Raw genomic sequence first — 71,718 nt, forward strand, 5'->3', positions numbered from 1 at the left:
ATATGGAGTTTAAGGGCCCCCACCTCAGTCTATTTGTCTCTCTGACTCACCAACCTTCTATCCACCAGCTCCAATCCCAGCATCAGGAAGGTTCAAATGATATGGAGTTTAAGGGCCCCCACCTCAGTCTCTTTGTCTCTCTGAATCACCCACCTTCTATCCAGCAGCTCCAATCGCAGCTTCAGGAAGGTTCAAATGATATGGAGTTTAAGGGCCCCCACCTCAGTCTATTTGTCTCTCTGACTCACCAACCTTCTACCCAGCAGCTCCAATCGCAGCTTCAGGAAGGTTGAAACGATATGGAGTTTAAGGGCCACTACCTCAGTCTCTTTGGATCTTTGACTCACCCGCCCACCCACCCCTTCAATCCAGCAGCTCCAATCCCAGCATCAGGAAGGTTCAAATGATATGGAGTTTAAGGGCCCCCACCTCAGTCTATTTTTCTCTCTGAATCACGCACCTTCTATCCAGCAGCTCCAATCACAGCTTCAGGAAGGTTGAAATGATATGGAGTTTAAGGGCCCCTACCTCAGTCTCTTTGGATCTCTGACTCACCCGCCCACCCACCCCTTCAATCCAGCAGCTCCAATCCCAGCATCAGGAAGGTTCAAATGATATGGAGTTTAAGGGCCCCCACCTCAGTCTCTTTGTCTCTCTGAATCACCCCCCTTCTATCCAGCAACTCCAATCTCAGCTTCAGGAAGGTTCAAATGATGTGGAGTTTAAGGGCCCCCACCTCAGTCTATTTGTCTCTCTGACTCACCAACCTTCTATCCACCAGCTCCAATCCCAGCATCAGGAAGGTTCAAATGATATGGAGTTTAAGGGCCCCCACCTCAGTCTCTTTGTCTCTCTGAATCACCCACCTTCTATCCAGCAGCTCCAATCGCAGCTTCAGGAAGGTTCAAATGATATGGAGTTTAAGGGCCCCCACCTCAGTCTATTTGTCTCTCTGAATCACCCACCTTCTATCCAGCAGCTCCAATCGCAGCTTCAGGAAGGTTCAAATGATATGGAGTTTAAGGGCCCCTACCTCAGTCTCTTTGGATCTCTGACTCACCCGCCCACCCACCCCTTCAATCCAGCAGCTCCAATCCCAGCATCAGGAAGGTTCAAATGATATGGAGTTTAAGGGCCCCCACCTCAGTCTCTTTGTCTCTCTGAATCACCCACCTTCTATCCAGCAGCTCCAATCGCAGCTTCAGGAAGGTTCAAATGATATGGAGTTTAAGGGCCCCCACCTCAGTCTATTTGTCTCTCTGACTCACCAACCTTCTACCCAGCAGCTCCAATCGCAGCTTCAGGAAGGTTGAAACGATATGGAGTTTAAGGGCCACTACCTCAGTCTCTTTGGATCTTTGACTCACCCGCCCACCCACCCCTTCAATCCAGCAGCTCCAATCGCAGCTTCAGGAAGGTTCAAATGATATGGAGTTTAAGGGCCCCCACCTCAGTCTATTTGTCTCTCTGAATCACCCACCTTCTATCCAGCAGCTCCAATCGCAGCTTCAGGAAGGTTCAAATGATATGGAGTTTAAGGGCCCCTACCTCAGTCTCTTTGGATCTCTGACTCACCCGCCCACCCACCCCTTCAATCCAGCAGCTCCAATCCCAGCATCAGGAAGGTTCAAATGATATGGAGTTTAAGGGCCCCCACCTCAGTCTATTTGTCTCTCTGACTCACCAACCTTCTATCCACCAGCTCCAATCCCAGCATCAGGAAGGTTCAAATGATATGGAGTTTAAGGGCCCCCACCTCAGTCTCTTTGTCTCTCTGAATCACCCACCTTCTATCCAGCAGCTCCAATCGCAGCTTCAGGAAGGTTCAAATGATATGGAGTTTAAGGGCCCCCACCTCAGTCTATTTGTCTCTCTGACTCACCAACCTTCTACCCAGCAGCTCCAATCGCAGCTTCAGGAAGGTTGAAACGATATGGAGTTTAAGGGCCACTACCTCAGTCTCTTTGGATCTTTGACTCACCCGCCCACCCACCCCTTCAATCCAGCAGCTCCAATCCCAGCATCAGGAAGGTTCAAATGATATGGAGTTTAAGGGCCCCCACCTCAGTCTATTTTTCTCTCTGAATCACGCACCTTCTATCCAGCAGCTCCAATCGCAGCTTCAGGAAGGTTGAAATGATATGGAGTTTAAGGGCCCCTACCTCAGTCTCTTTGGATCTCTGACTCACCCGCCCACCCACCCCTTCAATCCAGCAGCTCCAATCCCAGCATCAGGAAGGTTCAAATGATATGGAGTTTAAGGGCCCCCACCTCAGTCTCTTTGTCTCTCTGAATCACCCCCCTTCTATCCAGCAACTCCAATCTCAGCTTCAGGAAGGTTCAAATGATATGGAGTTTAAGGGCCCCCACCTCAGTCTATTTGTCTCTCTGACTCACCAACCTTCTATCCACCAGCTCCAATCCCAGCATCAGGAAGGTTCAAATGATATGGAGTTTAAGGGCCCCCACCTCAGTCTCTTTGTCTCTCTGAATCACCCACCTTCTATCCAGCAGCTCCAATCGCAGCTTCAGGAAGGTTCAAATGATATGGAGTTTAAGGGCCCCCACCTCAGTCTCTTTGTCTCTCTGACTCACCGCCCCCCTCTAAACAGCAGCTGTAATCCCAGCTTCAGGAAGGTTCAAATGATATGGAGTTTAAGGGCCCCCACCTCAGTCTATTTGTCTCTCTGAATCACCCCCCTTCTATCCAGCAACTCCAATCTCAGCTTCAGGAAGGTTGAAATGATATGGAGTTTAAGGGCCCCTACCTCAGTCTCTTTGGATCTCTGACTCACCCGCCCACCCACCCCTTCAATCCAGCAGCTCCAATCCCAGCATCAGGAAGGTTCAAATGATATGGAGTTTAAGGCCCCCCACCTCAGTCTATTTGTCTCTCTGACTCACCAACCTTCTATCCACCAGCTCCAATCCCAGCATCAGGAAGGTTCAAATGATATGGAGTTTAAGGGCCCCCACCTCAGTCTATTTGTCTCTCTGACTCACCCGTCCACCCACCCCTTCAATCCAGCAGCTCCAATCCCAGCATCAGGAAGGTTCAAATGATATGGAGTTTAACGGCCCCCACCTCAGTCTCTTTGTCTCCCTGACTCACCCCCCTTCTATCCAGCAGCTCCAATCCCAGCTTCAGAAAGTTTGAAATGATATGGAGTTTAAGGGCCCCCACCTCAGTCTGTTTGTCTCTCTGACTCACCCCCCCCCTTCTATCCAGCAGCTCCAATCGCAGCGTCAGGAAGGTTGAAATGATATGGAGTTTAAGGGCCACTACCTCAGTCTCTTTGGATCTCTGACTCACCCGCCCACCCACCCCTTCAATCCAGCAGCTCCAATCCCAGCATCAGGAAGGTTCAAATGATATGGAGTTTAAGGGCCCCCACCTCAGTCTATTTGTCTCTCTGACTCACCAACCTTCTATCCACCAGCTCCAATTCCAGCATCAGGAAGGTTCAAATGATATGGAGTTTAAGGGCCCCCACCTCAGTCTCTTTGTCTCTCTGAATCACCCACCTTCTATCCAGCAGCTCCAATCGCAGCTTCAGGAAGGTTCAAATGATATGGAGTTTAAGGGCCCCCACCTCAGTCTCTTTGTCTCCCTGACTCACCCCCCCCCCCTTCTATCCAGCAGCTGTAATCCCAGCTTCAGGAAGGTTCAAATGATATGGTGTTTAAAGGCCCCCACCTCAGTCTATTTGTCTCTCTGACTCACCAACCTGCTATCCAGCAACTCCAATCTCAGCTTCAGGAAGGTTCAAATGATATGGTGTTTAAAGCCCCCCACCTCAGTCTCTTTGTCTCTCTGAATCACCCCCCTTCTATCCAGCAGCTTCAATACCAGCTTCAGGAAGGTTCAAATGATATGGAGTTTAAGGGCCCCGACCTCAGTCTCTTTGGATCTCTGACTCACCCGTCCACCAACCCCTTCAATCCAGCAGCTCCAATCCCAGCATCAGGAAGGTTCAAATGATATGGAATTTAAGGGCCCCCACCTCAGTCTATTTGTCTCTCTGACTCACCAACCTTCTATCCAGCAGCTCCAATCGCAGCTTCAGGAAGGTTCAAATGATATGGAGTTTAAGGGCCCCCACCTCAGTCTGTTTGTCTCTCTGACTCACCCCCCCCCTTCTATCCAGCAGCTGTAATCCCAGCTTCAGGAAGGTTCAAATGATATGGTGTTTAAGGGCCCCTACCTCAGTCTCTTTGTCTCTCTGAATCACCCCCCTTCTATCCAGCAACTCCAATCTCAGCTTCAGGAAGGTTGAAGTGATATGGAGTTTAACAGCCCCCACCTCAGTCTCTTTCTCTCCCTGACTCACCCCCCTTCTATCCAGCAGCTCCAATCCCAGCTTCAGGAAGGTTCAAATGATATGGAGTTTAAGGGCCCCCACCTCAGTCTATTTGTCTCTCTGAATCACCCCCCTTCTATCCAGCAACTCCAATCTCAGCTTCAGGAAGGTTGAAATGATATGGAGTTTAAGGGCCCCTACCTCAGTCTCTTTGGATCTCTGACTCACCCGCCCACCCACCCCTTCAATCCAGCAGCTCCAATCCCAGCATCAGGAAGGTTCAAATGATATGGAGTTTAAGGCCCCCCACCTCAGTCTATTTGTCTCTCTGACTCACCAACCTTCTATCCACCAGCTCCAATCCCAGCATCAGGAAGGTTCAAATGATATGGAGTTTAAGGGCCCCCACCTCAGTCTCTTTGTCTCTCTGAATCACCCAACTTCTATCCAGCAGCTCCAATCGCAGCTTCAGGAAGGTTCAAATGATATGGAGTTTAAGGGCCCCCACCTCAGTCTCTTTGTCTCCCTGATTCACCCCCCCCCCTTCTATCCAGCAACTCCAATCTCAGCTTCAGGAAGGTTCAAATGATATGGAGTTTAAGGGCCCCCACCTCAGTCTATTTGTCTCTCTGACTCACCAACCTTCTATCCACCAGCTCCAATCCCAGCATCAGGAAGGTTCAAATGATATGGAGTTTAAGGGGCCCCACCTCAGTCTCTTTGTCTCTCTGAATCACCCACATTCTATCCAGCAGCTCCAATCGCAGCTTCAGGAAGGTTCAAATGATATGGAGTTTAAGGGCCCCCACCTCAGTCTCTTTGTCTCTCTGACTCACCCCCCCCCCTTCTATCCAGCAACTCCAATCTCAGCTTCAGGAGGTTTCAAATGATATGGTGTTTAAAGGCCCCCACCTCAGTCTATTTGTCTCTCTGAATCACCCCCCTTCTATCCAGGAGCTTCAATCCCAGCTTCAGGAAGGTTGAAATGATATGGAGTTTAAGGGCCCCTACCTCAGTCTCTTTGGGTCTCTGACTCACCCGCCCACCCACCCCTTCAATCCAGCAGCTCCAATCCCAGCATTTGGAAGGTTCAAATGATATGGAATTTAAGGGCCCCCACCTCAGTCTATTTGTCTCTCTGACTCACCAACCTTCTATCCACCAGCTCTAATCCCAGCTTCAGGAAGGTTCAAATGATATGGTGTTTAAAGGCCCCCACCTCAGTCTATTTGTCTCTCTGACTCACCAACCTTCTATCCAGCAGCTCTAATCCCAGCTTCAGGAAGGTTTAAATGATATGGTGTTTAAGGGCCCCCACCTCAGTTTATTTGTCTCTCTGAATCACCCACCTTCTATCCAGTAGCTCCAATCGCAGCTTCAGGAAGGTTGAAATGATATGGAGTTTAAGGGCCCCCACCTCAGTCTCTTTGTCTCTCTGAATCACCCACCTTCTATCCAGCAGCTCCAATCGCAGCTTCAGGAAGGTTCAAATGATATGGAGTTTAAGGGCCCCCACCTCAGTCTCTTTGTCTCCCTGACTCACCCCCCCCTTCAATCCAGCAGCTCCAATCCCAGCATCAGGAAGGTTCAAATGATATGGAGTTTAAGGGCCCCTACCTCAGTCTCTTTGGATCTCTGACTCACCCGCCCACCCACCCCTTCAATCCAGCAGCTCCAATCCCAGCATCAGGAAGGTTCAAATGATATGGTGTTTAAGGGCCCCCACCTCAGTCTCTTTGTCTCTCTGAATCACCCCCCTTCTATCCAGCAGCTTCAATCCGAGCATCAGGAAAGTTCAAATGATATGGAGTTTAAGGGCCCCGACCTCAGTCTATTTGTCTCTCTGACTCACCAACCTTCTATCCAGCAGCTCCAATCGCAGCTTCAGGAAGGTTCAAATGATATGGAGTTTAAGGGCCCGCACCTCAGTCTCTTTGTCTCTCTGACTCACCCCCCCTTCTATCCAGCAGCTGTAATCCCAGCTTCAGGAAGGTTCAAATGATATGGTGTTTAAGGGCCCCTACCTCAGTCTCTTTGTCTCCCTGATTCACCCCCCCCTTCTATCCAGCAACTCCAATCTCAGCTTCAGGAAGGTTCAAATGATATGGAGTTTAAGGGCCCCCACCTCAGTCTATTTGTCTCTCTGACTCACCAACCTTCTATCCACCAGCTCCAATCCCAGCATCAGGAAGGTTCAAATGATATGGAGTTTAAGGGCCCCCACCTCAGTCTCTTTGTCTCTCTGAATCACCCACATTCTATCCAGCAGCTCCAATCGCAGCTTCAGGAAGGTTCAAATGATATGGAGTTTAAGGGCCCCCACCTCAGTCTATTTGTCTCTCTGACTCACCAACCTTCTATCCACCAGCTCCAATCCCAGCATCAGGAAGGTTCAAATGATATGGAGTTTAAGGGCCCCCACCTCAGTCTCTTTGTCTCTCTGAATCACCCACCTTCTATCCAGCAGCTCCAATCGCAGCTTCAGGAAGGTTCAAATGATATGGAGTTTAAGGGCCCCCACCTCAGTCTCTTTGTCTCTCTGACTCACCCCCCCCCTTCTAAACAGCAGCTGTAATCCCAGCTTCAGGAAGGTTCAAATGATATGGTGTTTAACGGCCCCCACCTCAGTCTTTTTGTCTCTCTGAATCACCCCCCTTCTATCCAGCAACTCCAATCTCAGCTTCAGGAGGGTTCAAATGATATGGTGTTTAAAGGCCCCCACCTCAGTCTATTTGTCTCTCTGAATCACCAACCTTCCATCCAGCAGCTCCAATCCCAGCTTCAGGAAGGTTGAAACGATATGGAGTTTAAGGGCCACTACCTCAGTCTCTTTGGATCTTTGACTCACCCGCCCACCCACCCCTTCAATCCAGCAGCTCCAATCCCAGCATTAGGAAGGTTCAAATGATATGGAGTTTAAGGGCCCCCACCTCAGTCTATTTGTCTCTCTGACTCACCAACCTTCTATCCACCAGCTCTAATCCCAGCTTCAGGAAGGTTCAAATGATATGGTGTTTAAAGGCCCCCACCTCAGTCTATTTGTCTCTCTGACTCACCAACCTTCTATCCAGCAGCTCTAATCCCAGCTTCAGGAAGGTTCAAATGATATGGTGTTTAAGGGTCCCCACCTCAGTCTCTTTGTCTCTCTGAATCACCCCCCTTCCATCCAGCAGCTCCAATCCCAGCTTCAGGAAGGTTGAAACGATATGGAGTTTAAGGGCCACTACCTCAGTCTCTTTGGATCTTTGACTCACCCGCCCACCCACCCCTTCAATCCAGCAGCTCCAATCCCAGCATCAGGAAGGTTCAAATGATATGGAGTTTAAGGGCCCCCACCTCAGTCTATTTGTCTCTCTGAATCACCCACCTTCTATCCAGTAGCTCCAATCGCAGCTTCAGGAAGGTTGAAATGATATGGAGTTTAAGGGCCCCTACCTCAGTCTCTTTGGATCTCTGACTCACCCGCCCACCCACCCCTTCAATAAAGCAGCTCCAATCCCAGCATCAGGAAGGTTCAAATGATATGGTGTTTAAGGGCCCCCACCTCAGTCTCTTTGTCTCTCTGAATCACCCCCCTTCTATCCAGCAACTCCAATCTCAGCTTCAGGAAGGTTCAAATGATATGGAGTTTAAGGGCCCCCACCTCAGTCTATTTGTCTCTCTGACTCACCAACCTTCTATCCACCAGCTCCAATCCCAGCATCAGGAAGGTTCAAATGATATGGAGTTTAAGGGCCCCCACCTCAGTCTCTTTGTCTCTCTGAATCACCCACCTTCTATCCAGCAGCTCCAATCGCAGCTTCAGGAAGGTTCAAATGATATGGAGTTTAAGGGCCCCCACCTCAGTCTCTTTGTCTCTCTGACTCACCCCCCCCTCTAAACAGCAGCTGTAATCCCAGCTTCAGGAAGGTTCAAATGATATGGTGTTTAACGGCCCCCACCTCAGTCTTTTTATCTCTCTGAATCACCCCCCTTCTATCCAGCAACTCCAATCTCAGCTTCAGGAGGGTTCAAATGATATGGTGTTTAAAGGCCCCCACCTCAGTCTGTTTGTCTCTCTGAATCACCCCCCTTCTATGCAGCAGCTTCAATCCCAGCTTCAGGAAGGTTCAAATGATATGGTGTTTAAAGCCCCCCACCTCAGTCTCTTTGTCTCTCTGAATCACCCCCCTTCTATCCAGCAGCTTCAATCCCAGCATCAGGAAAGTTCAAATTATATGGAGTTTAAGGGCCCCGACCTCAGTCTATTTGTCTCTCTGACTCACCCGTCCACCCACCCCTTCAATCCAGCAGCTCCAATCCCAGCATCAGGAAGGTTCAAATGATATGGAGTTTAACGGCCCCCACCTCAGTCTCTTTGTCTCCCTGACTCACCCCCCTTCTATCCAGCAGCTCCAATCCCAGCTTCAGAAAGTTTGAAATGATATGGAGTTTAAGGGCCCCCACCTCAGTCTGTTTGTCTCTCTGACTCACCCCCCCCCCCCTTCTATCCAGCAGCTCCAATCGCAGCGTCAGGAAGGTTGAAATGATATGGAGTTTAAGGGCCACTACCTCAGTCTCTTTGGATCTCTGACTCACCCGCCCACCCACCCCTTCAATCCAGCAGCTCCAATCCCAGCATCAGGAAGGTTCAAATGATATGGAGTTTAAGGGCCCCCACCTCAGTCTATTTGTCTCTCTGACTCACCAACCTTCTATCCACCAGCTCCAATTCCAGCATCAGGAAGGTTCAAATGATATGGAGTTTAAGGGCCCCCACCTCAGTCTCTTTGTCTCTCTGAATCACCCACCTTCTATCCAGCAGCTCCAATCGCAGCTTCAGGAAGGTTCAAATGATATGGAGTTTAAGGGCCCCCACCTCAGTCTCTTTGTCTCCCTGACTCACCCCCCCCCTTCTATCCAGCAGCTGTAATCCCAGCTTCAGGAAGGTTCAAATGATATGGTGTTTAAAGGCCCCCACCTCAGTCTATTTGTCTCTCTGACTCACCAACCTGCTATCCAGCAGCTCTAATCCCAGCTTCAGGAAGGTTCAAATGATATGGTGTTTAAAGCCCCCCACCTCAGTCTCTTTGTCTCTCTGAATCACCCCCCTTCTATCCAGCAGCTTCAATCCCAGCTTCAGGAAGGTTCAAATGATATGGAGTTTAAGGGCCCCGACCTCAGTCTCTTTGGATCTCTGACTCACCCGTCCACCAACCCCTTCAATCCAGCAGCTCCAATCCCAGCATCAGGAAGGTTCAAATGATATGGAATTTAAGGGCCCCCACCTCAGTCTATTTGTCTCTCTGACTCACCAACCTTCTATCCAGCAGCTCCAATCGCAGCTTCAGGAAGGTTCAAATGATATGGAGTTTAAGGGCCCCCACCTCAGTCTGTTTGTCTCTCTGACTCACCCCCCCCTTCTATCCAGCAGCTGTAATCCCAGCTTCAGGAAGGTTCAAATGATATGGTGTTTAAGGGCCCCTACCTCAGTCTCTTTGTCTCTCTGAATCACCCCCCTTCTATCCAGCAACTCCAATCTCAGCTTCAGGAAGGTTGAAGTGATATGGAGTTTAACAGCCCCCACCTCAGTCTCTTTCTCTCCCTGATTCACCCCCCTTCTATCCAGCAGCTCCAATCCCAGCTTCAGGAAGGTTCAAATGATATGGAGTTTAAGGGCCCCCACCTCAGTCTCTTTGTCTCTCTGAATCACCCAACTTCTATCCAGCAGCTCCAATCGCAGCTTCAGGAAGGTTCAAATGATATGGAGTTTAAGGGCCCCCACCTCAGTCTCTTTGTCTCCCTGATTCACCCCCCCCCCTTCTATCCAGAACTCCAATCTCAGCTTCAGGAAGGTTCAAATGATATGGAGTTTAAGGGCCCCCACCTCAGTCTATTTGTCTCTCTGACTCACCCCCCCCCCCTTCAATCCAGCAGCTCCAATCCCAGCATCAGGAAGGTTCAAATGATATGGAGTTTAAGGGCCCCCACCTCAGTCTATTTGTCTCTCTGACTCACCAACCTTCTATCCACCAGCTCTAATCCCAGCTTCAGGAAGGTTCAAATGATATGGTGTTTAAAGGCCCCCACCTCAGTCTATTTGTCTCTCTGACTCACCAACCTTCTATCCAGCAGCTCTAATCCCAGCTTCAGGAAGGTTCAAATGATATGGTGTTTAAGGGTCCCCACCTCAGTCTCTTTGTCTCTCTGAATCACCCCCCTTCCATCCAGCAGCTCCAATCCCAGCTTCAGGAAGGTTGAAACGATATGGAGTTTAAGGGCCACTACCTCAGTCTCTTTGGATCTTTGACTCACCCGCCCACCCACCCCTTCAATCCAGCAGCTCCAATCCCAGCATCAGGAAGGTTCAAATGATATGGAGTTTAAGGGGCCCCACCTCAGTCTATTTGTCTCTCTGAATCACCCACCTTCTATCCAGTAGCTCCAATCGCAGCTTCAGGAAGGTTGAAATGATATGGAGTTTAAGGGCCCCTACCTCAGTCTCTTTGGATCTCTGACTCACCCGCCCACCCACCCCTTCAATCCAGCAGCTCCAATCCCAGCATCAGGAAGGTTCAAATGATATGGTGTTTAAGGGCCCCCACCTCAGTCTCTTTGTCTCTCTGAATCACCCCCCTTCTATCCAGCAACTCCAATCTCAGCTTCAGGAAGGTTCAAATGATATGGAGTTTAAGGGCCCCCACCTCAGTCTATTTGTCTCTCTGACTCACCAACCTTCTATCCACCAGCTCCAATCCCAGCATCAGGAAGGTTCAAATGATATGGAGTTTAAGGGCCCCCACCTCAGTCTCTTTGTCTCTCTGAATCACCCACCTTCTATCCAGCAGCTCCAATCGCAGCTTCAGGAAGGTTCAAATGATATGGAGTTTAAGGGCCCCCACCTCAGTCTCTTTGTCTCTCTGACTCACCCCCCCCTCTAAACAGCAGCTGTAATCCCAGCTTCAGGAAGGTTCAAATGATATGGTGTTTAACGGCCCCCACCTCAGTCTTTTTATCTCTCTGAATCACCCCCCTTCTATCCAGCAACTCCAATCTCAGCTTCAGGAGGGTTCAAATGATATGGTGTTTAAAGGCCCCCACCTCAGTCTGTTTGTCTCTCTGAATCACCCCCCTTCTATGCAGCAGCTTCAATCCCAGCTTCAGGAAGGTTCAAATGATATGGTGTTTAAAGCCCCCCACCTCAGTCTCTTTGTCTCTCTGAATCACCCCCCTTCTATCCAGCAGCTTCAATCCCAGCATCAGGAAAGTTCAAATTATATGGAGTTTAAGGGCCCCGACCTCAGTCTATTTGTCTCTCTGACTCACCCGTCCACCCACCCCTTCAATCCAGCAGCTCCAATCCCAGCATCAGGAAGGTTCAAATGATATGGAGTTTAACGGCCCCCACCTCAGTCTCTTTGTCTCCCTGACTCACCCCCCTTCTATCCAGCAGCTCCAATCCCAGCTTCAGAAAGTTTGAAATGATATGGAGTTTAAGGGCCCCCACCTCAGTCTGTTTGTCTCTCTGACTCACCCCCCCCCTTCTATCCAGCAGCTCCAATCGCAGCGTCAGGAAGGTTGAAATGATATGGAGTTTAAGGGCCACTACCTCAGTCTCTTTGGATCTCTGACTCACCCGCCCACCCACCCCTTCAATCCAGCAGCTCCAATCCCAGCATCAGGAAGGTTCAAATGATATGGAGTTTAAGGGCCCCCACCTCAGTCTATTTGTCTCTCTGACTCACCAACCTTCTATCCACCAGCTCCAATTCCAGCATCAGGAAGGTTCAAATGATATGGAGTTTAAGGGCCCCCACCTCAGTCTCTTTGTCTCTCTGAATCACCCACCTTCTATCCAGCAGCTCCAATCGCAGCTTCAGGAAGGTTCAAATGATATGGAGTTTAAGGGCCCCCACCTCAGTCTCTTTGTCTCCCTGACTCACCCCCCCCCCCTTCTATCCAGCAGCTGTAATCCCAGCTTCAGGAAGGTTCAAATGATATGGTGTTTAAAGGCCCCCACCTCAGTCTATTTGTCTCTCTGACTCACCAACCTGCTATCCAGCAGCTCTAATCCCAGCTTCAGGAAGGTTCAAATGATATGGTGTTTAAAGCCCCCCACCTCAGTCTCTTTGTCTCTCTGAATCACCCCCCTTCTATCCAGCAGCTTCAATCCCAGCTTCAGGAAGGTTCAAATGATATGGAGTTTAAGGGCCCCGACCTCAGTCTCTTTGGATCTCTGACTCACCCGTCCACCAACCCCTTCAATCCAGCAGCTCCAATCCCAGCATCAGGAAGGTTCAAATGATATGGAATTTAAGGGCCCCCACCTCAGTCTATTTGTCTCTCTGACTCACCAACCTTCTATCCAGCAGCTCCAATCGCAGCTTCAGGAAGGTTCAAATGATATGGAGTTTAAGGGCCCCCACCTCAGTCTGTTTGTCTCTCTGACTCACCCCCCCCCCCTTCTATCCAGCAGCTGTAATCCCAGCTTCAGGAAGGTTCAAATGATATGGTGTTTAAGGGCCCCTACCTCAGTCTCTTTGTCTCTCTGAATCACCCCCCTTCTATCCAGCAACTCCAATCTCAGCTTCAGGAAGGTTGAAGTGATATGGAGTTTAACAGCCCCCACCTCAGTCTCTTTCTCTCCCTGACTCACCCCCCTTCTATCCAGCAGCTCCAATCCCAGCTTCAGGAAGGTTCAAATGATATGGAGTTTAAGGGCCCCCACCTCAGTCTCTTTGTCTCTCTGAATCACCCAACTTCTATCCAGCAGCTCCAATCGCAGCTTCAGGAAGGTTCAAATGATATGGAGTTTAAGGGCCCCCACCTCAGTCTCTTTGTCTCCCTGATTCACCCCCCCCCCCCTTCTATCCAGCAACTCCAATCTCAGCTTCAGGAAGGTTCAAATGATATGGAGTTTAAGGGCCCCCACCTCAGTCTATTTGTCTCTCTGACTCACCCCCCCCCTTCAATCCAGCAGCTCCAATCCCAGCATCAGGAAGGTTCAAATGATATGGAGTTTAAAGGCCCCTACCTCAGTCTCTTTGGATCTCTGACTCACCCGCCCACCCACCCCTTCAATCCAGCAGCTCCAATCCCAGCATCAGGAAGGTTCAAATGATATGGTGTTTAAGGGCCCCCACCTCAGTCTCTTTGTCTCTCTGAATCACCCCCCTTCTATCCAGCAGCTTCAATCCGAGCATCAGGAAAGTTCAAATGATATGGAGTTTAAGGGCCCCGACCTCAGTCTATTTGTCTCTCTGACTCACCAACCTTCTATCCAGCAGCTCCAATCGCAGCTTCAGGAAGGTTCAAATGATATGGAGTTTAAGGGCCCGCACCTCAGTCTCTTTGTCTCTCTGACTCACCCCCCCCTTCTATCCAGCAGCTGTAATCCCAGCTTCAGGAAGGTTCAAATGATATGGTGTTTAAGGGCCCCTACCTCAGTCTCTTTGTCTCCCTGATTCACCCCCCCCCCTTCTATCCAGCAACTCCAATCTCAGCTTCAGGAAGGTTCAAATGATATGGAGTTTAAGGGCCCCCACCTCAGTCTATTTGTCTCTCTGACTCACCAACCTTCTATCCACCAGCTCCAATCCCAGCATCAGGAAGGTTCAAATGATATGGAGTTTAAGGGCCCCCACCTCAGTCTCTTTGTCTCTCTGAATCACCCACATTCTATCCAGCAGCTCCAATCGCAGCTTCAGGAAGGTTCAAATGATATGGAGTTTAAGGGCCCCCACCTCAGTCTCTTTGTCTCTCTGACTCACCCCCCCCCTTCTATCCAGCAACTCCAATCTCAGCTTCAGGAGGGTTCAAATGATATGGTGTTTAAAGGCCCCCACCTCAGTCTATTTGTCTCTCTGAATCACCCCCCTTCTATCCAGGAGCTTCAATCCCAGCTTCAGGAAGGTTGAAATGATATGGAGTTTAAGGGCCCCTACCTCAGTCTCTTTGGGTCTCTGACTCACCCGCCCACCCACCCCTTCAATCCAGCAGCTCCAATCCCAGCATTTGGAAGGTTCAAATGATATGGAGTTTAAGGGCCCCCACCTCAGTCTATTTGTCTCTCTGACTCACCAACCTTCTATCCACCAGCTCTAATCCCAGCTTCAGGAAGGTTGAAATGATATGGTGTTTAAAGGCCCCCACCTCAGTCTATTTGTCTCTCTGACTCACCAACCTTCTATCCAGCAGCTCTAATCCCAGCTTCAGGAAGGTTCAAATGATATGGTGTTTAAAGGCCCCCACCTCAGTCTCTTTGTCTCTCTGAATCACCCACCTTCTATCCAGCAGCTCCAATCGCAGCTTCAGGAAGGTTCAAATGATATGGTGTTTAAAGGCCCCCACCTCAGTCTATTTGTCTCTCTGACTCACCCCCCCTTCTATCCTGCAGCTTCAATCCCAGCTTCAGGAATGTTGAAATGATTTGGAGTTTAAGGGCCCCTACCTCAGTCTCTTTGGATCTCTGACTCACCCGCCCACCCACCCCTTCAATCCAGCAGCTCCAATCCCAGGATTAGGAAGGTTCAAATGATATGGAGTTTAAGGGCCCCCACCTCAGTCTATTTGTCTCTCTGACTCACCAACCTTCTATCCAGCAGCTCTAATCCCAGCTTCAGGAAGGTTCAAATGATATGGTGTTTAAGGGTCCCCACCTCAGTCTCTTTGTCTCTCTGAATCACCCACCTTCTATCCAGCAGCTCCAATCGCAGCTTCAGGAAGGTTCAAATGATATGGAGTTTAAGGTCCCCCACCTCAGTCTCTTTGTCTCCCTGACTCACCCCCCCCCTTCAATCCAGCAGCTCCAATCCCAGCATCAGGAAGGTTCAAATGATATGGAGTTTAAGGGCCCCTACCTCAGTCTCTTTGGATCTCTGACTCACCCGCCCACCCACCCCTTCAATCCAGCAGCTCCAATCCCAGCATCAGGAAGGTTCAAATGATATGGTGTTTAAGGGCCTCCACCTCAGTCTCTTTGTCTCTCTGAATCACCCCCCTTCTATCCAGCAACTCCAATCTCAGCTTCAGGAAGGTTCAAATGATATGGAGTTTAAGGGCCCCCACCTCAGTCTATTTGTCTCTCTGACTCACCCGTCCACCCACCCCTTCAATCCAGCAGCTCCAATCCCAGCATCAGGACGGTTCAAATGATATGGAGTTTAACGGCCCCCACCTCAGTCTCTTTGTCTCCCTGACTCATCCCCCCCCTTCTATCCATCAGCTCCAATCGCAGCTTCAGGAAGGTTGAAATGATATGGAGTTTAAGGGCCCCTACCTCAGTCTCTTTGGATCTCTGACTCACCCGCCCACCCACCCCTTCAATCCAGCAGCTCCAATCCCAGCATCAGGAAGGTTCAAATGATATGGAGTTTAAGGGCCCCCACCTCAGTCTATTTGTCTCTCTGACTCACCAACCTTCTATCCACCAGCTCAATCCCAGCATCAGGAAGGTTCAAATGATATGGAGTTTAAGGGCCCCCACCTCAGTCTCTTTGTCTCCCTGACTCACCCCCCCCTTCTATCCAGCAGCTGTAATCCCAGCTTCAGGAAGGTTCAAATGTTATGGTGTTTAAAGGCCCCCACCTCAGTCTATTTGTCTCTCTGACTCACCAACCTGCTATCCAGCAGCTCTAATCCCAGCTTCAGGAAGGTTCAAATGATATGGTGTTTAAAGCCCCCCACCTCAGTCTCTTTGTCTCTCTGAATCACCCCCCTTCTATCCAGCAGCTTCAATCCCAGCTTCAGGAAGGTTCAAATGATATGGAGTTTAAGGGCCCCGACCTCAGTCTCTTTGGATCTCTGACTCACCCGTCCACCAACCCCTTCAATCCAGCAGCTCCAATCCCAGCATCAGGAAGGTTCAAATGATATGGAATTTAAGGGCCCCCACCTCAGTCTATTTGTCTCTCTGACTCACCAACCTTCTATCCAGCAGCTCCAATCGCAGCTTCAGGAAGGTTCAAATGATATGGAGTTTAAGAGCCCCCACCTCAGTCTCTTTGTCTCTCTGACTCACCCCCCCCCCTTCTATCCAGCAGCTGTAATCCCAGCTTCAGGAAGGTTCAAATGATATGGTGTTTAAGGGCCCCTACCTCAGTCTCTTTGTCTCTCTGAATCACCCCCCTTCTATCCAGCAACTCCAATCTCAGCTTCAGGAAGGTTGAAGTGATATGGAGTTTAACGGCCCCCACCTCAGTCTATTTCTCTCCCTGACTCACCCCCCTTCTATCCAGCAGCTCCAATCCCAGCTTCAGAAAGTTTGAAATGATATGGAGTTTAAGGGCCCCTACCTCAGTCTCTTTGGATCTCTGACTCACCCCCCTTTTATCCAGCAGCTGAAATCCCAGCTTCAGGAAGGTTCAAATGATATGGTGTTTAAGGGCCCCCACCTCAGTCTATTTGTCTCTCTGAATCACCCCCCTTCTATCCAGCAACTCCAATCTCAGCTTCAGGAAGGTTCAAATGATATGGAGTTTAAGGGCCCCTACCTCAGTCTCTTTGGATCTCTGACTCACCCACCCACCCACCCCTTCAATCCAGCAGCTCCAATCCCAGCATCAGGAAGGTTCAAATGATATGGAGTTTAAGGGCCCCTACCTCAGTCTCTTTGGATCTCTGACTCACCCGCCCACCCACCCCTTCAATCCAGCAGCTCTAATCCCAGCTTCAGGAAGGTTCAAATGATATGGTGTTTAACGGCCCCCACCTCAGTCTTTTTGTCTCTCTGAATCACCCCCCCCCCTTCTAAACAGCAGCTGTAATCCCAGCTTCAGGAAGGTTCAAATGATATGGTGTTTAACGGCCCCCACCTCAGTCTTTTTGTCTCTCTGAATCACCCCCCTTCTATCCAGCAGCTTCAATCCCAGCTTCAGGAAGGTTGAAATGATATGGAGTTTAAGGGCCCCTACCTCAGTCTCTTTGGATCTCTGACTCACCCGCCCACCCACCCCTTCAATCCAGCAGCTCCAATCCCAGCATTAGGAAGGTTCAAATGATATGGAGTTTAAGGGCCCCCACCTCAGTCTATTTGTCTCTCTGACTCACCAACCTTCTATCCACCAGCTCTAATCCCAGCTTCAGGAAGGTTCAAATGATATGGTGTTTAAGGGTCCCCACCTCAGTCTCTTTGTCTCTCTGAATCACCCCCCTTCCATCCAGCAGCTCCAATCCCACCTTCAGGAAGGTTGAAACGATATGGAGTTTAAGGGCCCCCACCTCAGTCTATTTGTCTCTCTGAATCACCCACCTTCTATCCAGCAGCTCCAATCGCAGCTTCAGGAAGGTTGAAATGATATGGAGTTTAAGGGCCCCTACCTCAGTCTCTTTGGATCTCTGACTCACCCGCCCACCCACCCCTTCAATCCAGCAGCTCCAATCCCAGCATCAGGAAGGTTCAAATGATATGGAGTTTAAGGGCCCCCACCTCAGTCTATTTGTCTCTCTGAATCACCCACCTTCTATCCAGCAGCTCCAATCGCAGCTTCAGGAAGGTTGAAATGATATGGAGTTTAAGGGCCCCTACCTCAGTCTCTTTGGATCTCTGACTCACCCGCCCACCCACCCCTTCAATCCAGCAGCTCCAATCCCAGCATCAGGAAGGTTCAAATGATATGGAGTTTAAGGGCCCCCACCTCAGTCTATTTGTCTCTCTGAATCACCCACCTTCTATCCAGCAGCTCCAATCGCAGCTTCAGGAAGGTTCAAATGATATGGAGTTTAAGGGCCCCCACCTCAGTCTGTTTGTCTCTCTGACTCACCCCCCCCCCTTCTATCCAGCAGCTGTAATCCCAGCTTCAGGAAGGTTCAAATGATATGGTGTTTAAGGGCCCCTACCTCAGTCTCTTTGTCTCTCTGAATCACCCCCCTTCTATCCAGCAACTCCAATCTCAGCTTCAGGAAGGTTGAAGTGATATGGAGTTTAACGGCCCCCACCTCAGTCTCTTTCTCTCCCTGACTCACCCCCCTTCTATCCAGCAGCTCCAATCCCAGCTTCAGAAAGTTTGAAATGATATGGAGTTTAAGGGCCCCTACCTCAGTCTCTTTGGATCTCTGACTCACCCCCCTTTTATCCAGCAGCTGAAATCCCAGCTTCAGGAAGGTTCAAATGATATGGTGTTTAAGGGCCTCCACCTCAGTCTCTTTTTCTCTCTGAATCACCCCCCTTCTATCCAGCAGCTCCAATCCCAGCATCAGGAAGGTTCAAATGATATGGAGTTTAAGGGCCCCCACCTCAGTCTATTTGTCTCTCTGAATCACCCACCTTCTATCCAGCAGCTCCAATCGCAGCTTCAGGAAGGTTGAAATGATATGGAGTTTAAGGGCCCCTACCTCAGTCTCTTTGGATCTCTGACTCACCCGCCCACCCACCCCTTCAATCCAGCAGCTCCAATCCCAGCATCAGGAAGGTTCAAATGATATGGAGTTTGAGGGCCCCCACCTCAGTCTATTTGTCTCTCTGAATCACCCACCTTCTATCCAGCAGCTCCAATCGCAGCTTCAGGAAGGTTCAAATGATATGGAGTTTAAGGGCCCCCACCTCAGTCTGTTTGTCTCTCTGACTCACCCCCCCCTTCTATCCAGCAGCTGTAATCCCAGCTTCAGGAAGGTTCAAATGATATGGTGTTTAAGGGCCCCTACCTCAGTCTCTTTGTCTCTCTGAATCACCCCCCTTCTATCCAGCAACTCCAATCTCAGCTTCAGGAAGGTTGAAGTGATATGGAGTTTAACGGCCCCCACCTCAGTCTCTTTCTCTCCCTGACTCACCCCCCTTCTATCCAGCAGCTCCAATCCCAGCTTCAGAAAGTTTGAAATGATATGGAGTTTAAGGGCCCCTACCTCAGTCTCTTTGGATCTCTGACTCACCCCCCTTTTATCCAGCAGCTGAAATCCCAGCTTCAGGAAGGTTCAAATGATATGGTGTTTAAGGGCCTCCACCTCAGTCTCTTTTTCTCTCTGAATCACCCCCCTTCTATCCAGCAGATCTAATCCCAGCTTCAGGAAGGTTCAAATGATATGGAGTTTAAGGGCCCCCACCTCAGTCTATTTGTCTCTCTGAATCACCCCCCTTCTATCCAGCAACTCCAAAGTCAGCTTCAGGAAGGTTGAAATGATATGGAGTTTAAGGGCCCCTACCTCAGTCTCTTTGGATCTCTGACTCACCCACCCACCCACCCCTTCAATCCAGCAGCTCCAATCCCAGCATCAGGAAGGTTCAAATGATATGGAGTTTAAGGGCCCCTACCTCAGTGTCTTTGGATCTCTGACTCACCCGCCCACCCACCCCTTCAATCCAGCAGCTCCAATCCCAGCATCAGGAAGGTTCAAATGATATGGTGTTTAAGGGCCCCCACCTCAGTCTCTTTGTCTCTCTGAATCACCCCCCTTCTATCCAGCAACTCCAATCTCACCTTCAGGAAGGTTCAAATGATATGGAGTTTAAGGGCCCCCACCTCAGTCTATTTGTCTCTCTGACTCACCAACCTTCTATCCACCAGCTCCAATCCCAGCATCAGGAAGGTTCAAATGATATGGAGTTTAAGGGCCCCCACCTCAGTCTCTTTGTCTCTCTGAATCACCCACATTCTATCCAGCAGCTCCAATCGCAGCTTCAGGAAGGTTCAAATGATATGGAGTTTAAGGGCCCCCACCTCAGTCTCTTTGTCTCTCTGACTCACCCCCCCCTTCTAAACAGCAGCTGTAATCCCAGCTTCAGGAAGGTTCAAATGATATGGTGTTTAACGGCCCCCACCTCAGTCTTTTTGTCTCTCTGAATCACCCCCCTTCTATCCAGCAACTCCAATCTCAGCTTCAGGAGGGTTCAAATGATATGGTGTTTAAAGGCCCCCACCTCAGTCTATTTGTCTCTCTGAATCACCCCCCTTCTATCCAGCAGCTTCAATCCCAGCTTCAGGAAGGTTGAAATGATATGGAGTTTATGGGCCCCTACCTTAGTCTCTTTGGATCTCTGACTCACCCGCCCACCCACCCCTTCAATCCAGCAGCTCCAATCCCAGCATTAGGAAGGTTCAAATGATATGGAGTTTAAGGGCCCCCACCTCAGTATATTTGTCTCTCTGACTCACCAACCTTCTATACACCAGCTCTAATCCCAGCTTCAGGAAGGTTCAAATGATATGGTGTTTAAGGGCCCCCACCTCAGTCTCTTTGTCTCTCTGAATCACCAACCTTCTATCCACCAGCTCCAATCCCAGCTTCAGGAAGGTTCAAATGATATGGTGTTTAACGGCCCCCACCTCAGTCTTTTTGTCTCTCTGAATCACCCCCCTTCTATCCAGCAGCTCCAATCCCAGCATTAGGAAGGTTCAAATGATATGGAGTTTAAGGGCCCCCACCTCAGTCTATTTGTCTCTCTGACTCACCAACCTTCTATCCAGCAGCTCTAATCCCAGCTTCAGGAAGGTTCAAATGATATGGTGTTTAAGGGTCCCCACCTCAGTCTCTTTGTCTCTCTGAATCACCCCCCTTCCATCCAGCAGCTCCAATCCCAGCTTCAGGAAGGTTGAAACAATATGGAGTTTAAGGGCCCCCACCTCAGTCTATTTGTCTCTCTGAATCACCCACCTTCTATCCAGCAGCTCCAATCGCAGCTTCAGGAAGGTTGAAATGATATGGAGTTTAAGGGCCCCTACCTCAGTCTCTTTGGATCTCTGACTCACCCGCCCACCCAGCCCTTCAATCCAGCAGCTCCAATCCCAGCATCAGGAAGGTTCAAATGATATGGAGTTTAAGGGCCCCCACCTCAGTCTATTTGTCTCTCTGACTCACCAACCTTCTATCCACCAGCTCCAATCCCAGCATCAGGAAGGTTCAAATGATATGGAGTTTAAGGGCCCCCACCTCAGTCTCTTTGTCTCTCTGAATCACCCACCTTCTATCCAGCAGCTCCAATCGCAGCTTCAGGAAGGTTCAAATGATATGGAGTTTAAGGGCCCCCACCTCAGTCTCTTTGTCTCTCTGACTCACCCCCCCCTCTAAACAGCAGCTGTAATCCCAGCTTCAGGAAGGTTCAAATGATATGGTGTTTAACGGCCCCCACCTCAGTCTTTTTATCTCTCTGAATCACCCCCCTTCTATCCAGCAACTCCAATCTCAGCTTCAGGAGGGTTCAAATGATATGGTGTTTAAAGGCCCCCACCTCAGTCTGTTTGTCTCTCTGAATCACCCCCCTTCTATGCAGCAGCTTCAATCCCAGCTTCAGGAAGGTTCAAATGATATGGTGTTTAAAGCCCCCCACCTCAGTCTCTTTGTCTCTCTGAATCACCCCCCTTCTATCCAGCAGCTTCAATCCCAGCATCAGGAAAGTTCAAATTATATGGAGTTTAAGGGCCCCGACCTCAGTCTATTTGTCTCTCTGACTCACCCGTCCACCCACCCCTTCAATCCAGCAGCTCCAATCCCAGCATCAGGAAGGTTCAAATGATATGGAGTTTAACGGCCCCCACCTCAGTCTCTTTGTCTCCCTGACTCACCCCCCTTCTATCCAGCAGCTCCAATCCCAGCTTCAGAAAGTTTGAAATGATATGGAGTTTAAGGGCCCCCACCTCAGTCTGTTTGTCTCTCTGACTCACCCCCCCCCTTCTATCCAGCAGCTCCAATCGCAGCGTCAGGAAGGTTGAAATGATATGGAGTTTAAGGGCCACTACCTCAGTCTCTTTGGATCTCTGACTCACCCGCCCACCCACCCCTTCAATCCAGCAGCTCCAATCCCAGCATCAGGAAGGTTCAAATGATATGGAGTTTAAGGGCCCCCACCTCAGTCTATTTGTCTCTCTGACTCACCAACCTTCTATCCACCAGCTCCAATTCCAGCATCAGGAAGGTTCAAATGATATGGAGTTTAAGGGCCCCCACCTCAGTCTCTTTGTCTCTCTGAATCACCCACCTTCTATCCAGCAGCTCCAATCGCAGCTTCAGGAAGGTTCAAATGATATGGAGTTTAAGGGCCCCCACCTCAGTCTCTTTGTCTCCCTGACTCACCCCCCCCCCTTCTATCCAGCAGCTGTAATCCCAGCTTCAGGAAGGTTCAAATGATATGGTGTTTAAAGGCCCCCACCTCAGTCTATTTGTCTCTCTGACTCACCAACCTGCTATCCAGCAGCTCTAATCCCAGCTTCAGGAAGGTTCAAATGATATGGTGTTTAAAGCCCCCCACCTCAGTCTCTTTGTCTCTCTGAATCACCCCCCTTCTATCCAGCAGCTTCAATCCCAGCTTCAGGAAGGTTCAAATGATATGGAGTTTAAGGGCCCCGACCTCAGTCTCTTTGGATCTCTGACTCACCCGTCCACCAACCCCTTCAATCCAGCAGCTCCAATCCCAGCATCAGGAAGGTTCAAATGATATGGAATTTAAGGGCCCCCACCTCAGTCTATTTGTCTCTCTGACTCACCAACCTTCTATCCAGCAGCTCCAATCGCAGCTTCAGGAAGGTTCAAATGATATGGAGTTTAAGGGCCCCCACCTCAGTCTGTTTGTCTCTCTGACTCACCCCCCCCCCCCTTCTATCCAGCAGCTGTAATCCCAGCTTCAGGAAGGTTCAAATGATATGGTGTTTAAGGGCCCCTACCTCAGTCTCTTTGTCTCTCTGAATCACCCCCCTTCTATCCAGCAACTCCAATCTCAGCTTCAGGAAGGTTGAAGTGATATGGAGTTTAACAGCCCCCACCTCAGTCTCTTTCTCTCCCTGACTCACCCCCCTTCTATCCAGCAGCTCCAATCCCAGCTTCAGGAAGGTTCAAATGATATGGAGTTTAAGGGCCCCCACCTCAGTCTCTTTGTCTCTCTGAATCACCCAACTTCTATCCAGCAGCTCCAATCGCAGCTTCAGGAAGGTTCAAATGATATGGAGTTTAAGGGCCCCCACCTCAGTCTCTTTGTCTCCCTGATTCACCCCCCCCCCCTTCTATCCAGCAACTCCAATCTCAGCTTCAGGAAGGTTCAAATGATATGGAGTTTAAGGGCCCCCACCTCAGTCTATTTGTCTCTCTGACTCACCCCCCCCCCTTCAATCCAGCAGCTCCAATCCCAGCATCAGGAAGGTTCAAATGATATGGAGTTTAAAGGCCCCTACCTCAGTCTCTTTGGATCTCTGACTCACCCGCCCACCCACCCCTTCAATCCAGCAGCTCCAATCCCAGCATCAGGAAGGTTCAAATGATATGGTGTTTAAGGGCCCCCACCTCAGTCTCTTTGTCTCTCTGAATCACCCCCCTTCTATCCAGCAGCTTCAATCCGAGCATCAGGAAAGTTCAAATGATATGGAGTTTAAGGGCCCCGACCTCAGTCTATTTGTCTCTCTGACTCACCAACCTTCTATCCAGCAGCTCCAATCGCAGCTTCAGGAAGGTTCAAATGATATGGAGTTTAAGGGCCCGCACCTCAGTCTCTTTGTCTCTCTGACTCACCCCCCCCTTCTATCCAGCAGCTGTAATCCCAGCTTCAGGAAGGTTCAAATGATATGGTGTTTAAGGGCCCCTACCTCAGTCTCTTTGTCTCCCTGATTCACCCCACCCCCTTCTATCCAGAAACTCCAATCTCAGCTTCAGGAAGGTTCAAATGATATGGAGTTTAAGGGCCCCCACCTCAGTCTATTTGTCTCTCTGACTCACCAACCTTCTATCCACCAGCTCCAATCCCAGCATCAGGAAGGTTCAAATGATATGGAGTTTAAGGGCCCCCACCTCAGTCTCTTTGTCTCTCTGAATCACCCACATTCTATCCAGCAGCTCCAATCGCAGCTTCAGGAAGGTTCAAATGATATGGAGTTTAAGGGCCCCCACCTCAGTCTCTTTGTCTCTCTGACTCACCCCCCCCCTTCTATCCAGCAACTCCAATCTCAGCTTCAGGAGGGTTCAAATGATATGGTGTTTAAAGGCCCCCACCTCAGTCTATTTGTCTCTCTGAATCACCCCCCTTCTATCCAGGAGCTTCAATCCCAGCTTCAGGAAGGTTGAAATGATATGGAGTTTAAGGGCCCCTACCTCAGTCTCTTTGGGTCTCTGACTCACCCGCCCACCCACCCCTTCAATCCAGCAGCTCCAATCCCAGCATTTGGAAGGTTCAAATGATATGGAGTTTAAGGGCCCCCACCTCAGTCTATTTGTCTCTCTGACTCACCAACCTTCTATCCACCAGCTCTAATCCCAGCTTCAGGAAGGTTGAAATGATATGGTGTTTAAAGGCCCCCACCTCAGTCTATTTGTCTCTCTGACTCACCAACCTTCTATCCAGCAGCTCTAATCCCAGCTTCAGGAAGGTTCAAATGATATGGTGTTTAAAGGCCCCCACCTCAGTCTCTTTGTCTCTCTGAATCACCCACCTTCTATCCAGCAGCTCCAATCGCAGCTTCAGGAAGGTTCAAATGATATGGTGTTTAAAGGCCCCCACCTCAGTCTATTTGTCTCTCTGACTCACCCCCCCTTCTATCCTGCAGCTTCAATCCCAGCTTCAGGAAGGTTGAAATGATTTGGAGTTTAAGGGCCCCTACCTCAGTCTCTTTGGATCTCTGACTCACCCGCCCACCCACCCCTTCAATCCAGCAGCTCCAATCCCAGGATTAGGAAGGTTCAAATGATATGGAGTTTAAGGGCCCCCACCTCAGTCTATTTGTCTCTCTGACTCACCAACCTTCTATCCAGCAGCTCTAATCCCAGCTTCAGGAAGGTTCAAATGATATGGTGTTTAAGGGTCCCCACCTCAGTCTCTTTGTCTCTCTGAATCACCCACCTTCTATCCAGCAGCTCCAATCGCAGCTTCAGGAAGGTTCAAATGATATGGAGTTTAAGGTCCCCCACCTCAGTCTCTTTGTCTCCCTGACTCACCCCCCCCCTTCAATCCAGCAGCTCCAATCCCAGCATCAGGAAGGTTCAAATGATATGGAGTTTAAGGGCCCCTACCTCAGTCTCTTTGGATCTCTGACTCACCCGCCCACCCACCCCTTCAATCCAGCAGCTCCAATCCCAGCATCAGGAAGGTTCAAATGATATGGTGTTTAAGGGCCTCCACCTCAGTCTCTTTGTCTCTCTGAATCACCCCCCTTCTATCCTGCAACTCCAATCTCAGCTTCAGGAAGGTTCAAATGATATGGAGTTTAAGGGCCCCCACCTCAGTCTATTTGTCTCTCTGACTCACCCGTCCACCCACCCCTTCAATCCAGCAGCTCCAATCCCAGCATCAGGACGGTTCAAATGATATGGAGTTTAAGGGCCCCCACCTCAGTCTCTTTGTCTCCCTGACTCACCCCCCCCTTCTATCCAGCAGCTGTAATCCCAGCTTCAGGAAGGTTCAAATGTTATGGTGTTTAAAGGCCCCCACCTCAGTCTATTTGTCTCTCTGACTCACCAACCTGCTATCCAGCAGCTCTAATCCCAGCTTCAGGAAGGTTCAAATGATATGGTGTTTAAAGCCCCCCACCTCAGTCTCTTTGTCTCTCTGAATCACCCCCCTTCTATCCAGCAGCTTCAATCCCAGCTTCAGGAAGGTTCAAATGATATGGAGTTTAAGGGCCCCGACCTCAGTCTCTTTGGATCTCTGACTCACCCGTCCACCAACCCCTTCAATCCAGCAGCTCCAATCCCAGCATCAGGAAGGTTCAAATGATATGGAATTTAAGGGCCCCCACCTCAGTCTATTTGTCTCTCTGACTCACCAACCTTCTATCCAGCAGCTCCAATCGCAGCTTCAGGAAGGTTCAAATGATATGGAGTTTAAGAGCCCCCACCTCAGTCTCTTTGTCTCTCTGACTCACCCCCCCCCCCTTCTATCCAGCAGCTGTAATCCCAGCTTCAGGAAGGTTCAAATGATATGGTGTTTAAGGGCCCCTACCTCAGTCTCTTTGTCTCTCTGAATCACCCCCCTTCTATCCAGCAACTCCAATCTCAGCTTCAGGAAGGTTGAAGTGATATGGAGTTTAACGGCCCCCACCTCAGTCTATTTCTCTCCCTGACTCACCCCCCTTCTATCCAGCAGCTCCAATCCCAGCTTCAGAAAGTTTGAAATGATATGGAGTTTAAGGGCCCCTACCTCAGTCTCTTTGGATCTCTGACTCACCCCCCTTTTATCCAGCAGCTGAAATCCCAGCTTCAGGAAGGTTCAAATGATATGGTGTTTAAGGGCCCCCACCTCAGTCTATTTGTCTCTCTGAATCACCCCCCTTCTATCCAGCAACTCCAATCTCAGCTTCAGGAAGGTTCAAATGATATGGAGTTTAAGGGCCCCTACCTCAGTCTCTTTGGATCTCTGACTCACCCACCCACCCACCCCTTCAATCCAGCAGCTCCAATCCCAGCATCAGGAAGGTTCAAATGATATGGAGTTTAAGGGCCCCTACCTCAGTCTCTTTGGATCTCTGACTCACCCGCCCACCCACCCCTTCAATCCAGCAGCTCTAATCCCAGCTTCAGGAAGGTTCAAATGATATGGTGTTTAACGGCCCCCACCTCAGTCTTTTTGTCTCTCTGAATCACCCCCCCCCCCTTCTAAACAGCAGCTGTAATCCCAGCTTCAGGAAGGTTCAAATGATATGGTGTTTAACGGCCCCCACCTCAGTCTTTTTGTCTCTCTGAATCACCCCCCTTCTATCCAGCAGCTTCAATCCCAGCTTCAGGAAGGTTGAAATGATATGGAGTTTAAGGGCCCCTACCTCAGTCTCTTTGGATCTCTGACTCACCCGCCCACCCACCCCTTCAATCCAGCAGCTCCAATCCCAGCATTAGGAAGGTTCAAATGATATGGAGTTTAAGGGCCCCCACCTCAGTCTATTTGTCTCTCTGACTCACCAACCTTCTATCCACCAGCTCTAATCCCAGCTTCAGGAAGGTTCAAATGATATGGTGTTTAAGGGTCCCCACCTCAGTCTCTTTGTCTCTCTGAATCACCCCCCTTCCATCCAGCAGCTCCAATCCCACCTTCAGGAAGGTTGAAACGATATGGAGTTTAAGGGCCCCCACCTCAGTCTATTTGTCTCTCTGAATCACCCACCTTCTATCCAGCAGCTCCAATCGCAGCTTCAGGAAGGTTGAAATGATATGGAGTTTAAGGGCCCCTACCTCAGTCTCTTTGGATCTCTGACTCACCCGCCCACCCACCCCTTCAATCCAGCAGCTCCAATCCCAGCATCAGGAAGGTTCAAATGATATGGAGTTTAAGGGCCCCCACCTCAGTCTATTTGTCTCTCTGAATCACCCACCTTCTATCCAGCAGCTCCAATCGCAGCTTCAGGAAGGTTGAAATGATATGGAGTTTAAGGGCCCCTACCTCAGTCTCTTTGGATCTCTGACTCACCCGCCCACCCACCCCTTCAATCCAGCAGCTCCAATCCCAGCATCAGGAAGGTTCAAATGATATGGAGTTTAAGGGCCCCCACCTCAGTCTATTTGTCTCTCTGAATCACCCACCTTCTATCCAGCAGCTCCAATCGCAGCTTCAGGAAGGTTCAAATGATATGGAGTTTAAGGGCCCCCACCTCAGTCTGTTTGTCTCTCTGACTCACCCCCCCCCTTCTATCCAGCAGCTGTAATCCCAGCTTCAGGAAGGTTCAAATGATATGGTGTTTAAGGGCCCCTACCTCAGTCTCTTTGTCTCTCTGAATCACCCCCCTTCTATCCAGCAACTCCAATCTCAGCTTCAGGAAGGTTGAAGTGATATGGAGTTTAACGGCCCCCACCTCAGTCTCTTTCTCTCCCTGACTCACCCCCCTTCTATCCAGCAGCTCCAATCCCAGCTTCAGAAAGTTTGAAATGATATGGAGTTTAAGGGCCCCTACCTCAGTCTCTTTGGATCTCTGACTCACCCCCCTTTTATCCAGCAGCTGAAATCCCAGCTTCAGGAAGGTTCAAATGATATGGTGTTTAAGGGCCTCCACCTCAGTCTCTTTTTCTCTCTGAATCACCCCCCTTCTATCCAGCAGCTCCAATCCCAGCATCAGGAAGGTTCAAATGATATGGAGTTTAAGGGCCCCCACCTCAGTCTATTTGTCTCTCTGAATCACCCACCTTCTATCCAGCAGCTCCAATCGCAGCTTCAGGAAGGTTGAAATGATATGGAGTTTAAGGGCCCCTACCTCAGTCTCTTTGGATCTCTGACTCACCCGCCCACCCACCCCTTCAATCCAGCAGCTCCAATCCCAGCATCAGGAAGGTTCAAATGATATGGAGTTTGAGGGCCCCCACCTCAGTCTATTTGTCTCTCTGAATCACCCACCTTCTATCCAGCAGCTCCAATCGCAGCTTCAGGAAGGTTCAAATGATATGGAGTTTAAGGGCCCCCACCTCAGTCTGTTTGTCTCTCTGACTCACCCCCCCCCCTTCTATCCAGCAGCTGTAATCCCAGCTTCAGGAAGGTTCAAATGATATGGTGTTTAAGGGCCCCTACCTCAGTCTCTTTGTCTCTCTGAATCACCCCCCTTCTATCCAGCAACTCCAATCTCAGCTTCAGGAAGGTTGAAGTGATATGGAGTTTAACGGCCCCCACCTCAGTCTCTTTCTCTCCCTGACTCACCCCCCTTCTATCCAGCAGCTCCAATCCCAGCTTCAGAAAGTTTGAAATGATATGGAGTTTAAGGGCCCCTACCTCAGTCTCTTTGGATCTCTGACTCACCCCCCTTTTATCCAGCAGCTGAAATCCCAGCTTCAGGAAGGTTCAAATGATATGGAGTTTAAGGGCCCCCACCTCAGTCTATTTGTCTCTCTGACTCACCAACCTTCTATCCAGGAGCTTCAATCCCAGCTTCAGGAAGGTTGAAATGATATGGAGTTTAAGGGCCCCTACCTCAGTCTCTTTGGGTCTCTGACTCACCCGCCCACCCACCCCTTCAATCCAGCAGCTCCAATCCCAGCATTTGGAAGGTTCAAATGATATGGAGTTTAAGGGCCCCCACCTCAGTCTATTTGTCTCTCTGACTCACCAACCTTCTATCCACCAGCTCTAATCCCAGCTTCAGGAAGGTTGAAATGATATGGTGTTTAAAGGCCCCCACCTCAGTCTATTTGTCTCTCTGACTCACCAACCTTCTATCCAGCAGCTCTAATCCCAGCTTCAGGAAGGTTCAAATGATATGGTGTTTAAAGGCCCCCACCTCAGTCTCTTTGTCTCTCTGAATCACCCACCTTCTATCCAGCAGCTCCAATCGCAGCTTCAGGAAGGTTCAAATGATATGGTGTTTAAAGGCCCCCACCTCAGTCTATTTGTCTCTCTGACTCACCCCCCCTTCTATCCTGCAGCTTCAATCCCAGCTTCAGGAAGGTTGAAATGATTTGGAGTTTAAGGGCCCCTACCTCAGTCTCTTTGGATCTCTGACTCACCCGCCCACCCACCCCTTCAATCCAGCAGCTCCAATCCCAGGATTAGGAAGGTTCAAATGATATGGAGTTTAAGGGCCCCCACCTCAGTCTATTTGTCTCTCTGACTCACCAACCTTCTATCCAGCAGCTCTAATCCCAGCTTCAGGAAGGTTCAAATGATATGGTGTTTAAGGGTCCCCACCTCAGTCTCTTTGTCTCTCTGAATCACCCACCTTCTATCCAGCAGCTCCAATCGCAGCTTCAGGAAGGTTCAAATGATATGGAGTTTAAGGTCCCCCACCTCAGTCTCTTTGTCTCCCTGACTCACCCCCCCCCTTCAATCCAGCAGCTCCAATCCCAGCATCAGGAAGGTTCAAATGATATGGAGTTTAAGGGCCCCTACCTCAGTCTCTTTGGATCTCTGACTCACCCGCCCACCCACCCCTTCAATCCAGCAGCTCCAATCCCAGCATCAGGAAGGTTCAAATGATATGGTGTTTAAGGGCCTCCACCTCAGTCTCTTTGTCTCTCTGAATCACCCCCCTTCTATCCTGCAACTCCAATCTCAGCTTCAGGAAGGTTCAAATGATATGGAGTTTAAGGGCCCCCACCTCAGTCTATTTGTCTCTCTGACTCACCCGTCCACCCACCCCTTCAATCCAGCAGCTCCAATCCCAGCATCAGGACGGTTCAAATGATATGGAGTTTAAGGGCCCCCACCTCAGTCTCTTTGTCTCCCTGACTCACCCCCCCCTTCTATCCAGCAGCTGTAATCCCAGCTTCAGGAAGGTTCAAATGTTATGGTGTTTAAAGGCCCCCACCTCAGTCTATTTGTCTCTCTGACTCACCAACCTGCTATCCAGCAGCTCTAATCCCAGCTTCAGGAAGGTTCAAATGATATGGTGTTTAAAGCCCCCCACCTCAGTCTCTTTGTCTCTCTGAATCACCCCCCTTCTATCCAGCAGCTTCAATCCCAGCTTCAGGAAGGTTCAAATGATATGGAGTTTAAGGGCCCCGACCTCAGTCTCTTTGGATCTCTGACTCACCCGTCCACCAACCCCTTCAATCCAGCAGCTCCAATCCCAGCATCAGGAAGGTTCAAATGATATGGAATTTAAGGGCCCCCACCTCAGTCTATTTGTCTCTCTGACTCACCAACCTTCTATCCAGCAGCTCCAATCGCAGCTTCAGGAAGGTTCAAATGATATGGAGTTTAAGAGCCCCCACCTCAGTCTCTTTGTCTCTCTGACTCACCCCCCCCCCTTCTATCCAGCAGCTGTAATCCCAGCTTCAGGAAGGTTCAAATGATATGGTGTTTAAGGGCCCCTACCTCAGTCTCTTTGTCTCTCTGAATCACCCCCCTTCTATCCAGCAACTCCAATCTCAGCTTCAGGAAGGTTGAAGTGATATGGAGTTTAACGGCCCCCACCTCAGTCTATTTCTCTCCCTGACTCACCCCCCTTCTATCCAGCAGCTCCAATCCCAGCTTCAGAAAGTTTGAAATGATATGGAGTTTAAGGGCCCCTACCTCAGTCTCTTTGGATCTCTGACTCACCCCCCTTTTATCCAGCAGCTGAAATCCCAGCTTCAGGAAGGTTCAAATGATATGGTGTTTAAGGGCCCCCACCTCAGTCTATTTGTCTCTCTGAATCACCCCCCTTCTATCCAGCAACTCCAATCTCAGCTTCAGGAAGGTTCAAATGATATGGAGTTTAAGGGCCCCTACCTCAGTCTCTTTGGATCTCTGACTCACCCACCCACCCACCCCTTCAATCCAGCAGCTCCAATCCCAGCATCAGGAAGGTTCAAATGATATGGAGTTTAAGGGCCCCTACCTCAGTCTCTTTGGATCTCTGACTCACCCGCCCACCCACCCCTTCAATCCAGCAGCTCTAATCCCAGCTTCAGGAAGGTTCAAATGATATGGTGTTTAACGGCCCCCACCTCAGTCTTTTTGTCTCTCTGAATCACCCCCCCCCCCTTCTAAACAGCAGCTGTAATCCCAGCTTCAGGAAGGTTCAAATGATATGGTGTTTAACGGCCCCCACCTCAGTCTTTTTGTCTCTCTGAATCACCCCCCTTCTATCCAGCAGCTTCAATCCCAGCTTCAGGAAGGTTGAAATGATATGGAGTTTAAGGGCCCCTACCTCAGTCTCTTTGGATCTCTGACTCACCCGCCCACCCACCCCTTCAATCCAGCAGCTCCAATCCCAGCATTAGGAAGGTTCAAATGATATGGAGTTTAAGGGCCCCCACCTCAGTCTATTTGTCTCTCTGACTCACCAACCTTCTATCCACCAGCTCTAATCCCAGCTTCAGGAAGGTTCAAATGATATGGTGTTTAAGGGTCCCCACCTCAGTCTCTTTGTCTCTCTGAATCACCCCCCTTCCATCCAGCAGCTCCAATCCCACCTTCAGGAAGGTTGAAACGATATGGAGTTTAAGGGCCCCCACCTCAGTCTATTTGTCTCTCTGAATCACCCACCTTCTATCCAGCAGCTCCAATCGCAGCTTCAGGAAGGTTGAAATGATATGGAGTTTAAGGGCCCCTACCTCAGTCTCTTTGGATCTCTGACTCACCCGCCCACCCACCCCTTCAATCCAGCAGCTCCAATCCCAGCATCAGGAAGGTTCAAATGATATGGAGTTTAAGGGCCCCCACCTCAGTCTATTTGTCTCTCTGAATCACCCACCTTCTATCCAGCAGCTCCAATCGCAGCTTCAGGAAGGTTGAAATGATATGGAGTTTAAGGGCCCCTACCTCAGTCTCTTTGGATCTCTGACTCACCCGCCCACCCACCCCTTCAATCCAGCAGCTCCAATCCCAGCATCAGGAAGGTTCAAATGATATGGAGTTTAAGGGCCCCCACCTCAGTCTATTTGTCTCTCTGAATCACCCACCTTCTATCCAGCAGCTCCAATCGCAGCTTCAGGAAGGTTCAAATGATATGGAGTTTAAGGGCCCCCACCTCAGTCTGTTTGTCTCTCTGACTCACCCCCCCCCTTCTATCCAGCAGCTGTAATCCCAGCTTCAGGAAGGTTCAAATGATATGGTGTTTAAGGGCCCCTACCTCAGTCTCTTTGTCTCTCTGAATCACCCCCCTTCTATCCAGCAACTCCAATCTCAGCTTCAGGAAGGTTGAAGTGATATGGAGTTTAACGGCCCCCACCTCAGTCTCTTTCTCTCCCTGACTCACCCCCCTTCTATCCAGCAGCTCCAATCCCAGCTTCAGAAAGTTTGAAATGATATGGAGTTTAAGGGCCCCTACCTCAGTCTCTTTGGATCTCTGACTCACCCCCCTTTTATCCAGCAGCTGAAATCCCAGCTTCAGGAAGGTTCAAATGATATGGTGTTTAAGGGCCTCCACCTCAGTCTCTTTTTCTCTCTGAATCACCCCCCTTCTATCCAGCAGCTCCAATCCCAGCATCAGGAAGGTTCAAATGATATGGAGTTTAAGGGCCCCCACCTCAGTCTATTTGTCTCTCTGAATCACCCACCTTCTATCCAGCAGCTCCAATCGCAGCTTCAGGAAGGTTGAAATGATATGGAGTTTAAGGGCCCCTACCTCAGTCTCTTTGGATCTCTGACTCACCCGCCCACCCACCCCTTCAATCCAGCAGCTCCAATCCCAGCATCAGGAAGGTTCAAATGATATGGAGTTTGAGGGCCCCCACCTCAGTCTATTTGTCTCTCTGAATCACCCACCTTCTATCCAGCAGCTCCAATCGCAGCTTCAGGAAGGTTCAAATGATATGGAGTTTAAGGGCCCCCACCTCAGTCTGTTTGTCTCTCTGACTCACCCCCCCCCCCTTCTATCCAGCAGCTGTAATCCCAGCTTCAGGAAGGTTCAAATGATATGGTGTTTAAGGGCCCCTACCTCAGTCTCTTTGTCTCTCTGAATCACCCCCCTTCTATCCAGCAACTCCAATCTCAGCTTCAGGAAGGTTGAAGTGATATGGAGTTTAACGGCCCCCACCTCAGTCTCTTTCTCTCCCTGACTCACCCCCCTTCTATCCAGCAGCTCCAATCCCAGCTTCAGAAAGTTTGAAATGATATGGAGTTTAAGGGCCCCTACCTCAGTCTCTTTGGATCTCTGACTCACCCCCCTTTTATCCAGCAGCTGAAATCCCAGCTTCAGGAAGGTTCAAATGATATGGAGTTTAAGGGCCCCCACCTCAGTCTATTTGTCTCTCTGACTCACCAACCTTCTACCCAGCAGCTCCAATCGCAGCTTCAGGAAGGTTGAAACGATATGGAGTTTAAGGGCCACTACCTCAGTCTCTTTGGATCTTTGACTCACCCGCCCACCCACCCCTTCAATCCAGCAGCTCCAATCGCAGCTTCAGGAAGGTTCAAATGATATGGAGTTTAAGGGCCCCCACCTCAGTCTATTTGTCTCTCTGAATCACCCACCTTCTATCCACCAGCTCAATCCCAGCATCAGGAAGGTTCAAATGATATGGAGTTTAAGGGCCCCCACCTCAGTCTCTTTGTCTCCCTGACTCACCCCCCCCTTCTATCCAGCAGCTGTAATCCCAGCTTCAGGAAGGTTCAAATGTTATGGTGTTTAAAGGCCCCCACCTCAGTCTATTTGTCTCTCTGACTCACCAACCTGCTATCCAGCAGCTCTAATCCCAGCTTCAGGAAGGTTCAAATGATATGGTGTTTAAAGCCCCCCACCTCAGTCTCTTTGTCTCTCTGAATCACCCCCCTTCTATCCAGCAGCTTCAATCCCAGCTTCAGGAAGGTTCAAATGATATGGAGTTTAAGGGCCCCGACCTCAGTCTCTTTGGATCTCTGACTCACCCGTCCACCAACCCCTTCAATCCAGCAGCTCCAATCCCAGCATCAGGAAGGTTCAAATGATATGGAATTTAAGGGCCCCCACCTCAGTCTATTTGTCTCTCTGAATCACCCACCTTCTATCCACCAGCTCAATCCCAGCATCAGGAAGGTTCAAATGATATGGAGTTTAAGGGCCCCCACCTCAGTCTCTTTGTCTCCCTGACTCACCCCCCCCTTCTATCCAGCAGCTGTAATCCCAGCTTCAGGAAGGTTCAAATGTTATGGTGTTTAAAGGCCCCCACCTCAGTCTATTTGTCTCTCTGACTCACCAACCTGCTATCCAGCAGCTCTAATCCCAGCTTCAGGAAGGTTCAAATGATATGGTGTTTAAAGCCCCCCACCTCAGTCTCTTTGTCTCTCTGAATCACCCACCTTCTATCCAGCAGCTCCAATCGCAGCTTCAGGAAGGTTGAAATGATATGGAGTTTAAGGGCCCCTACCTCAGTCTCTTTGGATCTCTGACTCACCCGCCCACCCACCCCTTCAATCCAGCAGCTCCAATCCCAGCATCAGGAAGGTTCAAATGATATGGAGTTTGAGGGCCCCCACCTCAGTCTATTTGTCTCTCTGAATCACCCACCTTCTATCCAGCAGCTCCAATCGCAGCTTCAGGAAGGTTCAAATGATATGGAGTTTAAGGGCCCCCACCTCAGTCTGTTTGTCTCTCTGACTCACCCCCCCCCCCCCTTCTATCCAGCAGCTGTAATCCCAGCTTCAGGAAGGTTCAAATGATATGGTGTTTAAGGGCCCCTACCTCAGTCTCTTTGTCTCTCTGAATCACCCCCCTTCTATCCAGCAACTCCAATCTCAGCTTCAGGAAGGTTGAAGTGATATGGAGTTTAACGGCCCCCACCTCAGTCTCTTTCTCTCCCTGACTCACCCCCCTTCTATCCAGCAGCTCCAATCCCAGCTTCAGAAAGTTTGAAATGATATGGAGTTTAAGGGCCCCTACCTCAGTCTCTTTGGATCTCTGACTCACCCCCCTTTTATCCAGCAGCTGAAATCCCAGCTTCAGGAAGGTTCAAATGATATGGAGTTTAAGGGCCCCCACCTCAGTCTATTTGTCTCTCTGACTCACCAACCTTCTACCCAGCAGCTCCAATCGCAGCTTCAGGAAGGTTGAAACGATATGGAGTTTAAGGGCCACTACCTCAGTCTCTTTGGATCTTTGACTCACCCGCCCACCCACCCCTTCAATCCAGCAGCTCCAATCGCAGCTTCAGGAAGGTTCAAATGATATGGAGTTTAAGGGCCCCCACCTCAGTCTATTTGTCTCTCTGAATCACCCACCTTCTATCCACCAGCTCAATCCCAGCATCAGGAAGGTTCAAATGATATGGAGTTTAAGGGCCCCCACCTCAGTCTCTTTGTCTCCCTGACTCACCCCCCCCTTCTATCCAGCAGCTGTAATCCCAGCTTCAGGAAGGTTCAAATGTTATGGTGTTTAAAGGCCCCCACCTCAGTCTATTTGTCTCTCTGACTCACCAACCTGCTATCCAGCAGCTCTAATCCCAGCTTCAGGAAGGTTCAAATGATATGGTGTTTAAAGCCCCCCACCTCAGTCTCTTTGTCTCTCTGAATCACCCCCCTTCTATCCAGCAGCTTCAATCCCAGCTTCAGGAAGGTTCAAATGATATGGAGTTTAAGGGCCCCGACCTCAGTCTCTTTGGATCTCTGACTCACCCGTCCACCAACCCCTTCAATCCAGCAGCTCCAATCCCAGCATCAGGAAGGTTCAAATGATATGGAATTTAAGGGCCCCCACCTCAGTCTATTTGTCTCTCTGACTCACCAACCTTCTATCCAGCAGCTCCAATCGCAGCTTCAGGAAGGTTCAAATGATATGGAGTTTAAGAGCCCCCACCTCAGTCTCTTTGTCTCTCTGACTCACCCCCCCCCTTCTATCCAGCAGCTGTAATCCCAGCTTCAGGAAGGTTCAAATGATATGGTGTTTAAGGGCCCCTACCTCAGTCTCTTTGTCTCTCTGAATCACCCCCCTTCTATCCAGCAACTCCAATCTCAGCTTCAGGAAGGTTGAAGTGATATGGAGTTTAACGGCCCCCACCTCAGTCTATTTCTCTCCCTGACTCACCCCCCTTCTATCCAGCAGCTCCAATCCCAGCTTCAGAAAGTTTGAAATGATATGGAGTTTAAGGGCCCCTACCTCAGTCTCTTTGGATCTCTGACTCACCCCCCTTTTATCCAGCAGCTGAAATCCCAGCTTCAGGAAGGTTCAAATGATATGGTGTTTAAGGGCCCCCACCTCAGTCTATTTGTCTCTCTGAATCACCCCCCTTCTATCCAGCAACTCCAATCTCAGCTTCAGGAAGGTTCAAATGATATGGAGTTTAAGGGCCCCTACCTCAGTCTCTTTGGATCTCTGACTCACCCACCCACCCACCCCTTCAATCCAGCAGCTCCAATCCCAGCATCAGGAAGGTTCAAATGATATGGAGTTTAAGGGCCCCTACCTCAGTCTCTTTGGATCTCTGACTCACCCGCCCACCCACCCCTTCAATCCAGCAGCTCTAATCCCAGCTTCAGGAAGGTTCAAATGATATGGTGTTTAACGGCCCCCACCTCAGTCTTTTTGTCTCTCTGAATCACCCCCCCCCCTTCTAAACAGCAGCTGTAATCCCAGCTTCAGGAAGGTTCAAATGATATGGTGTTTAACGGCCCCCACCTCAGTCTTTTTGTCTCTCTGAATCACCCCCCTTCTATCCAGCAGCTTCAATCCCAGCTTCAGGAAGGTTGAAATGATATGGAGTTTAAGGGCCCCTACCTCAGTCTCTTTGGATCTCTGACTCACCCGCCCACCCACCCCTTCAATCCAGCAGCTCCAATCCCAGCATTAGGAAGGTTCAAATGATATGGAGTTTAAGGGCCCCCACCTCAGTCTATTTGTCTCTCTGACTCACCAACCTTCTATCCACCAGCTCTAATCCCAGCTTCAGGAAGGTTCAAATGATATGGTGTTTAAGGGTCCCCACCTCAGTCTCTTTGTCTCTCTGAATCACCCCCCTTCCATCCAGCAGCTCCAATCCCACCTTCAGGAAGGTTGAAACGATATGGAGTTTAAGGGCCCCCACCTCAGTCTATTTGTCTCTCTGAATCACCCACCTTCTATCCAGCAGCTCCAATCGCAGCTTCAGGAAGGTTGAAATGATATGGAGTTTAAGGGCCCCTACCTCAGTCTCTTTGGATCTCTGACTCACCCGCCCACCCACCCCTTCAATCCAGCAGCTCCAATCCCAGCATCAGGAAGGTTCAAATGATATGGAGTTTAAGGGCCCCCACCTCAGTCTATTTGTCTCTCTGAATCACCCACCTTCTATCCAGCAGCTCCAATCGCAGCTTCAGGAAGGTTGAAATGATATGGAGTTTAAGGGCCCCTACCTCAGTCTCTTTGGATCTCTGACTCACCCGCCCACCCACCCCTTCAATCCAGCAGCTCCAATCCCAGCATCAGGAAGGTTCAAATGATATGGAGTTTAAGGGCCCCCACCTCAGTCTATTTGTCTCTCTGAATCACCCACCTTCTATCCAGCAGCTCCAATCGCAGCTTCAGGAAGGTTCAAATGATATGGAGTTTAAGGGCCCCCACCTCAGTCTGTTTGTCTCTCTGACTCACCCCCCCCCCTTCTATCCAGCAGCTGTAATCCCAGCTTCAGGAAGGTTCAAATGATATGGTGTTTAAGGGCCCCTACCTCAGTCTCTTTGTCTCTCTGAATCACCCCCCTTCTATCCAGCAACTCCAATCTCAGCTTCAGGAAGGTTGAAGTGATATGGAGTTTAACGGCCCCCACCTCAGTCTCTTTCTCTCCCTGACTCACCCCCCTTCTATCCAGCAGCTCCAATCCCAGCTTCAGAAAGTTTGAAATGATATGGAGTTTAAGGGCCCCTACCTCAGTCTCTTTGGATCTCTGACTCACCCCCCTTTTATCCAGCAGCTGAAATCCCAGCTTCAGGAAGGTTCAAATGATATGGTGTTTAAGGGCCTCCACCTCAGTCTCTTTTTCTCTCTGAATCACCCCCCTTCTATCCAGCAGCTCCAATCCCAGCATCAGGAAGGTTCAAATGATATGGAGTTTAAGGGCCCCCACCTCAGTCTATTTGTCTCTCTGAATCACCCACCTTCTATCCAGCAGCTCCAATCGCAGCTTCAGGAAGGTTGAAATGATATGGAGTTTAAGGGCCCCTACCTCAGTCTCTTTGGATCTCTGACTCACCCGCCCACCCACCCCTTCAATCCAGCAGCTCCAATCCCAGCATCAGGAAGGTTCAAATGATATGGAGTTTGAGGGCCCCCACCTCAGTCTATTTGTCTCTCTGAATCACCCACCTTCTATCCAGCAGCTCCAATCGCAGCTTCAGGAAGGTTCAAATGATATGGAGTTTAAGGGCCCCCACCTCAGTCTGTTTGTCTCTCTGACTCACCCCCCCCCCTTCTATCCAGCAGCTGTAATCCCAGCTTCAGGAAGGTTCAAATGATATGGTGTTTAAGGGCCCCTACCTCAGTCTCTTTGTCTCTCTGAATCACCCCCCTTCTATCCAGCAACTCCAATCTCAGCTTCAGGAAGGTTGAAGTGATATGGAGTTTAACGGCCCCCACCTCAGTCTCTTTCTCTCCCTGACTCACCCCCCTTCTATCCAGCAGCTCCAATCCCAGCTTCAGAAAGTTTGAAATGATATGGAGTTTAAGGGCCCCTACCTCAGTCTCTTTGGATCTCTGACTCACCCCCCTTTTATCCAGCAGCTGAAATCCCAGCTTCAGGAAGGTTCAAATGATATGGTGTTTAAGGGCCTCCACCTCAGTCTCTTTTTCTCTCTGAATCACCCCCCTTCTATCCAGCAGATCTAATCCCAGCTTCAGGAAGGTTCAAATGATATGGAGTTTAAGGGCCCCCACCTCAGTCTATTTGTCTCTCTGAATCACCCCCCTTCTATCCAGCAACTCCAAAGTCAGCTTCAGGAAGGTTGAAATGATATGGAGTTTAAGGGCCCCTACCTCAGTCTCTTTGGATCTCTGACTCACCCACCCACCCACCCCTTCAATCCAGCAGCTCCAATCCCAGCATCAGGAAGGTTCAAATGATATGGAGTTTAAGGGCCCCTACCTCAGTGTCTTTGGATCTCTGACTCACCCGCCCACCCACCCCTTCAATCCAGCAGCTCCAATCCCAGCATCAGGAAGGTTCAAATGATATGGTGTTTAAGGGCCCCCACCTCAGTCTCTTTGTCTCTCTGAATCACCCCCCTTCTATCCAGCAACTCCAATCTCACCTTCAGGAAGGTTCAAATGATATGGAGTTTAAGGGCCCCCACCTCAGTCTATTTGTCTCTCTGACTCACCAACCTTCTATCCACCAGCTCCAATCCCAGCATCAGGAAGGTTCAAATGATATGGAGTTTAAGGGCCCCCACCTCAGTCTCTTTGTCTCTCTGAATCACCCACATTCTATCCAGCAGCTCCAATCGCAGCTTCAGGAAGGTTCAAATGATATGGAGTTTAAGGGCCCCCACCTCAGTCTCTTTGTCTCTCTGACTCACCCCCCCCTTCTAAACAGCAGCTGTAATCCCAGCTTCAGGAAGGTTCAAATGATATGGTGTTTAACGGCCCCCACCTCAGTCTTTTTGTCTCTCTGAATCACCCCCCTTCTATCCAGCAACTCCAATCTCAGCTTCAGGAGGGTTCAAATGATATGGTGTTTAAAGGCCCCCACCTCAGTCTATTTGTCTCTCTGAATCACCCCCCTTCTATCCAGCAGCTTCAATCCCAGCTTCAGGAAGGTTGAAATGATATGGAGTTTATGGGCCCCTACCTTAGTCTCTTTGGATCTCTGACTCACCCGCCCACCCACCCCTTCAATCCAGCAGCTCCAATCCCAGCATTAGGAAGGTTCAAATGATATGGAGTTTAAGGGCCCCCACCTCAGTATATTTGTCTCTCTGACTCACCAACCTTCTATACACCAGCTCTAATCCCAGCTTCAGGAAGGTTCAAATGATATGGTGTTTAAGGGCCCCCACCTCAGTCTCTTTGTCTCTCTGAATCACCAACCTTCTATCCACCAGCTCCAATCCCAGCTTCAGGAAGGTTCAAATGATATGGTGTTTAACGGCCCCCACCTCAGTCTTTTTGTCTCTCTGAATCACCCCCCTTCTATCCAGCAGCTCCAATCCCAGCATTAGGAAGGTTCAAATGATATGGAGTTTAAGGGCCCCCACCTCAGTCTATTTGTCTCTCTGACTCACCAACCTTCTATCCAGCAGCTCTAATCCCAGCTTCAGGAAGGTTCAAATGATATGGTGTTTAAGGGTCCCCACCTCAGTCTCTTTGTCTCTCTGAATCACCCCCCTTCCATCCAGCAGCTCCAATCCCAGCTTCAGGAAGGTTGAAACAATATGGAGTTTAAGGGCCCCCACCTCAGTCTATTTGTCTCTCTGAATCACCCACCTTCTATCCAGCAGCTCCAATCGCAGCTTCAGGAAGGTTGAAATGATATGGAGTTTAAGGGCCCCTACCTCAGTCTCTTTGGATCTCTGACTCACCCGCCCACCCAGCCCTTCAATCCAGCAGCTCCAATCCCAGCATCAGGAAGGTTCAAATGATATGGAGTTTAAGGGCCCCCACCTCAGTCTATTTGTCTCTCTGAATCACCCACCTTCTATCCAGCAGCTCCAATCGCAGCTTCAGGAAGGTTGAAATGATATGGAGTTTAAGGGCCCCTACCTCAGTCTCTTTGGATCTCTGACTCACCCGCCCACCCACCCCTTCAATCCAGCAGCTCCAATCCCAGCATCAGGAAGGTTCAAATGATATGGAGTTTAAGGGCCCCCACCTCAGTCTATTTGTCTCTCTGACTCACCAACCTTCTATCCACCAGCTCCAATCCCAGCATCAGGAAGGTTCAAATGATATGGAGTTTAAGGGCCCCCACCTCAGTCTCTTTGTCTCTCTGAATCACCCACCTTCTATCCAGCAGCTCCAATCGCAGCTTCAGGAAGGTTCAAATGATATGGAGTTTAAGGGCCCCCACCTCAGTCTATTTGTCTCTCTGACTCACCAACCTTCTACCCAGCAGCTCCAATCGCAGCTTCAGGAAGGTTAAAACGATATGGAGTTTAAGGGCCACTACCTCAGTCTCTTTGGATCTTTGACTCACCCGCCCACCCACCCCTTCAATCCAGCAGCTCCAATCCCAGCATCAGGAAGGTTCAAATGATATGGAGTTTAAGGGCCCCCACCTCAGTCTATTTTTCTATCTGAATCACGCACCTTCTATCCAGCAGCTCCAATCGCAGCTTCAGGAAGGTTGAAATGATATGGAGTTTAAGGGCCCCTACCTCAGTCTCTTTGGATCTCTGACTCACCCGCCCACCCACCCCTTCAATCCAGCAGCTCCAATCCCAGCATCAGGAAGGTTCAAATGATATGGAGTTTAAGGGCCCCCACCTCAGTCTATTTGTCTCTCTGAATCACCCACCTTCTATCCAGCAGCTCCAATCGCAGCTTCAGGAAGGTTCAAATGATATGGAGTTTAAGGGCCCCCACCTCAGTCTATTTGTCTCTCTGACTCACCAACCTTCTATCCAGCCGCTCCAATCCTAGCTTCAGGAAGGTTCAAATGATATGGAGTTTAAGGGCCCCAACCTCAGTCTGTTTGTCTCTCTGACTCACCCCCACTTCTATCCAGCAGCTGTAATCCCAGCTTCAGGAAGGTTCAAATGATATGGTGTTTAAGGGCCCCTACCTCAGTCTCTTTGTCTCTCTGAATCACCCCCCTTCTATCCAGCCGCTCCAATCCTAGCTTCAGGAAGGTTCAAATGATATGGAGTTTAAGGGGCCCCACCTCAGTCTATTTGTCTCTCTGAATCACCCCCCTTCTATCCAGCAACTCCAATCTCAGCTTCAGGAAGGTTGAAATGATATGGAGTTTAAGGGCCCCTACCTCAGTCTCTTTGGATCTCTGACTCACCCACCCACCCACCCCTTCAATCCAGCAGCTCCAATCCCAGCATCAGGAAGGTTCAAATGATATGGAGTTTAAGGGCCCCTACCTCAGTCTCTTTGGATCTCTGACTCACCCGCCCACCCACCCCTTCAATCCAGCAGCTCCAATCCCAGCATTAGGAAGGTTCAAATGATATGGAGTTTAAGGGCCCCCACCTCAGTCTATTTGTCTCTCTGACTCACCAACCTTCTATCCACCAGCTCTAATCCCAGCTTCAGGAAGGTTCAAATGATATGGTGTTTAAAGGCCCCCACCTCAGTCTATTTGTCTCTCTGACTCACCAACCTTCTATCCAGCAGCTCTAATCCCAGCTTCAGGAAGGTTCAAATGATATGTTGTTTAAGGGTCCTCACCTCAGTCTCTTTGTCTCTCTGAATCACCCCCCTTCCATCCAGCAGCTCCAATCCCAGCTTCAGGAAGGTTGAAACGATATGGAGTTTAAGGGCCACTACCTCAGTCTCTTTGTCTCCCTGATTCACCCCCCCCTTCTATCCAGCAACTCCAATCTCAGCTTCAGGAAGGTTCAAATGATATGGAGTTTAAGGGCCCCCACCTCAGTCTATTTGTCTCTCTGACTCACCAACCTTCTATCCACCAGCTCCAATCCCAGCATCAGGAAGGTTCAAATGATATGGAGTTTAAGGGCCCCCACCTCAGTCTATTTGTCTCTCTGAATCACCCACCTTCTATCCAGCAGCTCCAATCGCAGCTTCAGGAAGGTTGAAATGATATGGAGTTTAAGGGCCCCTACCTCAGTCTCTTTGGATCTCTGACTCACCCGCCCACCCACCCCTTCAATCCAGCAGCTCCAATCCCAGCATCAGGAAGGTTCAAATGATATGGAGTTTAAGGGCCCCCACCTCAGTCTATTTGTCTCTCTGACTCACCAACCTTCTATCCACCAGCTCCAATCCCAGCATCAGGAAGGTTCAAATGATATGGAGTTTAAGGGCCCCCACCTCAGTCTCTTTGTCTCTCTGAATCACCCACCTTCTATCCAGCAGCTCCAATCGCAGCTTCAGGAAGGTTCAAATGATATGGAGTTTAAGGGCCCCCACCTCAGTCTATTTGTCTCTCTGACTCACCAACCTTCTACCCAGCAGCTCCAATCGCAGCTTCAGGAAGGTTAAAACGATATGGAGTTTAAGGGCCACTACCTCAGTCTCTTTGGATCTTTGACTCACCCGCCCACCCACCCCTTCAATCCAGCAGCTCCAATCCCAGCATCAGGAAGGTTCAAATGATATGGAGTTTAAGGGCCCCCACCTCAGTCTATTTTTCTATCTGAATCACGCACCTTCTATCCAGCAGCTCCAATCGCAGCTTCAGGAAGGTTGAAATGATATGGAGTTTAAGGGCCCCTACCTCAGACTCTTTGGATCTCTGACTCACCCGCCCACCCACCCCTTCAATCCAGCAGCTCCAATCCCAGCATCAGGAAGGTTCAAATGATATGGAGTTTAAGGGCCCCCACCTCAGTCTATTTGTCTCTCTGACTCACCAACCTACTATCCACCAGCTCCAATCCCAGCATCAGGAAGGTTCAAATGATATGGAGTTTAAGGGCCCCCACCTCAGTCTCTTTGTCTCTCTGAATCACCCACCTTCTATCCAGCAGCTCCAATCGCAGCTTCAGGAAGGTTCAAATGATATGGAGTTTAAGGGCCCCCACCTCAGTCTATTTGTCTCTCTGACTCACCAACCTTCTATCCAGCCGCTCCAATCCTAGCTTCAGGAAGGTTCAAATGATATGGAGTTTAAGGGCCCCCACCTCAGTCTGTTTGTCTCTCTGACTCACCCCCACTTCTATCCAGCAGCTGTAATCCCAGCTTCAGGAAGGTTCAAATGATATGGTGTTTAAGGGCCCCTACCTCAGTCTCTTTGTCTCTCTGAATCACCCCCCTTCTATCCAGCCGCTCCAATCCTAGCTTCAGGAAGGTTCAAATGATATGGAGTTTAAGGGGCCCCACCTCAGTCTATTTGTCTCTCTGAATCACCCCCCTTCTATCCAGCAACTCCAATCTCAGCTTCAGGAAGGTTGAAATGATATGGAGTTTAAGGGCCCCTACCTCAGTCTCTTTGGATCTCTGACTCACCCACCCACCCACCCCTTCAATCCAGCAGCTCCAATCCCAGCATCAGGAAGGTTCAAATGATATGGAGTTTAAGGGCCCCTACCTCAGTCTCTTTGGATCTCTGACTCACCCGCCCACCCACCCCTTCAATCCAGCAGCTCCAATCCCAGCATTAGGAAGGTTCAAATGATATGGAGTTTAAGGGCCCCCACCTCAGTCTATTTGTCTCTCTGACTCACCAACCTTCTATCCACCAGCTCTAATCCCAGCTTCAGGAAGGTTCAAATGATATGGTGTTTAAAGGCCCCCACCTCAGTCTATTTGTCTCTCTGACTCACCAACCTTCTATCCAGCAGCTCTAATCCCAGCTTCAGGAAGGTTCAAATGATATGTTGTTTAAGGGTCCCCACCTCAGTCTCTTTGTCTCTCTGAATCACCCCCCTTCCATCCAGCAGCTCCAATCCCAGCTTCAGGAAGGTTGAAACGATATGGAGTTTAAGGGCCACTACCTCAGTCTCTTTGGATCTTTGACTCACCCGCCCACCCACCCCTTCTAACCAGCAGCTCCAATCGCAGCTTCAGGAAGGTTGAAATGATATGGAGTTTAAGGGCCCCTACCTCAGTCCCTTTGGATCTCTGACTCACCCGCCCACCCACCCCTTCAATCCAGCAGCTCCAATCCCAGCATCAGGAAGGTTCAAATGATATGGAGTTTAAGGGCCCCCACCTCAGTCTATTTGTCTCTCTGACTCACCAACCTTCTATCCACCAGCTCCAATCCCAGCATCAGGAAGGTTCAAATGATATGGAGTTTAAGGGCCCCCACCTCAGTCTCTTTGTCTCTCTGAATCACCCCCCCTTCTATCCAGCAGCTGTAATCCCAGCTTCAGGAAGGTTCAAATGATATGGTGTTTAACGGCCCCCACCTCAGTCTCTTTCTCTCCCTGACTCACCCCCCTTCTATCCAGCAGCTCCAATCGCAGCTTCAGGAAGGTTCAAATGATATGGAGTTTAAGGGCCCCCACCTCAGTCTGTTTGTCTCTCTGACTCACCCCCCCTTCTATCCAGCAGCTGTAATCCCAGCTTCAGGAAGGTTCAAATGATATGGTGTTTAACGGCCCCCACCCCAGTCTCTTTCTCTCCCTGACTCACCCCCCTTCTATCCAGCAGCTCCAATCCCAGCTTCAGAAAGTTTGAAATGATATGGAGTTTAAGGGCCCCTACCTCAGTCTCTTTGGATCTCTGACTCACCCCCCTTTTATCCAGCAGCTGAAATCCCAGCTTCAGGAAGGTTGAAATGATATGGAGTTTAAGGGCCCCCACCTCAGTCTCTTTGTCTCTCTGAATCACCCACCTTCTATCCAGCAGATCTAATCGCAGCTTCAGGAAGGTTCAAATGATATGGAGTTTAAGGGGCCCCACCTCAGTCTATTTGTCTCTCTGAATCACCCCCCTTCTATCCAGCAACTCCAATCTCAGCTTCAGGAAGGTTGAAATGATATGGAGTTTAAGGGCCCCTACCTCAGTCTCTTTGGATCTCTGACTCACCCACCCACCCACCCCTTCAATCCAGCAGCTCCAATCCCAGCATCAGGAAGGTTCAAATGATATGGAGTTTAAGGGCCCCTACCTCAGTCTCTTTGGATCTCTGACTCACCCGCCCACCCACCCCTTCAATCCAGCAGCTCCAATCCCAGCATCAGGAAGGTTCAAATGATATGGTGTTTAAGGGCCCCCACCTCAGTCTCTTTGTCTCTCTGAATCACCCCCCTTCTATCCAGCAACTCCAATCTCAGCTTCAGGAAGGTTCAAATGATATGGAGTTTAAGGGCCCCCACCTCAGTCTATTTGTCTCTCTGACTCACCAACCTTCTATCCACCAGCTCCAATCCCAGCATCAGGAAGGTTCAAATGATATGGAGTTTAAGGGCCCCCACCTCAGTCTCTTTGTCTCTCTGAATCACCCACCTTCTATCCAGCAGCTCCAATCGCAGCTTCAGGAAGGTTCAAATGATATGGAGTTTAAGGGCCCCCACCTCAGTCTATTTGTCTCTCTGACTCACCAACCTTCTATCCAGCAGCTCCAATCGCAGCTTCAAGAAGGTTCAAATGATATGGAGTTTAAGGGCCCCCACCTCAGTCTGTTTGTCTCTCTGACTCACCCCCCCTTCTATCCAGCAGCTGTAATCCCAGCTTCAGGAAGGTTCAAATGATATGGTGTTTAACGGCCCCCACCTCAGTCTCTTTCTCTCCCTGACTCACCCCCCTTCTATCCAGCAGCTCCAATCCCAGCTTCAGAAAGTTTGAAATGATATGGAGTTTAAGGGCCCCTACCTCAGTCTCTTTGGATCTCTGACTCACCCCCCTTTTATCCAGCAGCTGAAATCCCAGCTTCAGGAAGGTTGAAATGATATGGTGTTTAAGGGCCTCCACCTCAGTCTATTTGTCTCTCTGAATCACCCCCCTTCTATCCAGCAACTCCAATCCCAGCATCAGGAAGGTTCAAATGATATGGAGTTTAAGGGCCCCCACCTCAGTCTATTTGTCTCTCTGACTCACCAACCTTCTATCCAGCAGCTCCAATCGCAGCTTCAGGAAGGTTGAAATGATATGGAGTTTAAGGGCCCCTACCTCAGTCTCTTTGGATCTCTGACTCACCCGCCCACCCACCCCTTCAATCCAGCAGCTCCAATCCCAGCATCAGGAAGGTTCAAATGATATGGAGTTTAAGGGCCCCCACCTCAGTCTATTTGTCTCTCTGACTCACCAACCTTCTATCCACCAGCTCCAATCCCAGCATCAGGAAGGTTCAAATGATATGGAGTTTAAGGGCCCCCACCTCAGTCTCTTTGTCTCTCTGAATCACCCACCTTCTATCCAGCAGCTCCAATCGCAGCTTCAGGAAGGTTCAAATGATATGGAGTTTAAGGGCCCCCACCTCAGTCTATTTGTCTCTCTGACTCACCAACCTTCTACCCAGCAGCTCCAATCGCAGCTTCAGGAAGGTTAAAACGATATGGAGTTTAAGGGCCACTACCTCAGTCTCTTTGGATCTTTGACTCACCCGCCCACCCACCCCTTCAATCCAGCAGCTCCAATCCCAGCATCAGGAAGGTTCAAATGATATGGAGTTTAAGGGCCCCCACCTCAGTCTATTTTTCTATCTGAATCACGCACCTTCTATCCAGCAGCTCCAATCGCAGCTTCAGGAAGGTTGAAATGATATGGAGTTTAAGGGCCCCTACCTCAGTCTCTTTGGATCTCTGACTCACCCGCCCACCCACCCCTTCAATCCAGCAGCTCCAATCCCAGCATCAGGAAGGTTCAAATGATATGGAGTTTAAGGGCCCCCACCTCAGTCTATTTGTCTCTCTGACTCACCAACCTACTATCCACCAGCTCCAATCCCAGCATCAGGAAGGTTCAAATGATATGGAGTTTAAGGGCCCCCACCTCAGTCTATTTGTCTCTCTGAATCACCCACCTTCTATCCAGCAGCTCCAATCGCAGCTTCAGGAAGGTTCAAATGATATGGAGTTTAAGGGCCCCCACCTCAGTCTATTTGTCTCTCTGACTCACCAACCTTCTATCCAGCCGCTCCAATCCTAGCTTCAGGAAGGTTCAAATGATATGGAGTTTAAGGGCCCCCACCTCAGTCTGTTTGTCTCTCTGACTCACCCCCACTTCTATCCAGCCGCTGTAATCCCAGCTTCAGGAAGGTTCAAATGATATGGTGTTTAAGGGCCCCTACCTCAGTCTCTTTGTCTCTCTGAATCACCCCCCTTCTATCCAGCCGCTCCAATCCTAGCTTCAGGAAGGTTCAAATGATATGGAGTTTAAGGGGCCCCACCTCAGTCTATTTGTCTCTCTGAATCACCCCCCTTCTATCCAGCAACTCCAATCTCAGCTTCAGGAAGGTTGAAATGATATGGAGTTTAAGGGCCCCTACCTCAGTCTCTTTGGATCTCTGACTCACCCACCCACCCACCCCTTCAATCCAGCAGCTCCAATCCCAGCATCAGGAAGGTTCAAATGATATGGAGTTTAAGGGCCCCTACCTCAGTCTCTTTGGATCTCTGACTCACCCGCCCACCCACCCCTTCAATCCAGCAGCTCCAATCCCAGCATTAGGAAGGTTCAAATGATATGGAGTTTAAGGGCCCCCACCTCAGTCTATTTGTCTCTCTGACTCACCAACCTTCTATCCACCAGCTCTAATCCCAGCTTCAGGAAGGTTCAAATGATATGGTGTTTAAAGGCCCCCACCTCAGTCTATTTGTCTCTCTGACTCACCAACCTTCTATCCAGCAGCTCTAATCCCAGCTTCAGGAAGGTTCAAATGATATGTTGTTTAAGGGTCCCCACCTCAGTCTCTTTGTCTCTCTGAATCACCCCCCTTCCATCCAGCAGCTCCAATCCCAGCTTCAGGAAGGTTGAAACGATATGGAGTTTAAGGGCCACTACCTCAGTCTCTTTGGATCTTTGACTCACCCGCCCACCCACCCCTTCTAACCAGCAGCTCCAATCGCAGCTTCAGGAAGGTTGAAATGATATGGAGTTTAAGGGCCCCTACCTCAGTCTCTTTGGATCTCTGACTCACCCGCCCACCCACCCCTTCAATCCAGCAGCTCCAATCCCAGCATCAGGAAGGTTCAAATGATATGGAGTTTAAGGGCCCCCACCTCAGTCTATTTGTCTCTCTGACTCACCAACCTTCTATCCACCAGCTCCAATCCCAGCATCAGGAAGGTTCAAATGATATGGAGTTTAAGGGCCCCCACCTCAGTCTCTTTGTCTCTCTGAATCACCCCCCCTTCTATCCAGCAGCTGTAATCCCAGCTTCAGGAAGGTTCAAATGATATGGGGTTTAACGGCCCCCACCTCAGTCTCTTTCTCTCCCTGACTCACCCCCCTTCTATCCAGCAGCTCCAATCGCAGCTTCAGGAAGGTTCAAATGATATGGAGTTTAAGGGCCCCCACCTCAGTCTGTTTGTCTCTCTGACTCACCCCCCCTTCTATCCAGCAGCTGTAATCCCAGCTTCAGGAAGGTTCAAATGATATGGTGTTTAACGGCCCCCACCCCAGTCTCTTTCTCTCCCTGACTCACCCCCCTTCTATCCAGCAGCTCCAATCCCAGCTTCAGAAAGTTTGAAATGATATGGAGTTTAAGGGCCCCTACCTCAGTCTCTTTGGATCTCTGACTCACCCCCCTTTTATCCAGCAGCTGAAATCCCAGCTTCAGGAAGGTTGAAATGATATGGAGTTTAAGGGCCCCCACCTCAGTCTCTTTGTCTCTCTGAATCACCCACCTTCTATCCAGCAGATCTAATCCCAGCTTCAGGAAGGTTCAAATGATATGGAGTTTAAGGGGCCCCACCTCAGTCTATTTGTCTCTCTGAATCACCCCCCTTCTATCCAGCAACTCCAATCTCAGCTTCAGGAAGGTTGAAATGATATGGAGTTTAAGGGCCCCTACCTCAGTCTCTTTGGATCTCTGACTCACCCACCCACCCACCCCTTCAATCCAGCAGCTCCAATCCCAGCATCAGGAAGGTTCAAATGATATGGAGTTTAAGGGCCCCTACCTCAGTCTCTTTGGATCTCTGACTCACCCGCCCACCCACCCCTTCAATCCAGCAGCTCCAATCCCAGCATCAGGAAGGTTCAAATGATATGGTGTTTAAGGGCCCCCACCTCAGTCTCTTTGTCTCTCTGAATCACCCCCCTTCTATCCAGCAACTCCAATCTCAGCTTCAGGAAGGTTCAAATGATATGGAGTTTAAGGGCCCCCACCTCAGTCTATTTGTCTCTCTGACTCACCAACCTTCTATCCACCAGCTCCAATCCCAGCATCAGGAAGGTTCAAATGATATGGAGTTTAAGGGCCCCCACCTCAGTCTCTTTGTCTCTCTGAATCACCCACCTTCTATCCAGCAGCTCCAATCGCAGCTTCAGGAAGGTTCAAATGATATGGAGTTTAAGGGCCCCCACCTCAGTCTATTTGTCTCTCTGACTCACCAACCTTCTATCCACCAGCTCCAATCCCAGCATCAGGAAGGTTCAAATGATATGGAGTTTAAGGGCCCCCACCTCAGTCTCTTTGTCTCTCTGAATCACCCACCTTCTATCCAGCAGCTGTAATCCCAGCTTCAGGAAGGTTCAAATGATATGGTGTTTAACGGCCCCCACCTCAGTCTCTTTCTCTCCCTGACTCACCCCCCTTCTATCCAGCAGCTCCAATCCCAGCTTCAGAAAGTTTGAAATGATATGGAGTTTAAGGGCCCCTACCTCAGTCTCTTTGGATCTCTGACTCACCCCCCTTTTATCCAGCAGCTGAAATCCCAGCTTCAGGAAGGTTGAAATGATATGGTGTTTAAGGGCCTCCACCTCAGTCTCTTTTTCTCTCTGAATCACCCCCCTTCTATCCAGCAGATCTAATCCCAGCTTCAGGAAGGTTCAAATGATATGGAGTTTAAGGGCCCCCACCTCAGTCTATTTGTCTCTCTGAATCACCCCCCTTCTATCCAGCAACTCCAATCCCAGCATCAGGAAGGTTCAAATGATATGGAGTTTAAGGGCCCCTACCTCAGTCTCTTTGGATCTCTGACTCACCCGCCCACCCACCCCTTCAATCCAGCAGCTCCAATCCCAGCATCAGGAAGGTTCAAATGATATGGAGTTTAAGGGCCCCCACCTCAGTCTATTTGTCTCTCTGACTCACCAACCTTCTATCCACCAGCTCCAATCCCAGCATCAGGAAGGTTCAAATGATATGGAGTTTAAGGGCCCCCACCTCAGTCTCTTTGTCTCTCTGAATCACCCACCTTCTATCCAGCAGCTCCAATTGCAGCTTCAGGAAGGTTCAAATGATATGGAGTTTAAGGGCCCCCACCTCAGTCTGTTTGTCTCTCTGACTCACCCCCCCTTCTATCCAGCAGCTGTAATCCCAGCTTCAGGAAGGTTCAAATGATATGGTGTTTAACGGCCCCCACCTCAGTCTCTTTCTCTCCCTGACTCACCCCCCTTCTATCCAGCAGCTCCAATCCCAGCTTCAGGAAGTTTGAAATGATATGGAGTTTAAGGGCCCCTACCTCAGTCTCTTTGGATCTCTGACTCACCCCCCTTTTATCCAGCAGCTGAAATCCCAGCTTCAGGACGGTTGAAATGATATGGTGTTTAAGGGCCTCCACCTCAGTCTCTTTTTCTCTCTGAATCACCCCCCTTCTATCCAGCAGATCTAATCCCAGCTTCAGGAAGGTTCAAATGATATGGAGTTTAAGGGCCCCCACCTCAGTCTATTTGTCTCTCTGAATCACCCCCCTTCTATCCAGCAACTCCAATCTCAGCTTCAGGAAGGTTGAAATGATATGGAGTTTAAGGGCCCCCACCTCAGTCTCTTTGTCTCTCTGAATCACCCCCCCTTCTATCCAGCAGCTGTAATCCCAGCTTCAGGAAGGTTCAAATGATATGGTGTTTAACGGCCCCCACCTCAGTCTCTTTCTCTCCCTGACTCACCCCCCTTCTATCCAGCAGCTCCAATCGCAGCTTCAGGAAGGTTCAAATGATATGGAGTTTAAGGGCCCCCACCTCAGTCTGTTTGTCTCTCTGACTCACCCCCCCTTCTATCCAGCAGCTGTAATCCCAGCTTCAGGAAGGTTCAAATGATATGGTGTTTAACGGCCCCCACCTCAGTCTCTTTCTCTCCCTGACTCACCCCCCTTCTATCCAGCAGCTCCAATCCCAGCTTCAGAAAGTTTGAAATGATATGGAGTTTAAGGGCCCCTACCTCAGTCTCTTTGGATCTCTGACTCACCCCCCTTTTATCCAGCAGCTGAAATCCCAGCTTCAGGAAGGTTGAAATGATATGGAGTTTAAGGGCCCCCACCTCAGTCTCTTTGTCTCTCTGAATCACCCACCTTCTATCCAGCAGATCTAATCCCAGCTTCAGGAAGGTTCAAATGATATGGAGTTTAAGGGGCCCCACCTCAGTCTATTTGTCTCTCTGAATCACCCCCCTTCTATCCAGCAACTCCAATCTCAGCTTCAGGAAGGTTGAAATGATATGGAGTTTAAGGGCCCCTACCTCAGTCTCTTTGGATCTCTGACTCACCCACCCACCCACCCCTTCAATCCAGCAGCTCCAATCCCAGCATCAGGAAGGTTCAAATGATATGGAGTTTAAGGGCCCCTACCTCAGTCTCTTTGGATCTCTGACTCACCCGCCCACCCACCCCTTCAATCCAGCAGCTCCAATCCCAGCATCAGGAAGGTTCAAATGATATGGTGTTTAAGGGCCCCCACCTCAGTCTCTTTGTCTCTCTGAATCACACACATTCTATCCAGCAGCTCCAATCGCAGCTTCAGGAAGGTTCAAATGATATGGAGTTTAAGGGCCCCCACCTCAGTCTATTTGTCTCTCTGACTCACCAACCTTCTATCCACCAGCTCCAATCCCAGCATCAGGAAGGTTCAAATGATATGGAGTTTAAGGGCCCCCACCTCAGTCTCTTTGTCTCTCTGAATCACCCACCTTCTATCCAGCAGCTCCAATCGCAGCTTCAGGAAGGTTCAAATGATATGGAGTTTAAGGGCCCCCACCTCAGTCTATTTGTCTCTCTGACTCACCAACCTTCTATCCAGCAGCTCCAATCGCAGCTTCAAGAAGGTTCAAATGATATGGAGTTTAAGGGCCCCCACCTCAGTCTGTTTGTCTCTGTGACTCACCCCCCCCCTTCTATCCAGCAGCTGTAATCCCAGCTTCAGGAAGGTTCAAACGATCTCTGCTCCTTCCGTGTACAGCTGAAGACCCACCTCTTTCAATTATCTGGCCTGGCTCAATCGTAATCTTTCTTATTCCTCCTAACTGTTTTTAAATTGTATTTTAAACGTTAAATTTTAATTGTATATTGGGTTCTTACAATTGGGGTATTTTAATGCTGGTTTTTTTAATTATCTATATGATGTAAATTGTTACCTCCTCCGATTCCGTGTCCGTGTATGCGTATGTATGTTTTGTATGTATGCCTATGTGTTTTTGTATATTCTCTATGTTTTATATGCCCCATTGTACGCCGCCCCGAGTCCTACTTGGAAAGGGAGCGGCTAATAAATTCAAACATATTAAACTTATTATTATGGTGTTTAAGGGCCCCTACCTCAGTCTCTTTGTCTCTCTGAATCACCCCCCTTCTATCCAGCAACTCCAATCTCAGCTTCAGGAAGGTTGAAGTGATATGGAGTTTAACGGCCCCCACCTCAGTCTCTTTCTCTCCCTGACTCACCCCCCTTCTATCCAGCAGCTCCAATCCCAGCTTCAGAAAGTTTGAAATGATATGGAGTTTAAGGGCCCCTACCTCAGTCTCTTTGGATCTCTGACTCACCCCCCTTTTATCCAGCAGCTGAAATCCCAGCTTCAGGAAGGTTCAAATGATATGGTGTTTAAGGGCCTCCACCTCAGTCTCTTTTTCTCTCTGAATCACCCCCCTTCTATCCAGCATATCTAATCCCAGCTTCAGGAAGGTTCAAATGATATGGAGTTTAAGGGCCCCCACCTCAGTCTATTTGTCTCTCTGAATCACCCCCCTTCTATCCAGCAACTCCAATCTCGGCTTCAGGAAGGTTGAAATGATATGGAGTTTAAGGGCCCCTACCTCAGTCTCTTTGGATCTCTGACTCACCCGCCCACCCACCCCTTCAATCCAGCAGCTCCAATCCCAGCATCAGGAAGGTTCAAATGATATGGTGTTTAAGGGCCCCCACCTCAGTCTCTTTGTCTCTCTGAATCACCCCCCCTTCTATCCAGCAACTCCAATCTCAGCTTCAGGAAGGTTCAAATGATATGGAGTTTAAGGGCCCCCACCTCAGTCTATTTGTCTCTCTGACTCACCAACCTTCTATCCACCAGCTCCAATCCCAGCATCAGGAAGGTTCAAATGATATGGAGTTTAAGGGCCCCCACCTCAGTCTCTTTGTCTCTCTGAATCACACACATTCTATCCAGCAGCTCCAATCGCAGCTTCAGGAAGGTTCAAATGATATGGAGTTTAAGGGCCCCCACCTCAGTCTCTTTGTCTCTCTGACTCACCCCCCCCCCTTCTAAACAGCAGCTGTAATCCCAGCTTCAGGAAGGTTCAAATGATATGGTGTTTAACGGCCCCCACCTCAGTCTTTTTGTCTCTCTGAATCACCCCCCTTCTATCCAGCAGCTCCAATCCCAGCATTAGGAAGGTTCAAATGATATGGAGTTTAAGGGCCCCCACCTCAGTCTATTTGTCTCTCTGACTCACCAACCTTCTATCCACCAGCTCTAATCCCAGCTTCAGGAAGGTTCAAATGATATGGTGTTTAAAGGCCCCCACCTCAGTCTATTTGTCTCTCTGACTCACCAACCTTCTATCCAGCAGCTCTAATCCCAGCTTCAGGAAGGTTCAAATGATATGGTGTTTAAGGGTCCCCACCTCAGTCTCTTTGTCTCTCTGAATCACCCCCCTTCCATCCAGTAGCTCCAATCCCAGCTTCAGGAAGGTTGAAACGATATGGAGTTTAAGGGCCCCCACCTCAGTCTATTTGTCTCTCTGAATCACCCACCTTCTATCCAGCAGCTCCAATCGCAGCTTCAGGAAGGTTGAAATGATATGGAGTTTAAGGGCCCCTACCTCAGTCTCTTTGGATCTCTGACTCACCCGCCCACCCACCCCTTCAATCCAGCAGCTCCAATCCCAGCATCAGGAAGGTTCAAATGATATGGAGTTTAAGGGCCCCCACCTCAGTCTCTTTGTCTATCTGAATCACCCACCTTCTATCCAGCAGCTCCAATCGCAGCTTCAGGAAGGTTCAAATGATATGGAGTTTAAGGGCCCCCACCTCAGTCTATTTGTCTCTCTCAATCACCCCCCTTCTATCCAGCAGCTCCAATCCCAGCATCAGGAAGGTTCAAATGATATGGAGTTTAAGGGCCCCTACCTCAGTCTCTTTGGATCTCTGACTCACCCGCCCACCCACCCCTTCAATCCAGCAGCTCCAATCCCAGCATCAGGAAGGTTCAAATGATATGGAGTTTAAGGGCCCCCACCTCAGTCTATTTGTCTCTCTGAATCACCCACCTTCTATCCAGCAGCTCCAATCGCAGCTTCAGGAAGGTTGAAATGATATGGAGTTTAAGGGCCCCTACCTCAGTCTCTTTGGATCTCTGACTCACCCGCCCACCCACCCCTTCAATCCAGCAGCTCCAATCCCAGCATCAGGAAGGTTCAAATGATATGGAGTTTAAGGGCCCCCACCTCAGTCTATTTGTCTCTCTGACTCACCAACCTTCTATCCACCAGCTCCAATCCCAGCATCAGGAAGGTTCAAATGATATGGAGTTTAAGGGCCCCCACCTCAGTCTCTTTGTCTCTCTGAATCACCCACCTTCTATCCAGCAGCTCCAATCGCAGCTTCAGGAAGGTTCAAATGATATGGAGTTTAAGGGCCCCCACCTCAGTCTATTTGTCTCTCTGAATCACCCCCCTTCTATCCAGCAACTCCAATCTCAGCTTCAGGAAGGTTGAAATGATAAGGAGTTTAAGGGCCCCTACCTCAGTCTCTTTGGATCTCTGACTCACCCACCCACCCACCCCTTCAATCCAGCAGCTCCAATCCCAGAATCAGGAAGGTTCAAATGATATGGAGTTTAAGGGCCCCTACCTCAGTCTCTTTGGATCTCTGACTCACCCGCCCACCCACCCCTTCAATCCAGCAGCTCCAATCCCAGCATCAGGAAGGTTCAAATGATATGGTGTTTAAGGGCCCCCACCTCAGTCTCTTTGTCTCTCTGAATCACCCCCCTTCTATCCAGCAACTCCAATCTCAGCTTCAGGAAGGTTCAAATGATATGGAGTTTAAGGGCCCCCACCTCAGTCTATTTGTCTCTCTGACTCACCAACCTTCTATCCACCAGCTCCAATCCCAGCATCAGGAAGGTTCAAATGATATGGAGTTTAAGGGCCCCCACCTCAGTCTCTTTGTCTCTCTGAATCACCCACCTTCTATCCAGCAGCTCCAATCGCAGCTTCAGGAAGGTTCAAATGATATGGAGTTTAAGGGCCCCCACCTCAGTCTATTTGTCTCTCTGACTCACCAACCTTCTATCCAGCAGCTCCAATCGCAGCTTCAAGAAGGTTCAAATGATATGGAGTTTAAGGGCCCCCACCTCAGTCTGTTTGTCTCTGTGACTCACCCCCCCCCTTCTATCCAGCAGCTGTAATCCCAGCTTCAGGAAGGTTCAAATGATATGGTGTTTAAGGGCCCCTACCTCAGTCTCTTTGTCTCTCTGAATCACCCCCCTTCTATCCAGCAACTCCAATCTCAGCTTCAGGAAGGTTGAAGTGATATGGAGTTTAACGGCCCCCACCTCAGTCTCTTTCTCTCCCTGACTCACCCCCCTTCTATCCAGCAGCTCCAATCCCAGCTTCAGAATGTTTGAAATGATATGGAGTTTAAGGGCCCCTACCTCAGTCTCTTTGGATCTCTGACTCACCCCCCTTTTATCCAGCAGCTGAAATCCCAGCTTCAGGAAGGTTCAAATGATATGGTGTTTAAGGGCCTCCACCTCAGTCTCTTTTTCTCTCTGAATCACCCCCCTTCTATCCAGCAGATCTAATCCCAGCTTCAGGAAGGTTCAAATGATATGGAGTTTAAGGGCCCCCACCTCAGTCTATTTGTCTCTCTGAATCACCCCCCTTCTATCCAGCAACTCCAATCTCAGCTTCAGGAAGGTTGAAATGATATGGAGTTTAAGGGCCCCTACCTCAGTCTCTTTGGATCTCTGACTCACCCGCCCACCCACCCCTTCAATCCAGCAACTCCAATCTCAGCTTCAGGAAGGTTCAAATGATATGGAGTTTAAGGGCGCCCACCTCAGTCTATTTGTCTCTCTGACTCACCAACCTTCTATCCACCAGCTCCAATCCCAGCATCAGGAAGTTTCAAATGATATGGAGTTTAAGGGCCCCCACCTCAGTCTCTTTGTCTCTCTGAATCACACACATTCTATCCAGCAGCTCCAATCGCAGCTTCAGGAAGGTTCAAATGATATGGAGTTTAAGGGCCCCCACCTCAGTCTCTTTGTCTCTCTGACTCACCCCCCCCCTTCTAAACAGCAGCTGTAATCCCAGCTTCAGGAAGGTTCAAATGATATGGTGTTTAACGGCCCCCACCTCAGTCTTTTTGTCTCTCTGAATCACCCCCCTTCTATCCAGCAGCTCCAATCCCAGCATTAGGAAGGTTCAAATGATATGGAGTTTAAGGGCCCCCACCTCAGTCTATTTGTCTCTCTGACTCACCAACCTTCTATCCACCAGCTCTAATCCCAGCTTCAGGAAGGTTCAAATGATATGGTGTTTAAAGGCCCCCACCTCAGTCTATTTGTCTCTCTGACTCACCAACCTTCTATCCAGCAGCTCTAATCCCAGCTTCAGGAAGGTTCAAATGATATGGTGTTTAAGGGTCCCCACCTCAGTCTCTTTGTCTCTCTGAATCACCCCCCTTCCATCCAGTAGCTCCAATCCCAGCTTCAGGAAGGTTGAAACGATATGGAGTTTAAGGGCCCCCACCTCAGTCTATTTGTCTCTCTGAATCACCCACCTTCTATCCAGCAGCTCCAATCGCAGCTTCAGGAAGGTTGAAATGATATGGAGTTTAAGGGCCCCTACCTCAGTCTCTTTGGATCTCTGACTCACCCGCCCACCCACCCCTTCAATCCAGCAGCTCCAATCCCAGCATCAGGAAGGTTCAAATGATATGGAGTTTAAGGGCCCCCACCTCAGTCTATTTGTCTCTCTGACTCACCAACCTTCTATCCACCAGCTCCAATCCCAGCATCAGGAAGGTTCAAATGATATGGAGTTTAAGGGCCCCCACCTCAGTCTCTTTGTCTCTCTGAATCACCCACCTTCTATCCAGCAGCTCCAATCGCAGCTTCAGGAAGGTTCAAATGATATGGAGTTTAAGGGCCCCTACCTCAGTCTCTTTGGATCTCTGACTCATCCCCCTTTTATCCAGCAGCTGAAATCCCAGCTTCAGGAAGGTTCAAATGATATGGTTTTTAAGGGCCTCCACCTCAGTCTATTTGTCTCTCTGAATCACCCCCCTTCTATCCAGCAACTCCAATCTCAGCTTCAGGAAGGTTGAAATGATATGGAGTTTAAGGGCCCCTACCTCAGTCTCTTTGGATCTCTGACTCACCCACCCACCCACCCCTTCAATCCAGCAGCTCCAATCCCAGCATCAGGAAGGTTCAAATGATATGGAGTTTAAGGGCCCCCACCTCAGTCTGTTTGTCTCTCTGACTCACCCCCCCTTCTATCCAGCAGCTGTAATCCCAGCTTCAGGAAGGTTCAAATGATATGGAGTTTAAGGGTCCCCACCTCAGTCTCTTTCTCTCCCTGACTCACCCCCCTTCTATCCAGCAGCTCCAATCCCAGCTTCAGAAAGTTTGAAATGATATGGAGTTTAAGGGCCCCTACCTCAGTCTCTTTGGATCTCTGACTCACCCCCCTTTTATCCAGCAGCTGAAATCACAGCTTCAGGAAGGTTCAAATGATATGGTGTTTAAGGGCCTCCACCTCAGTCTCTTTTTCTCTCTGAATCACCCCCCTTCTATCCAGCAGATCTAATCCCAGCTTCAGGAAGGTTCAAATGATATGGAGTTTAAGGGCCCCCACCTCAGTCTATTTGTCTCTCTGAATCACCCCCCTTCTATCCAGCAACTCCAATCTCAGCTTCAGGAAGGTTGAAATGATATGGAGTTTAAGGGCCCCTACCTCAGTCTCTTTGGATCTCTGACTCACCCACCCACCCACCCCTTCAATCCAGCAGCTCCAATCCCAGCATCAGGAAGGTTCAAATGATATGGTGTTTAAGGGCCCCCACCTCAGTCTCTTTGTCTCTCTGAATCACCCCCCCTTCTATCCAGCAACTCCAATCTCAGCTTCAGGAAGGTTCAAATGATATGGAGTTTAAGGGCCCCCACCTCAGTCTATTTGTCTCTCTGACTCACCAACCTTCTATCCACCAGCTCCAATCCCAGCATCAGGAAGGTTCAAATGATATGGAGTTTAAGGGCCCCCACCTCAGTCTATTTGTCTCTCTGACTCACCAACCTTCTATCCACCAGCTCTAATCCCAGCTTCAGGAAGGTTCAAATGATATGGTGTTTAAAGGCCCCCACCTCAGTCTATTTGTCTCTCTGACTCACCAACCTTCTATCCAGCAGCTCTAATCCCAGCTTCAGGAAGGTTCAAATGATATGGTGTTTAAGGGTCGCCACCTCAGTCTCTTTGTCTCTCTGAATCACCCCCCTTCCATCCAGCAGCTCCAATCCCAGCTTCAGGAAGGTTGAAACGATATGGAGTTTAAGGGCCCCCACCTCAGTCTATTTGTCTCTCTGAATCACCCACCTTCTATCCAGCAGCTCCAATCGCAGCTTCAGGAAGGTTGAAAATATATGGAGTTTAAGGGCCCCTACCTCAGTCTCTTTGGATCTCTGACTCACCCGCCCACCCACCCCTTCAATCCAGCAGCTCCAATCCCAGCATCAGGAAGGTTCAAATGATATGGAGTTTAAGGGCCCCCACCTCAGTCTATTTGTCTCTCTGACTCACCCCCCCTTCTATCCAGCAGCTGTAATCCCAGCTTCAGGAAGGTTCAAATGATATGGAGTTTAAGGGTCCCCACCTCAGTCTCTTTCTCTCCCTGACTCACCCCCCTTCTATCCAGCAGCTCCAATCCCAGCTTCAGAAAGTTTGAAATGATATGGAGTTTAAGGGCCCCTACCTCAGTCTCTTTGGATCTCTGACTCACCCCCCTTTTATCCAGCAGCTGAAATCACAGCTTCAGGAAGGTTCAAATGATATGGTGTTTAAGGGCCTCCACCTCAGTCTCTTTTTCTCTCTGAATCACCCCCCTTCTATCCAGCAGATCTAATCCCAGCTTCAGGAAGGTTCAAATGATATGGAGTTTAAGGGCCCCCACCTCAGTCTATTTGTCTCTCTGAATCACCCCCCTTCTATCCAGCAACTCCAATCTCAGCTTCAGGAAGGTTGAAATGATATGGAGTTTAAGGGCCCCTACCTCAGTCTCTTTGGATCTCTGACTCACCCACCCACCCACCCCTTCAATCCAGCAGCTCCAATCCCAGCATCAGGAAGGTTCAAATGATATGGTGTTTAAGGGCCCCCACCTCAGTCTCTTTGTCTCTCTGAATCACCCCCCCTTCTATCCAGCAACTCCAATCTCAGCTTCAGGAAGGTTCAAATGATATGGAGTTTAAGGGCCCCCACCTCAGTCTATTTGTCTCTCTGACTCACCAACCTTCTATCCACCAGCTCCAATCCCAGCATCAGGAAGGTTCAAATGATATGGAGTTTAAGGGCCCCCACCTCAGTCTATTTGTCTCTCTGACTCACCAACCTTCTATCCACCAGCTCTAATCCCAGCTTCAGGAAGGTTCAAATGATATGGTGTTTAAAGGCCCCCACCTCAGTCTATTTGTCTCTCTGACTCACCAACCTTCTATCCAGCAGCTCTAATCCCAGCTTCAGGAAGGTTCAAATGATATGGTGTTTAAGGGTCGCCACCTCAGTCTCTTTGTCTCTCTGAATCACCCCCCTTCCATCCAGCAGCTCCAATCCCAGCTTCAGGAAGGTTGAAACGATATGGAGTTTAAGGGCCCCCACCTCAGTCTATTTGTCTCTCTGAATCACCCACCTTCTATCCAGCAGCTCCAATCGCAGCTTCAGGAAGGTTGAAAATATATGGAGTTTAAGGGCCCCTACCTCAGTCTCTTTGGATCTCTGACTCACCCGCCCACCCACCCCTTCAATCCAGCAGCTCCAATCCCAGCATCAGGAAGGTTCAAAAGATATGGAGTTTAAGGGCCCCCACCTCAGTCTATTTGTCTCTCTGAATCACCCACCTTCTATCCAGCAGCTCCAATCGCAGCTTCAGGAAGGTTGAAATGATATGGAGTTTAAGGGCCCCTACCTCAGTCTCTTTGGATCTCTGACTCACCCGCCCACCCACCCCTTCAATCCAGCAGCTCCAATCCCAGCATCAGGAAGGTTCAAATGATATGGAGTTTAAGGGCCCCCACCTCAGTCTATTTGTCTCTCTGACTCACCAACCTTCTATCCACCAGCTCCAATCCCAGCATCAGGAAGGTTCAAATGATATGGAGTTTAAGGGCTCCCACCTCAGTCTCTTTGTCTCTCTGAATCACCCACCTTCTATCCAGCAGCTCCAATCGCAGCTTCAGGAAGGTTCAAATGATATGGAGTTTAAGGGCCCCCACCTCAGTCTATTTGTCTCTCTGACTCACCAACCTTCTATCCAGCAGCTGAAATCCCAGCTTCAGGAAGGTTGAAATGATATGGTGTTTAAGGGCCTCCACCTCAGTCTCTTTTTCTCTCTGAATCACCCCCCTTCTATCCAGCAGATCTAATCCCAGCTTCAGGAAGGTTCAAATGATATGGAGTTTAAGGGCCCCCACCTCAGTCTATTTGTCTCTCTGAATCACCCCCCTTCTATCCAGCAACTCCAATCTCAGCTTCAGGAAGGTTGAAATGATATGGAGTTTAAGGGCCCCTACCTCAGTCTCTTTGGATCTCTGACTCACCCACCCACCCACCCCTTCAATCCAGCAGCTCCAATCCCAGCATCAGGAAGGTTCAAATGATATGGAGTTTAAGGGCCCCTACCTCAGTCTCTTTGGATCTCTGACTCACCCGCCCACCCACCCCTTCAATCCAGCAGCTCCAATCCCAGCATCAGGAAGGTTCAAATGATATGGAGTTTAAGGGCCCCCACCTCAGTCTATTTGTCTCTCTGACTCACCAACCTTCTATCCAGCAGCTGAAATCCCAGCTTCAGGAAGGTTGAAATGATATGGTGTTTAAGGGCCTCCACCTCAGTCTCTTTTTCTCTCTGAATCACCCCCCTTCTATCCAGCAGATCTAATCCCAGCTTCAGGAAGGTTCAAATGATATGGAGTTTAAGGGCCCCCACCTCAGTCTATTTGTCTCTCTGAATCACCCCCCTTCTATCCAGCAACTCCAATCTCAGCTTCAGGAAGGTTGAAATGATATGGAGTTTAAGGGCCCCTACCTCAGTCTCTTTGGATCTCTGACTCACCCACCCACCCACCCCTTCAATCCAGCAGCTCCAATCCCAGCATCAGGAAGGTTCAAATGATATGGAGTTTAAGGGCCCCTACCTCAGTCTCTTTGGATCTCTGACTCACCCGCCCACCCACCCCTTCAATCCAGCAGCTCCAATCCCAGCATCAGGAAGGTTCAAATGATATGGTGTTTAAGGGCCCCCACCTCAGTCTCTTTGTCTCTCTGAATCACCCCCCTTCTATCCAGCAACTCCAATCTCAGCTTCAGGAAGGTTCAAATGATATGGAGTTTAAGGGCCCCCACCTCAGTCTCTTTGTCTCTCTGAATCACCCACCTTCTATCCAGCAGCTCCAATCGCAGCTTCAGGAAGGTTCAAATGTTATGGAGTTTAAGGGCCCCCACCTCAGTCTATTTGTCTCTCTGACTCACCAACCTTCTATCCAGCAGCTCCAAGCGCAGCTTCAAGAAGGTTCAAATGATATGGAGTTTAAGGGCCCCCACCTCAGTCTGTTTGTCTCTCTGACTCACCCCCCCTTCTATACAGCAGCTCCAATCCCAGCTTCAGAAAGTTTGAAATGATATGGAGTTTAAGGGCCCCTACCTCAGTCTCTTTGGATCTCTGACTCACCCCCCTTTTATCCAGCAGCTGAAATCCCAGCTTCAGGAAGGTTGAAATGATATGGAGTTTAAGGGCCCCTACCTCAGTCTCTTTGGATCTCTGACTCACCCACCCACCCACCCCTTCAATCCAGCAGCTCCAATCCCAGCATCAGGAAGGTTCAAATGATATGGAGTTTAAGGGCCCCTACCTCAGTCTCTTTGGATCTCTGACTCACCCGCCCATCCACCCCTTCAATCCAGCAGCTCCAATCCCAGCATCAGGAAGGTTCAAATGATATGGTGTTTAAGGGCCCCCACCTCAGTCTCTTTGTCTCTCTGAATCACCCCCCTTCTATCCAGCAACTCCAATCTCAGCTTCAGGAAGGTTCAAATGATATGGAGTTTAAGGGCCCCCACCTCAGTCTATTTGTCTCTCTGACTCACCAACCTTCTATCCACCAGCTCCAATCCCAGCATCAGGAAGGTTCAAATGATATGGAGTTTAAGGGCCCCCACCTCAGTCTCTTTGTCTCTCTGAATCACCCACCTTCTATCCAGCAGCTCCAATCGCAGCTTCAGGAAGGTTCAAATGATATGGAGTTTAAGGGCCCCCACCTCAGTCTATTTGTCTCTCTGACTCACCCACCTTCTATCCAGCAGCTCCAATCGCAGCTTCAGGAAGGTTCAAATGATATGGAGTTTAAGGGCCCCCACCTCAGTCTATTTGTCTCTCTGACTCACCAACCTTCTATCCAGCAGCTCCAATCGCAGCTTCAAGAAGGTTCAAATGATATGGAGTTTAAGGGCCCCCACCTCAGTCTGTTTGTCTCTCTGACTCACCCCCCCTTCTATCCAGCAGCTGTAATCCCAGCTTCAGGAAGGTTCAAATGATATGGTGTTTAACGGCCCCCACCTCAGTCTCTTTCTCTCCCTGACTCACCCCCCTTCTATCCAGCAGCTCCAATCCCAGCTGCAGAAAGTTTGAAATGATATGGAGTTTAAGGGCCCCTACCTCAGTCTCTTTGGATCTCTGACTCACCCCCCTTTTATCCAGCAGCTGAAATCCCAGCTTCAGGAAGGTTGAAATGATATGGTGTTTAAGGGCCTCCACCTCAGTCTCTTTTTCTCTCTGAATCACCCCCCTTCTATCCAGCAGATCTAATCCCAGCTTCAGGAAGGTTCAAATGATATGGAGTTTAAGGGCCCCCACCTCAGTCTATTTGTCTCTCTGAATCACCCCCCTTCTATCCAGCAACTCCAATCTCAGCTTCAGGAAGGTTCAAATGATATGGAGTTTAAGGGCCCCCACCTCAGTCTATTTGTCTCTCTGACTCACCAACCTTCTATCCACCAGCTCAAATCCCAGCATCAGGAAGGTTCAAATGATATGGAGTTTAAGGGCCCCCACCTCAGTCTCTTTGTCTCTCTGAATCACCCACCTTCTATCCAGCAGCTCCAATCGCAGCTTCAGGAAGGTTCAAATGATATGGAGTTTAAGGGCCCCCACCTCAGTCTATTTGTCTCTCTGACTCACCAACCTTCTATCCAGCAGCTCCAATCGCAGCTTCAAGAAGGTTCAAATGATATGGAGTTTAAGGGCCCCCACCTCAGTCTGTTTGTCTCTCTGACTCACCCCCCCTTCTATCCAGCAGCTGTAATCCCAGCTTCAGGAAGGTTCAAATGATATGGTGTTTAACGGCCCCCACCTCAGTCTCTTTCTCTCCCTGACTCACCCCCCTTCTATCCAGCAGCTCCAATCCCAGCTGCAGAAAGTTTGAAATGATATGGAGTTTAAGGGCCCCTACCTCAGTCTCTTTGGATCTCTGACTCACCCCCCTTTTATCCAGCAGCTGAAATCCCAGCTTCAGGAAGGTTGAAATGATATGGTGTTTAAGGGCCTCCACCTCAGTCTCTTTTTCTCTCTGAATCACCCCCCTTCTATCCAGCAGATCTAATCCCAGCTTCAGGAAGGTTCAAATGATATGGAGTTTAAGGGCCCCCACCTCAGTCTATTTGTCTCTCTGAATCACCCCCCTTCTATCCAGCAACTCCAATCTCAGCTTCAGGAAGGTTGAAATGATATGGAGTTTAAGGGCCCCTACCTCAGTCTCTTTGGATCTCTGACTCACCCACCCACCCACCCCTTCAATCCAGCAGCTCCAATCCCAGCATCAGGAAGGTTCAAATGATATGGAGTTTAAGGGCCCCCACATCAGTCTATTTGTCTCTCTGAATCACCCACCTTCTATCCAGCAGCTCCAATCGCAGCTTCAGGAAGGTTGAAATGATATGGAGTTTAAGGGCCCCTACCTCAGTCTCTTTGGATCTCTGACTCACCCGCCAACCCACCCCTTCAATCCAGCAGCTCCAATCCCAGCATCAGGAAGGTTCAAATGATATGGAGTTTAAGGGCCCCCACCTCAGTCTATTTGTCTCTCTGACTCACCAACCTTCTATCCACCAGCTCCAATCCCAGCATCAGGAAGGTTCAAATGATATGGAGTTTAAGGGCCCCCACCTCAGTCTCTTTGTCTCTCTGAATCACCCACCTTCTATCCAGCAGCTCCAATCGCAGCTTCAGGAAGGTTCAAATGATATGGAGTTTAAGGGCCCCCACCTCAGTCTATTTGTCTCTCTGACTCACCAACCTTCTACCCAGCAGCTCCAATCGCAGCTTCAGGAAGGTTGAAACGATATGGAGTTTAAGGGCCACTACCTCAGTCTCTTTGGATCTTTGACTCACCCGCCCACCCACCCCTTCAATCCAGCAGCTCCAATCCCAGCATCAGGAAGGTTCAAATGATATGGAGTTTAAGGGCCCCCACCTCAGTCTATTTTTCTCTCTGAATCACGCACCTTCTATCCAGCAGCTCCAATCGCAGCTTCAGGAAGGTTGAAATGATATGGAGTTTAAGGGCCCCTACCTCAGTCTCTTTGGATCTCTGACTCACCCGCCCACCCACCCCTTCAATCCAGCAGCTCCAATCCCAGCATCAGGAAGGTTCAAATGATATGGAGTTTAAGGGCCCCCACCTCAGTCTATTTGTCTCTCTGACTCACCAACCTTCTATCCACCAGCTCCAATCCCAGCATCAGGAAGGTTCAAATGATATGGAGTTTAAGGGCCCCCACCTCAGTCTCTTTGTCTCTCTGAATCACCCACCTTCTATCCAGCAGCTCCAATCGCAGCTTCAGGAAGGTTCAAATGATATGGAGTTTAAGGGCCCCCACCTCAGTCTATTTGTCTCTCTGACTCACCAACCTTCTATCCAGCAGCTCCAATCGCAGCTTCAAGAAGGTTCAAATGATATGGAGTTTAAGGGCCCCCACCTCAGTCTGTTTGTCTCTGTGACTCACCCCCCCCCCTTCTATCCAGCAGCTGTAATCCCAGCTTCAGGAAGGTTCAAATGATTTGGTGTTTAAGGGCCCCTACCTCAGTCTCTTTGTCTCTCTGAATCACCCCCCTTCTATCCAGCAACTCCAATCTCAGCTTCAGGAAGGTTGAAGTGATATGGAGTTTAACGGCCCCCACCTCAGTCTCTTTCTCTCCCTGACTCACCCCCCTTCTATCCAGCAGCTCCAATCCCAGCTTCAGAAAGTTTGAAATGATATGGAGTTTAAGGGCCCCTACCTCAGTCTCTTTGGATCTCTGACTCACCCCCCTTTTATCCAGCAGCTGAAATCCCAGCTTCAGGAAGGTTCAAATGATATGGTGTTTAAGGGCCTCCACCTCAGTCTCTTTTTCTCTCTGAATCACCCCCCTTCTATCCAGCAACTCCAATCTCAGCTTCAGGAAGGTTGAAATGATATGGAGTTTAAGGGCCCCTACCTCAGTCTCTTTGGATCTCTGACTCACCCGCCCACCCACCCCTTCAATCCAGCAGCTCCAATCCCAGCATCAGGAAGGTTCAAATGATATGGTGTTTAAGGGCCCCCACCTCAGTCTCTTTGTCTCTCTGAATCACCCCCCCTTCTATCCAGCAACTCCAATCTCAGCTTCAGGAAGGTTCAAATGATATGGAGTTTAAGGGCCCCCACCTCAGTCTATTTGTCTCTCTGACTCACCAACCTTCTATCCACCAGCTCCAATCCCAGCATCAGGAAGGTTCAAATGATATGGAGTTTAAGGGCCCCCACCTCAGTCTCTTTGTCTCTCTGAATCACACACATTCTATCCAGCAGCTCCAATCGCAGCTTCAGGAAGGTTCAAATGATATGGAGTTTAAGGGCCCCCACCTCAGTCTCTTTGTCTCTCTGACTCACCCCCCCCCTTCTAAACAGCAGCTGTAATCCCAGCTTCAGGAAGGTTCAAATGATATGGTGTTTAACGGCCCCCACCTCAGTCTTTTTGTCTCTCTGAATCACCCCCCTTCTATCCAGCAGCTCCAATCCCAGCATTAGGAAGGTTCAAATGATATGGAGTTTAAGGGCCCCCACCTCAGTCTATTTGTCTCTCTGACTCACCAACCTTCTATCCACCAGCTCTAATCCCAGCTTCAGGAAGGTTCAAATGATATGGTGTTTAAAGGCCCCCACCTCAGTCTATTTTTCTCTCTGACTCACCAACCTTCTATCCAGCAGCTCTAATCCCAGCTTCAGGAAGGTTCAAATGATATGGTGTTTAAGGGTCCCCACCTCAGTCTCTTTGTCTCTCTGAATCACCCCCCTTCCATCCAGTAGCTCCAATCCCAGCTTCAGGAAGGTTGAAACGATATGGAGTTTAAGGGCCCCCACCTCAGTCTATTTGTCTCTCTGAATCACCCACCTTCTATCCAGCAGCTCCAATCGCAGCTTCAGGAAGGTTGAAATGATATGGAGTTTAAGGGCCCCTACCTCAGTCTCTTTGGATCTCTGACTCACCCGCCCACCCACCCCTTCAATCCAGCAGCTCCAATCCCAGCATCAGGAAGGTTCAAATGATATGGAGTTTAAGGGCCCCCACCTCAGTCTCTTTGTCTATCTGAATCACCCACCTTCTATCCAGCAGCTCCAATCGCAGCTTCAGGAAGGTTCAAATGATATGGAGTTTAAGGGCCCCCACCTCAGTCTATTTGTCTCTCTGAATCACCCCCCTTCTATCCAGCAGCTCCAATCCCAGCATCAGGAAGGTTCAAATGATATGGAGTTTAAGGGCCCCTACCTCAGTCTCTTTGGATCTCTGACTCACCCGCCCACCCACCCCTTCAATCCAGCAGCTCCAATCCCAGCATCAGGAAGGTTCAAATGATATGGAGTTTAAGGGCCCCCACCTCAGTCTATTTGTCTCTCTGAATCACCCACCTTCTATCCAGCAGCTCCAATCGCAGCTTCAGGAAGGTTGAAATGATATGGAGTTTAAGGGCCCCTACCTCAGTCTCTTTGGATCTCTGACTCACCCGCCCACCCACCCCTTCAATCCAGCAGCTCCAATCCCAGCATCAGGAAGGTTCAAATGATATGGAGTTTAAGGGCCCCCACCTCAGTCTATTTGTCTCTCTGACTCACCAACCTTCTATCCACCAGCTCCAATCCCAGCATCAGGAAGGTTCAAATGATATGGAGTTTAAGGGCCCCCACCTCAGTCTCTTTGTCTCTCTGAATCACCCACCTTCTATCCAGCAGCTCCAATCGCAGCTTCAGGAAGGTTCAAATGATATGGAGTTTAAGGGCCCCCACCTCAGTCTATTTGTCTCTCTGAATCACCCCCCTTCTATCCAGCAACTCCAATCTCAGCTTCAGGAAGGTTGAAATGATATGGAGTTTAAGGGCCCCTACCTCAGTCTCTTTGGATCTCTGACTCACCCACCCACCCACCCCTTCAATCCAGCAGCTCCAATCCCAGCATCAGGAAGGTTCAAATGATATGGAGTTTAAGGGCCCCTACCTCAGTCTCTTTGGATCTCTGACTCACCCGCCCACCCACCCCTTCAATCCAGCAGCTCCAATCCCAGCATCAGGAAGGTTCAAATGATATGGTGTTTAAGGGCCCCTACCTCAGTCTCTTTGGATCTCTGACTCACCCGCCCACCCACCCCTTCAATCCAGCAACTCCAATCTCAGCTTCAGGAAGGTTCAAATGATATGGAGTTTAAGGGCCCCCACCTCAGTCTATTTGTCTCTCTGAATCACCCCCCTTCTATCCAGTAACTCCAATCTCAGCTTCAGGAAGGTTGAAATGATATGGAGTTTAAGGGCCCCTACCTCAGTCTCTTTGGATCTCTGACTCACCCGCCCACCCACCCCTTCAATCCAGCAACTCCAATCTCAGCTTCAGGAAGGTTCAAATGATATGGAGTTTAAGGGCCCCCACCTCAGTCTATTTGTCTCTCTGACTCACCAACCTTCTATCCACCAGCTCCAATCCCAGCATCAGGAAGTTTCAAATGATATGGAGTTTAAGGGCCCCCACCTCAGTCTCTTTGTCTCTCTGAATCACACACATTCTATCCAGCAGCTCCAATCGCAGCTTCAGGAAGGTTCAAATGATATGGAGTTTAAGGGCCCCCACCTCAGTCTCTTTGTCTCTCTGACTCACCCCCCCCCTTCTAAACAGCAGCTGTAATCCCAGCTTCAGGAAGGTTCAAATGATATGGTGTTTAACGGCCCCCACCTCAGTCTTTTTGTCTCTCTGAATCACCCCCCTTCTATCCAGCAGCTCCAATCCCAGCATTAGGAAGGTTCAAATGATATGTAGTTTAAGGGCCCCCACCTCAGTCTATTTGTCTCTCTGACTCACCAACCTTCTATCCACCAGCTCTAATCCCAGCTTCAGGAAGGTTCAAATGATATGGTGTTTAAAGGCCCCCACCTCAGTCTATTTGTCTCTCTGACTCACCAACCTTCTATCCAGCAGCTCTAATCCCAGCTTCAGGAAGGTTCAAATGATATGGTGTTTAAGGGTCCCCACCTCAGTCTCTTTGTCTCTCTGAATCACCCCCCTTCCATCCAGTAGCTCCAATCCCAGCTTCAGGAAGGTTGAAACGATATGGAGTTTAAGGGCCCCCACCTCAGTCTATTTGTCTCTCTGAATCACCCACCTTCTATCCAGCAGCTCCAATCGCAGCTTCAGGAAGGTTGAAATGATATGGAGTTTAAGGGCCCCTACCTCAGTCTCTTTGGATCTCTGACTCACCCGCCCACCCACCCCTTCAATCCAGCAGCTCCAATCCCAGCATCAGGAAGGTTCAAATGATATGGAGTTTAAGGGCCCCCACCTCAGTCTATTTGTCTCTCTGACTCACCAACCTTCTATCCACCAGCTCCAATCCCAGCATCAGGAAGGTTCAAATGATATGGAGTTTAAGGGCCCCCACCTCAGTCTCTTTGTCTCTCTGAATCACCCACCTTCTATCCAGCAGCTCCAATCGCAGCTTCAGGAAGGTTCAAATGATATGGAGTTTAAGGGCCCCTACCTCAGTCTCTTTGGATCTCTGACTCATCCCCCTTTTATCCAGCAGCTGAAATCCCAGCTTCACGAAGGTTCAAATGATATGGTGTTTAAGGGCCTCCACCTCAGTCTCTTTTTCTCTCTGAATCACCCCCCTTCTATCCAGCAGATCTAATCCCAGCTTCAGGAAGGTTCAAATGATATGGAGTTTAAGGGCCCCCACCTCAGTCTATTTGTCTCTCTGAATCACCCCCCTTCTATCCAGCAACTCCAATCTCAGCTTCAGGAAGGTTGAAATGATATGGAGTTTAAGGGCCCCTACCTCAGTCTCTTTGGATCTCTGACTCACCCACCCACCCACCCCTTCAATCCAGCAGCTCCAATCCCAGCATCAGGAAGGTTCAAATGATATGGAGTTTAAGGGCCCCTACCTCAGTCTCTTTGGATCTCTGACTCACCCGCCCACCCACCCCTTCAATCCAGCAGCTCCAATCCCAGCATCAGGAAGGTTCAAATGATATGGTGTTTAAGGGCCCCCACCTCAGTCTCTTTGTCTCTCTGAATCACCCCCCTTCTATCCAGCAACTCCAATCTCAGCTTCAGGAAGGTTCAAATGATATGGAGTTTAAGGGCCCCCACCTCAGTCTATTTGTCTCTCTGACTCACCAACCTTCTATCCACCAGCTCCAATCCCAGTATCAGGAAGGTTCAAATGATATGGAGTTTAAGGGCCCCCACCTCAGTCTCTTTGTCTCTCTGAATCACCCACCTTCTATCCAGCAGCTCCAATCGCAGCTTCAGGAAGGTTCAAATGATATGGAGTTTAAGGGCCCCCACCTCAGTCTATTTGTCTCTCTGACTCACCAACCTTCTATCCAGCAGCTCCAATCGCAGCTTCAAGAAGGTTCAAATGATATGGAGTTTAAGGGCCCCCACCTCAGTCTGTTTGTCTCTCTGACTCACCCCCCCTTCTATCCAGCAGCTCCAATCCCAGCTTCAGAAAGTTTGAAATGATATGGAGTTTAAGGGCCCCTACCTCAGTCTCTTTGGATCTCTGACTCACCCCCCTTTTATCCAGCAGC

Source organism: Natrix helvetica (assembly GCF_964273705.1).
Source record: "Natrix helvetica genome assembly, chromosome: W".
NCBI classification, from domain to species: Eukaryota; Metazoa; Chordata; class Lepidosauria; order Squamata; family Natricidae; genus Natrix; species Natrix helvetica.